This window comes from Carcharodon carcharias, chromosome 10 (assembly GCF_017639515.1).
Source record: "Carcharodon carcharias isolate sCarCar2 chromosome 10, sCarCar2.pri, whole genome shotgun sequence".
NCBI lineage: Eukaryota > Metazoa > Chordata > Chondrichthyes > Lamniformes > Lamnidae > Carcharodon > Carcharodon carcharias.
Genome location: NC_054476.1, coordinates 48107574 through 48172654, shown reverse-complemented (window position 1 = coordinate 48172654; position 65081 = coordinate 48107574). Strand labels below are relative to the sequence as shown.

The window sequence follows — 65081 nt, the reverse complement described above, 5'->3', positions numbered from 1 at the left end:
TTTCATTTTATTGCCTCCTCCTTATTTCATCATTGTGACACTTCATTTTTTATGTTCGATTAACATCTGAGTTGGAAAGGGCACTTAAAAACTTAATTTTCAAATATGAAGCATTTTAAATTGCTCAGATTTCTGTGCTATGGGACATTTTGTGGACACACAAATGAAAATAGGAATAGAAAGAAACGAGAAGAATCAAAATAACTAGAGATGGAGAATGATTGCAAGAAAATGAGGCCAATGTGACTATGAGTCCTGCTGTGGGCTTTCTCCACTACATCCATTGAGGTTCTGCCTGTTTACTTTCCCAGAACAGTCATTAACGTTGCCTCAAAGCCCATCAATCTCTTCCTCTTGGAACAAACCTCTCCAATGTTTCCCTGCTCATCTCTTCTCTGCTCTAGGCCCTTTCTTACTATATAAATAAAGATAGAAAATGTTGGAAATACTCAGCAGGTCATAAGAACATGTGCCTTTCATTGGATGGAAGGTCATCGGCCTGAAATATTGGGCTAAATCTTCCAAGGAGTAGCAATCACCGTCGGATTGCCACTCTGCCCCTGTTTTCTTACCCAATGCCAGAGCTCCGCGTTTCTGGCCCAGTCTTCCGAACCAGACCTCTTCAGAAATGTGGAACGTACCTGTCTTGGAGTCCTTCCTCGTAGTGCAGGATCATCAGGGGAAGCAAACCCAGCCCGCTTTTTACAGCACTAGCTTTTGTGTTCTGGTAAGTATTCGTTTACTAACACACTGAAAAGTTTTGGGACATCTAAATAGCTTTTCAGTGCTTTAGTGAATGAGTGTTAGTCAGGTAAGTAGGTAGGGTGATAGCTGGCAGGGTGGATAGGGTGCCAGCTGGGTAGGGTGGCAGGGTGAAAGGTAGTAGGGTAGTAGGTGGCAGGGTTGCCCGTGTGGTGGTAGGTGGTAGATGGCAGGGTGGGTAGGGGCAGGATGGGTAGAGTGGTAGGTGGCAGGGTTGGTGGGATGGAAGGGTGTTAGTTGGCAGGGCAGGTAGGGTACCAGCTGGGTAGGGTGGCAGGTGAAAAGGTGGTTAGGGTGGTGAAGTCATGCCAGGTTGGATTGGGGGGAGGTGGTCTGCTGTAAAGTTTCCCAGAAGTTAGACATGGGTTTTCTCAGTCTAATATTTCCTGGGTAACTAGCTGGGTGAGTCGTAATCCTACGAAGTCTACGACTCTAATTCAGAGTTGGAGACTTTCTCAGAGGGTTCAATGGAGCAGGGGCCTTGTCCATTGGAAATTGAAACTTCCTGAGCAATTACCACAAAGCCCTTGCATTGGGACTTCTAGAGACCGAAAATTCTAGGCCGGTGGTGGGTGACCTGTGGCCCACAGGCCGTATGCGGGCCAACAGTGTTCTGAGTGTGGCCTGTGAGACATTTCGTTGACCATTACCCACATGTAGGGTTTCCAGATTCTGCTGGTTTATGTCCACGTAGTTTTTTTCCTAGCTGTATTACTAAAGTGATACGCATGCAAAGCAAGGGCCTTGAAGAGAGGTGCGTGCTGATTGCACACATTATGAGAGCCATGTGCTCCCTCTGCATCCAAACAAAGCGCTGCAATGGTTCAATCAGCAAGCCCTGCAAATTATTATTCATGGGGTCATGGTTAGTGAACATGCCCGATTTCAATCTTGCGACCCACTGAGATGAAGGAAGGCCACTCATGCGGCCCACTCACTAGCCTAGGTTGCCCATCACTGATCTAGGCCAATAGCTTTGTTTTTCCTCCCAACAGATGCTACCTGACCAGATTTTGACTATCTCTGCCTATATCTCACTCCTTGCTTTAAAATCCTTCCATAGCCTCACCCCTCCCTAGCTCTGTAATCTCCTCTAACCTTACAATCTTCTAAGCCTGGGGTGGCCAAACTTAATGGGCAGAATTTTGCCGTTGGCAAGCAGGGGCCCATTTAAATTTTCAGGAAGGGGGGGGCACCGCAAAATCAGCTGTGTACCCGCCGACCTGTCAATGGCCAACTGAGGCCATTGACAGGATCAATTATACAATTAAAGGACCTGCTCGTCCAACCTTAAGGTTGGCAGGCTGGCCAGGAGCCCCAGCGGACAACAGAAAAAACATGAAACTTCATCCATCGACGGGCTGAGGTTTCATGTAGGATTTTAAAAAGTTTAACAAACTTATTATGTAAATTATGAACATGTCCCATCTCATATGACATTGTCACATGAAGGGGACATATTAGGGAATTTTTTTTTTCTATTTTTCATATTTTTAAAAGTGTAAGCGATCTCCCTGAGGCAGCACTTTGCCTCAGGGAGATGTGCGCTCTTTCGTGCACATGTGCGATAGAGTGCACTCTCGCTCTTGGGGAACCCCCCCCCCCCCGCTGCCTGCACAGGAGGTGCATAGCGCTTCCCGCCAGATGTCATGCTGGGTGGGCCTTAATTGGCCCACCCACGTAAAATGGCGGCGGGACCTGCTTCTCCAGTGGGGATCGGCTCCCCGCCCGCCAGAGATTGGGTTGGGCCCACCTGCCTGACAGGCAGAAAATTCTGCCCACTGAATCTAAGAGTCGCATACGATAATCTTCAGCTGCTTGAGAGCACAACACATGAACAAACTTTATACAGGCTAATTACTGCTAATAGAGTATTATGATCCCAGCTGATGTTACTACTGGACAAGTCAGACCCCAGACTGAAACCTGGCTTGATAGATCCTAACTTCTTTTTTAGAAACCATGGAGGAAAGTTACTGAACAAATTCACAGAAGTATGCTGATGAACTTTTAACATAAAGGATAAAATATTTAATAAGCAAGAAATAAAATGAACAATATTACACGGACAAAAAGGTTGGAAAGACCCCAGCAATATCTTTGCTGACATGTACAAATTTAGAAAGATAAACCGTTTACAATATCTATCTTATTCTCTAATGTTCAGGGTAGGTATGAGACAAACTGTGGTCAGACACACCACACTCCAAAATAAATGTCAGATGTGACCAAAGCAGATTTTATGGACTTCTCAACAACCCACTCAGACATTTGACACATTGTGAGCGAACCAGTCTCATGGAGACTGTCTTCCTCATAAGGGTTTCCAATCTCCACATTTGAAGAACTTGCCTGGGAATTCTATCTAAACATTGCTCTCGTTCATATGGTTTCAACAAGGATCCACCTCCAGTGTTTCAAACTCACCTTCCGAGATTCCTTTCCCCTGGATCTCCGAGTATGCTCAAGCTTCACCTTTCAAGCACACTTTCAGATCCTTGGCTGTGCCAAATAGAACACCACTGCTCCAAAAGCCCATGCAGTAAGGAGTCACCAACCTTCGAATGCCTCTTCGGATCTTTAGGGCTTCTCTCAAGCCCATTTTGCTTCATGTCTGCTGCTTGCAGCTCTGATTAACTTGGAGCCTATTGCTCTGCTCCTTTCTTTTAACTTGACTTCTGGGACCTCTTTCTAATCCCTCTGTCCCTGCCTGGTACTTTCTGGGACCTCTCCCTGTCCCCCTCCCTGTGTCCTGCTCCCTGGGACATCTCTGGAATGATGCTTCAATTCAGGTCACCTTACCTGCCATTTCACTTCTTTATTTCCTTTTTTTTTGTGTAGGCACGCAGGGCCAGTTCCCAGCCTAAAGCACATAAAAACCACGAACTGCACATCTACATGAGCAGAAGGCCCAAATAGCATCAAAGAACCTGACTGTGCTTATGCGTCCATTTCCCGGCTGGCACATGCATAGATGTCCCAAAGTCCACTGGGAATTGGAGTTTCCAGCCTCCAACTGCTGATCTAAAACAAAGGTATTTATGTTTCTTAACAAGAGGTCCTGTGGATCCCTATCCTGGCTGTAAATTTTTGAAAATCCAGCTGATATGTTGTCAAGGCTGTATGAAGGTATTAGTTTGTAAGGATTGCACGACTTTTGGACTTCACAAACTTCATTACAGAGTACAGCAATTAATTCACAGCAGTATGTTGTGCCAAAAATTGAAATGAGTCGCTCACTAGTTTTCTCCAGAACTCAATTGTAGATTGCGATTTATGCATAATCTTTAGACCCTGGTCCTCCTGGAATTCCAATAGTTCTATTTTTACAGGAGATGTTTCTGTAATGAGAGGTTCGAGAAGCGGACAACCATCATTGACCACATCAACCATGAATGGGTTTACAAGAAAAGTGAAGCAGGATCTCAACTTCTGCAACTCATCAAACCTGGCTCGAAAAAGATCAAGCAGTCCTTATAATTTATCTCTGTATTCTTTTAGCTTGTGAACTTTTACTTAAATATCAGGAAATGTGTTGACCTTTTGAGATGGGGCAAGTGGTTGAAGTTTCTTGATAGTATGTCTCTTTGCAAAAGCCTTACTTTATTCTGCAAGCTGACAACTGTCTGAGTAAGGTCAGACATAATCTTATCCTTCCCCTGGAGTGTCAAGTTGAGAGTTTGTAGATGTTTCATAACATCAGTTAGAAACATCAGATCCTGCATCCATTCATCATCATCCAGCTGTGGATGGGATCTTTTCTTCAAGAAAAGCAAGACATTGGTGGTTGACAACCACCTCAAATACAGTAGAAAGAGATGTCATCAGGAGTGTCTTCAAGACCAAGCTCTTCAATAAAATTTTTGAATTGTTAGTGAGTCTTACCATTTGAGCAGATGAAATTGACAATTTCAAGGACCTTTATCATAACATTTTTGAAGTATCTGGCTGCTGTCCGGTCATGATGCATGATGCAATGAATAGGGAGAAACTCGGAAATTTGGGATCAAGAGTGCAATTAAGCCTACATTTTCCCCATGATTGCAGCTGCTCCATCAGGTGCAACACTGGCTAGTTTATCCAGTAGTACATTGTCAAGTGCGTCTTTTATGTCAACACCATGAGTTCTTTAGTTTAGCACCACTAAATCCAACATTTTTTCTTTCACAATTACATCAGGGGAAACATAAGGAACAAATATCGCCAGTTGTGGGTTGTCTTGTATGTCTGTGGACTCATCAAGAGCTAAGCTGAATGCTAGAGAATTCTTCAGGTCATTTTGTATCTTGCTTGCAACATCAGCACTGATCTGGGAGATATGCCTCTCCATTGTCTGGCGTGAAATTTGAATTTGTGTTACTGGTTGCTGAAGCTTTGTGTCATTTGGATCTAAAACTGCAACAACTCATCAACTTCAGCAATATTCTTCTTAACAAGTTCTCCATCAGAGTATGGATATTTAGGACAAGCAATTTTCTATGACATAATAAAGCTAACTTTGGAAGTTGTGTCAGCTGCCTTACTGAACATTGAAAGTAGTGTCTGCTTGCTACCTAGGAATGATTTTAACATAGTTAACTTATTTTTCCGTAATTCTGATTTAGGAGGATACTCAGATGAAAAGTTTTTTGTGACTTGTTTTGTAGTGGCGTTTCAAGTTACTGGCTTTGTAGTGAGTGAGTGATGCATTGCAGATGAGGCACATAGGTTTCCTGCCTTTGACAGTGAATGCAAATTCTTCCTCCCATTCTAGCTTAAAATTTCTGTTTTCATCTTCATACTTTCATTTCTTACAATTTGACAATGTCACTTTCATTCATGAATTTTTCCACAAGGTTAACACTAATTGTAGTGATCTAATTGTAACCTCAGCCCCACATTCCTGCATACCTCCGTTAACCTTTCACCCCCTTGTTAATCAAGCTCTGCCTTAAAAATATTCAAAGGCCAGAATCTTCGGCTCGGCGAGTAGGGGCCAACGCATAAAATGACACACAATGACATCGGGCCTGTGTCCTGACATCAATGTGTGTCATTCAGATCTTCAATTTGGCGGGCGCACATTGGATTCAGCTGCGTGCCTGCTGAACTGTCAAAGGCCTATTAAGGCCATTTAAATTCCAATTAAAATAATTAACTGAGCTGACTGTCCAACCTTAAGGTTGGCAGGCAGGCGAAGAGCCCAGGTGGCCTTTGCATTTATCTGAAACCTCATCCACAGGCAGGGTGAGGTTTCATGAAGGTTTTTAAACTTTAATAAAAATTTTTAATAAAATTCATAGACATGTCCCAGCCCATGTGACACTGTCACATGAGGGGACATGTATTAAATTTTTTTTCCTTTATTTAAATTTTTAAAAATCAAATTAATCCCCCTGAGGCAGCTCTGTGCCTCAGGGAGATTTCTGCGCTCTTTTGCAAGCATGCATGAAAGAGCGCAGGCCCAGACTCAGCCTACTCCCCCCGCCCTCACGCCCGTTCCCGCCCAACCCCCCCGCCAGAGAGAAAATTCTCCCCAAAGACTGTCTTCCTCAAAAGGCGGTGGAAGCAGAGTTCCAAAGACTTACAACCCTCTGAGAGAAAAAAATTCTCCTCATACTGTCTTAAATGAGGGAAGCCTCATTTTTAAATAGTGACCCCTAATTCTAGATTTTCCCACAGGAGGAAACATGCTATCCACATCCACCCTTCCAGACCCCTCAGGATCTTAAGGGTTTCAATTAAGCCGCCTCTTACTCTTCTAAATTCCAGTGGATACAAGCCTAGCCTGTCTAGCCTTTTCTCATAACACAACCCACCCATTCCTGGTATTACTCTAGTAAACCTTCTCTGAACTGCTTCTAACCACTTTACATCTTTCCTTAAACAAGGAGACCAATACTTTACACAATACTCCAGATGTGGTCTCACCAGTGCCCTGTACAACAGAAGCATATCCTCCCCACTTTTCCTCTCACAATAAATGATACCATTCTATTAGCTTATCTAATTAATTGCTCTACCTGCATACTAGCCTTTTGTGATTCATGCATTAGGACACCCGGATCCCTCTGAATCTCAGAGCTCTGCAATCTCTCACCATTTAGATAATATGGTTCTTTTTTATTCTTCCTGCCAAAATGAACAATTTCATATTTTCCCAAATTACACTCCATTTGCCAGATCTTTGCCCACTCAACCTATCTATGTCCCCTTATAACCTCCTTATGTCCTCCTCACAATTTACTTTCCTACCTATCTTTGTGTCATCAGCAAATTTAGCCACTATTTCTTCTGTCCCTTCATCCAAGTTATTAATATAAATTGTAAAAAGTGGAGGCCCCAGTACTGATCCCTGTGGCACACCACTTTTCACATCCTGTTAACCAGAAAAAGTCCCAATTATGCCAACTTTCTGCTTTCTGTTAGCTAACCAATCTTCTATCCATGCCAATATGTTACCCCTGACACCATGAGCTTTTATTTTCTGCAATAACCTTTGATGTGGCACTTTATCAAATGCCTTCTGGAAATATAAGTACAAAACATCCACTGGTTCCCCTTTATCCACAGCACACGTGACTTCTTCAAAGAACTCCAATAAATTGGTTAAATATGATTCCCCTTTTACAAAATATGTTGACACTGCCTGATTGCCTTGAATTTTTCTAGGTGCCCTGCTATAACATCTTTGATAATAGCTTCTAACATTTTCCCTATGATAGATGTTAGGCTAACTGGCCTATTGTTTCCTGCTTTCTGTCACCCTCTCTTTTTGAATAAATGCTATTCTATTCCCCTATTTTCCATTATCAATTTCACAGGTGCACTTTCTATAGGACCAATGCTCGCTTTGTTAACTCTTTTCTTATTTAAATATCAGTAGAAACTCTTGCTATCCGTCTTTATATTACTAGCTAGTTTTCTCTCATACTCTAATATTTCCCTCCTTATTCATCTTTTTGTCATTCTTTGCTGTTCTTTATATCCTTTCCAATCTTCTGACCTGCCACCTGTCTTTGCGTAATTATATGCCTTTTCTTTAAGTTTGATACTGTCTAACATTTTTAGTTAATCATGGATGGTGGGCCCTCATGTGAAAATTTTCTTTCTCATTGGAATATATATATTCTGTGTATTCTGAAGTATTCCTTTAAATGTCTGCCACTGAACCTCTATTAACTATTCCCTTAACCTCATTTGCCAATTCACTTTAGCTAGCTCTACATTCATGCCCTCATAATTTCCCTTGTTTAATTTTGAAATACTGGTCTTGAACTCACTCAATTTTCCCTCAAAATGAATGTAAAATTCATTCATATTATGATTGCTGCTACCGAGGGGTGCCTTCACTATGAAGTTATCAATTAATCCTATTTCATTGCTTAATACCAGATCTAGTATAGCCTGCTCTCTGCTTGGTTCCAGAACGTGCTATTCTAAGAAACTATCCCAAAAACATTTTATGAACTCCATACCTACACTACATTTGCCCATCTGATTTTTCCAATCTATATTTAGATTAAAATCCTCCAAAATTATTGCTGTACCTTTCTGAGAATTTCCCATTATCCCTTCTTTTATACTCTGTCCTACTGTGTAGTTACAATTCGGGGGCCTGTACACCACTACAACAAATGACTTCTTGCCTTTAACATTTCTCTTCTCAACTCAAACCCCTTCTACATCCTCGTTTCCTGAACTTAGGTTACCCCTCTCTAATGTGCTGATACCATCATTAATTAACAGAGCTACCCCTTCACCTTTTTCTAACTTCCTGTCTTTCCTAAATATCAGATACCCTTCAATAATCAGATCCCAATCTATATCATCCTGTAGCTACGTCTTTGTAACTGTTTTAAGATCGTACTTATTTATTTCTATTTGTGCTATCAGTTCATCTGTTTTGTTTTGAATGCTATGTGCATTTAGATACAGAGCCTTTAGCCTTGTTCTTTTATTATTTTTGCAGCATCTAGTCTTATCTGCTGATTTTCTCTTAGATTTGTATGCTTTGACCCTTCCTGTCATGTTGTGTTTATCATTTCCCATATTAATACCTTTCTCTCTTGCCTTTTCTCTACTCTTTGGTTTACCACATCTCCCCAAAATTGTTTCCTTGCACCCACTATTCAGTTTAGAACCCCCTCTACTACCCTAGCTATGTGGCTTGAGAGGACACCAACTCCAGCATGATTCAGGTGTAGAGCGTCCCAACGGTACAGATCCCACTTTCCCCAGTACTGGTGACAGTGCCCCACAAAATGGAACCCACTTCTCCCACACTAGTCTCTGAGCCACACATTCATTTCTCTATTCTTACTTGTCTTGGCTCAGATAATAATCTAGAAATTATTACCTTTGAAGTTCTGCTTCTCATTTTTACGCCTAACTCCTTGTATTGACTATGCAGAGCCTCCTGCCTATGTCGTTGGTACCTACATGGATCATGACCACTGGATCCTCCCCCTCCCACTGCAAGTTCCTCTCCAGCCCTGAGCAGATGTCCGAAACCTTGGCGCAGAGCAGACAACACAGCCGTTTGGACTCTTGCTCTTTGCTAAAGAGAACATTGTCAATCCGCCTCACCATACTGTCCCCTACTACCACTATATTCCTTTTTGCTCTCCCCACTTGAATGGCTTCCTATATCATGGTGCTCATGCTCATCCACCTCGCAGCCCCTGCTCTCATTCAAACAAGCTGAGAGAACTTCAGACCAATTGGACAATTGCAGAGGGTCACACTCCTGCACTCTGAGTCCCCTTACCTGCTTCACTCGCCGGTACACCCTCCTGTCCCTAACCACTGACCAAATCAGAAGACTGTGTCCTAAGTGGTGTGACTGACCCCTGGTGTAAAACATCCAGGTAACTTTCCCACTCCCTGGTGTGTCTCAGAGTCTGCAGCCTAGCCTCCAGCTCAGTGACTCTGAGCCAAAGTTCCTCAAGCCACAAACGCTTACTGCAGATGTGTTTGCCCTGGATCACAGTGTAATCCAGGAGCTCCCATTTGCTGCAGCCTTCACATATCAGCTGTCCTGCCATCCTTAATGTGTTTTAAATAATTACTTAATTATATTAATCACTTATTTATCTTGTTTTCTTATATATATTGATTTTTTAATCACCAATTTGTGTACTGTTTTGAATCTTAGGGTTAGAATAGAACTTATCCACTTACCAGATACCCACTAAACAAATAGCTCCTTTCCCTGCAGTAGAGCAAGAACCAATTCCTATGGGGTGAGCAAGATAGAAAAAGAAAACAAACACCTCCTTGCCCAAACTCTCCCTCTCACCAAACTCCAAGGGCAGGATTTTCCCGTCAGTGAGCAGGGGGGCGCTGACGCATAAAATGACGTGCAGTGATGTCGGGCAGAACTCCCAACGCCACCGCACCCCATTTAAATTTTCAGATAGGCAAGGGCTCAGCAAAATAAGCTGTGCGCCCGCTGACCCGTCAATGGCCAATTGAGACCATTGACAGAGTCATTAAAGTAATTAGTGGACCTGCCCGTCCAACCTTAAGGCTGGTGAGCAGGCCAGGAGCCTTGGCAGGCATTAGAAAAAGAATGAATCCTCATCCACAGGCAGGGTGAGGTTTCATGTATGCTTTAAAAAATGTAATAAAAGTGTTTTAAAAAGTTGCGGACATGTCCCAACTCATGTGACAGTGTCACATGAGGGGACATGTCAGGGAATCTTTTTCTCCTATTTTTAATAATTTGTACATTAGAGCCGATCTCCCTGAGGCAGCACTTAGCCTCAGGGAGATGAGTGCGCTCTTTTGTGTGCATGCGCGAGAGAACGTACTCTCGGGTTTAGGGATTCCCGCCCGCCCGCACAGGGAGCATGTAATGCTTCCGTGTGGACTTCATGCTGGGTGGGCCTTAATTGGCCCTCCCACGTAAAATGGTGGTGCGCCTCAAATCAGGGATGCCAATTGAAGGTGTGCGGACAAGGGAAAAATCCTGCCCCAAGCCTTCATTCAGCTAGTTCAGCTGCACTCTGTTTTCCTTGGCTGCACTAAAGAACCCTGAATTTATAGTAAGCTGAACTGGGGCTACAGTGACCAGATTCAACCAGGTAGCTAATTAACTATTCAGCGCCCACAGCTGCAAGTGAGTTTACCCTGTCCAAACTGCAAGAAAGAGCACAGCCTGCTTACACAGTTCTTTCCAGTTACTGCTAATTACAAACTAGATTAGATTTTAAGAGCAAAATTTAAGAACAAAATTAACACTTAAAACTCCCCCTCTCACCAAACTCCAAGGGCAGGATTTTAAGGTCATTGGACGGGCATGGTGGGTGGGCCTGGGAATGGCTGGGAAATAGCCTGCCACCCATGATTGGCCCCCGACCACAATTTCATGCTGGCTAGCCAATTAACGGCCAGCCAGCATGAAACAGTTGTGCAGAAAGGCCCTACGCTGCTGGGGTGGGGGCAAGACAATTTCTGACTATGGCGCGCCGCACTTGATCACCTGACCCAGGTTTTCATGCTCTTCTTTTTCCCCTATGTGTGCAGGTGCATATGGCCTGTCCAAGCCTGTAAAACGAAAAGTTGCCTGAGTGCACATGTGCAGCCTGCTCCCAGCCTGCGCATATGCGGGATGTCTGAAGTCTTGGGACTTGGAGTTCCCGTTGAGCAGCTAAGCAGGTAGGTCTGAGCCATACTTTAAGTGTCAAAGAGCTACATGTGTCTCGCAAGCCGTGGTTTGGCAATGCCTGGTCTAAGATATCTATGCTTCTCCAATATTGACACATTCCTGATTTTAATTGCTCCTTGATTGGCAGCCTTGCCATCAACTGCCTAGCCCTAAACTCTTGAATTTCCTTCCTAAACCTCTCCACTTCTACCTCTCTCTCCTCTTTTAACACTCCTTTCCAAATATTCTGGATTCAAAAGCCAGAGGTTTTCCCATTTAATTCTGATTTGTTAAATGTATGGTGAAATTATACTACATTGATTGTCTATTAAATGGGAATGCAGTACATTATATATGTAAAAAGGATTGGCTATATGTATGATACAATTGTACCACGTGTTCAGTGGAGATGAGATCAGTTTATATGAAATCTTTTGATATTTTGAATTATAAATATGGCCATATATGAAAATCAATATCCATCATTTAAGTAGGCTGTTCTTTTTTGCTGCATGTAGGATTAGAGAACACCCATTTAATCAGAAGGTTGTGGGTTCAAGCCTTGCTCTAGAGATTTCAGTCTATGATTCAGGTTGGCAGTGCAGGGTCCCTTTGTTGACCCATTTATCTAAGATCCAGGCCAGGATTTTCCGTGCCCATCGGTACCGGACGTGTTCAGTGGCATGAGCAGACAATATGGCAAGAAGGCCAAAAATCACTTTCACAACGTTGTGAAATCAGTATGTGATTGTCTGCTATGCCCTCTGATGGCGGATCACGTTCCCCACCATCGGACTTTGGGAACCTCATTGTAATACAACAGCATATAATCATAAGGCCTTTAATTTTCTCATAATATAAATCTTTCATAGTACTAATTTTATCAGTAACCTTTGGGAAGAATAAGCATACTGCTTGGTTTAGCTTCTTTTAACTAGGAGTAACATCTTACCATTTTTGTGAAATTCAGACTATCCTAATTTATCTATAAATGCAAATTTTCCTCACATTCTAAAACTTCAGCCATGTTCATGTATTTAGCATTTCAAACCTAGCTTCTTGTTTGATTACTCAAAAACCTCCAGACCAGCTGTCTCCAATTCAGTTAAATCCCTCCCCCCACACAGAGATACAAACAGAGAAACTAATCCAAATCCCACTTTTACAATAAATCACAATAATATTATGAAAATTATTATCTTTTCATGACACTCTCTCCTTATGAGGAAATGAACTGTCATAATTTAAAAACATACCTTCATTTTCATATACTATACTTATCTATGTACTCACACTATTACGTTACCAGATGCATGCATTAACATAATATATATATATATATATATATACACACACATATCCTTGGTATCAATGGAAACCATTCCAGTCCAGTGTCCACGTTTTAAATGTCCAATTTTTCCTTTGAGCTTCAAACTCTTGACAATGCATCTGCAACTAAATTTTCTCACCCAGCCACATGTATAACCTGTAGCTTAAATGGTTGCAGTAATAAACTGCATTTGAACAGCCTTGCATTCCATCTCAAAATTTGTCCAGAAACTTTATAGGGTTGTGGTGTGTATAACCAATTGTTTCTGATGAATTGTTTACAAGTAAATCTCAAAATGCTGCAATGCTAACACAAGACCCAGAGTCTCCTTTCCAGTCACGGAATAACTTCTCCGTTGTACATTCAACTTCCGTGAAAAATATCCTATTGGTTTCAAAATTCCAGTTTTATCTTCTTGTAACAGTACAGCCCCAATGCCTATATCGCTTGCAACAACAGCCAATTTAATTTGCTTGACATAATTGGGTACTGCCAAAATTAGTATCGTAGTCAACACAGTTTTCAAACTGCCAAATGCCTTCTGACATTCCTGTGTCCATTGAAACTTCTTGTTCTTTTTTAATAGTTCAGTCAATGGAGCAAGCACACTACTAACATTTAGTACAAATTTCCAGCAAAACCCACTCATGCCCAAAAATCTCAAAACTTCTCATTTTGTTGTAGGCAAGGGGAAATCCATGATAGACTTGCTTTTCACAGCTCTCAGAGCCACCTTACCAGGTCAAATGGTATGGCCTAGATATGTAACTTGCACTTTTGCAAGTTCACTTTTAGCCAAGCTCAGCACCAATTTAGCTTCTTGTCATCGATTAAATAATTCCTCCAGTTGCTGTAAATGCTCCTCCCACATTTGACTGAAAATTATCAAGTTGTCAATATAAACAACATAATTATTCAGTCCTGCAATTACTTTGTTTGTCAGTTTTTGAAAGGTTGCATGTGCATTTTTCATACCAAATGGCATGACTTTAAACTGATATAGTCTATCTGGCATCACAAAAGCCAATATCTCCTTTGCTGTCTCTGATAATGGTACTTGTCAATACCCTCTCAGCAAGTCAATATTTGTGATAAACTTTGACTGTCCCTCTTTCTCTATGCAATTTTCCAACTGTGGTATAGGATATTTATCCGCTTTTGTCACTGCATCCACCTTTCGATAGTCTACACTGTCTTTGTGTTCCATTCAGTTTCAGTAACATCACAATAGGCGAACTCCAGTTGCTGCAAGTAGACTCAAAGCTATCATTTTGAAGCATGAATTCAATGTCTTTCTGTACTTGTGATAACTTTGCTGGAATTAATCTATAAGGATGTTGCCTTATTGAAGATGAAACTTCTTGATGCACATCATGTATAGTTAAATTTGTCCTCCCCAGCTTTTTCCCACAAATAGCCTTGTGTGACTGCAATAGCTTCTCCAAATCACTTTGACATTTGTCTGGAAGATAACTCAATACTACATTTAAATTTTCAAGTACCCCCTCATTATTTAGTTTGACTAGAGGAATATCCTTCATTTCTACCTCTTTCTTTTTATCTACCACCAATAATACTTCTTTTTGGTCCTCTTCCCTGTCAAAATACTTGTTAAACATATTTACATGGCACACCCTCTGCTTGTTTCTTCTAGCTGGAGTATTTATTAAATAATTTACTTCACTCAGTTTCTTTCCAACCCTGTAAGGCCCACTAAACCTTGCCTCTAACAAGTCACTCAGTACTGGTAACAAAACTAACACTTTTCCCCAGCAACAAAATGACAAGCTGTAGCTTTCCTGTCTGCCTTCACTTTCATCGCTTGCTGTGATGCCTTTAAATGTTTCCTAGCTAACTAGCATGCTCTGTCCATTCTTTCTCTGAAGTTTGATACATAATCCAGGAGAGTAGTTTCTGAATTTTGACCTACCAATTTCTCATGAATCAATTTCAGTGGTCCCTTTGCCTCATGACCATAGACTAGTTCAGATGGATTAAATCTAGTCGATGCATTAGGAGCATCCCTAATAGCAAATAAAAAGAATTGGATTCCCCATCCCAATCCTGTGGATAGTCCTAACTAGACGTCCTCATTACAATTTTTTAAGTTTGATGCCATCTTTCCAAAGCCCCTTGATACTCAGGATGTTAAGCTGTTGACTTAAACTGTTTTATCCCCATACTGTTCATTACTTCCTTAAACAGCTGTGACATGAAATTTGAACCCTGATCTGATTGTATTTCTTTAGGTAAACCATATCTTGTAATAGTCAACTCTTCCACAATTCTCTTTGTTGTAATATTTCTTAAAGGTATCACTTCAGGAAACACACCCATTATTGTCAATAAGTACTTATTTCCACTTTTAGTCTTAGGGAGGGGTCCTACACAATCAATCGTGAACCTAGTAAAAGGTTCTTCAAATGTTGCAATTGGAATTAAAGGTGCTGGCTTAATCATGGCTTGTGGTTTTCCTATCACCTGCCATGTGTGACATGATCTACAGAATTTGACTACATCTGTATGCAATTCAGCCAATAAAAATATTTTTGTATTTTTGCCTATGTCTTTCTAATTCCTAAAAGTCCCCCCATCGGAATTTCATGAGCTATTCTCAAGATCTCATTTCTATATCCAAATGGTATAACAATCTCATGTATTTCACTCCAGCTTTCATCTGATGAAACATCATCCAGCTGCCACTTTCTCATTAAAACATTACCCTTAAAGTAATAACATTCTGGAATACATTCTGACTCTGTTCCTGAGTAAACTGTTTGATATAACTGTCTTATTTATGTATTGTTTTTTCTGTAACTCTACCAACCTTCTGCAACACTTCTGTTAAAAATATCTGTACAAGCTACTGAACTACCATAAGCATCACCACATCTGTGACCCAGCTGGATCATTACCTAAAATAAATTGAACACCTGCAATGGGCAATTTTCCACAACTCCAACAATCACCTCACCTGTTTTCTGCTTACTCTTTAAATTTACCTTCCAAAATGGAATAGGTTTAGCATCTCCATGAACCCCACTTATTGGGTGGAATTTTCTGAGCCCGCTGGAGGCGGTTGTGATAGGTAGCATGCATAGAAAATATGGCGGGACCCACTTCATGATGGCGTGACCTTCCATTCAGCCCACCGTCGGTTGGCGAGGAGCCAATTGTAATACATTAGCATATAATTAAAAGGCCATCCTGCCAGGCTCTTGGAACCCTGCCATATCATCCATCCACATCAGCAGCAAAGCATACTGATATGTTTCACAACAGCAAGCAGGCAATGTGCACTTGGCGCCCTTCACTTTGGGGGAGCTGAGGTAAGTAGCAGGGTTCCCCACAGTTGCCTGTTGTTGGAATTTGATGCCTGGACTCACAGGCGCCTGCTGAGGGGTGGGGGGGTTCTGGGGGCAAATGCTGGCCAGCCTCAGAAGCAACTACTCAGGCAGGGGGAGGGTCAAGTGCTGCCCTGGCACTGTATTCCGCGCACAGGCAATTGAGGTGGGGGGGCAGGGTAAGCGAGGCAAATGGCCACGCATTAGGGACACATGCATAAACTGATCATGCCTATGCAACTAAGCCAGATCAGGCACATCCACAGTGATATGATTGGGGTCAGGCTCCTAGCCTGCCCGTCCATGCAAGCATCGCGGAGGCACCAAAGGGCCACCAAGTGCTCCAGACCTTACCCCCACCACCACCCCCGGCACAGACTTCGAGTCTTCCACCACTTTATTGGACCACGGAGCGGTTGGACTGCACATGTCATACAATCTCCTCGCCAACACTGTAGCAGTCACTGCTGGAGGAGCTCACAACCCCTTGCAATCTCAGCATCCTGGTTTGGACCAATGTTCCCCATGTCGCAGGCTGACAGGGCAGACATGCTGCGCACTGGCAGTGGATGCCCTCCATGGACCATCCGAGGGGTGACCAACACTCTCCAGGAAGCATTAAGCGGCAGTCACACAGGACCAGGAAACATGCTAAGTATAGCCATGATAACCATCTCTCTCTTCTTTTCATGCTGCAGGAGGAACACATCAGGATCATGGATCCTGTTGACCTAGCCTGATGGCCTACAGAGACCGTATAAGATAGAGGAGAGAGAGGCAGAGGCATCTAGCCATGCAAGGGCAGGAGCAACAACCTCATGAAGAAGGGGCAGCAGGGGCACCCGCACACGCTGCCCAGGAGTGACAGTGAGCTTTGGCTGGTCGGCGCCTAGCAACACCCAGGGTCTATAGACGTCGCCTGCCATTCCTGCAGATGACTGAGAACTAGTATTGCCGACGACTGCACATGTCCAGGGACCTGGTGGCTCACATCTGCCACTTACTGCAGGACTTGGCACTAAAGGGACATGGAGGGCATCCACAGCCAGTGGCTGTGAAAGTGACCACAGTGCTCAATTTCTATGCCAGTTACTCCTTTCAGGGCTCCACAGGTGACCTCTGTGGGATTTCACAATCGGCCATCCACAAATGCATCCATGAGGCCATAGATGCCATCTTTTCCATGGCACACAACTTTGTGCTTTTCACTCAGGACTGGGACAGCCAGGATGAAAGGGCCATTGGATTCGCCCTGATCTCGGGATTCCCACAGGTGCAGGGTGCGATTGACTGCACTTATGTGGCGCTCAGGTCTCCATCACTACACTCAGTGGACTTCATCAACCACAAGGGCTTCCACTCATTGAATGTGCAGCTGGTATGCAATGACCAGAAATGCATCCTGCAGGAATGCGCACGGCTTCCAGGGACTTTGCACAATGCCTCCATCCTGAGTCGTTCGCAGATCCCTGCAGTCTTCCAGGGTCCACAGAAGCTGCGGGGTTGGCTCCTTGGGGACAAAGGTTACCCACAGAGGCCATAGCTGATGACACCCATGCAGCAGCCTCAGACTGTAGCAGAGCGACACTATAATGAGACTCATGCAGCAGCTTGCAACTTGGTGGAGCAGACCATCGGGATGCTGAAGATGCAGTTCTAGTGCCTGGACCGGTCTAGTGGAGCCCTGCTACACAGTCCACGGAGGGTGTCATGCATCATCGTCTTCTGCTGCGCCCTTTACAACCAGTTCTGCAACAGTGAAGAGCTGGCTGAGGAGGAGATAGAGGAGCTGCACATCTCCTCCGATGAGGAGGACGCTGACAGGGATGAGGGTGAGGGGGTCCTCTGTGGTGACGATGACATGTATGAGGCTCTCGCATTGGCTAGACGAGAAAGGTGCCTCAGGAGGCCCTGATAGCTGCCAGATTTGTGGAGGATAATGACAACATGCCGTGAGGTGTCCCCATAGATCCTCACATCATAGTTGTGAACATTTGACTCCAGTCTGGCTTATCTCAGTGTCAGTACCCTCTGAGAGAATGCTCCTGTCATGGAGATGCAGTTGAGGTCCTGACAGTCGCTCGATCGCAGGAGGATGATGACAACATGCAGTGAGGGCACTCCATAGACCTTCACATGACCTCTTAGAATGTATGATTCTTGTCTGGCCAAGGGCAGCTCGCTTGCGTTCCATGATCAGGGCCATCTCAGAGACATAGCCGTAAAACTTTAGATGCATCTGATGCTGTGTCCGCCTTCAGCACCTCAGCTCTTCAGAAGCTGGTGCACACCGTCACTGGTCACCGATGCTGGAATGATGAGGGCCAGCCCCACTTTAAAGGTGCTGAGAGCACGCAGAGTTTGAGAGAACTCTGTGGCCATTACATTCTGGCAACAATGACAACACTGCCGAGGGACAGGTATCTGTAATTTTTCCAGGGAGTGTGAGGCTGGACCATCATTATGGTTTGAAGGCCACACAGAGCACAGGAAAGAGGCCCTGGACTGGGACACCTGCCTTTTATCTTGTGCAGGAACGTTTCACATCTGAGTGACAAGCACACTGCTCATCAGAAGAAGGGGCCATAGGCCGGGAAGCATTCTTGGGAGTTTATTGACAATAGTGAACATTACGTACAAGTGATTAACACCCATGCCAGGCTGTGCAACTAATTCTCCTTCACCCGATGAGGAGACGGATGTGGGAGGGAGGAGGACCTCCTCGTGAACCTGCTCCTGGGCCTGGCCAAGTTAGCTATTAACAGATCCAGGCAGTGGGCAATTGAGGGGGTTGCCCGACCTGACTGTCTGCCCCTCTTCCATGGCTACATTCGCGGCTGGGTGTCCCTGGAGAGGGAGCACGCGGTGTCTGCCGGCATGGTCGAGGCTTCCCATGCCCGGTGGGGACCGCGGGGGCTGGGGTGCTTTATCGACCCCTTTAATCACATTTTGGTTTAATGTTTGTAAGTTTCCTTTAAATTTTGTCTGGTTTTGCAGTTCCCTAATTTAGGTGCTGTATTTACTTTATCCCTTGTTTTGTTGATTTAGTTTATTTGGTGGATTCTAATAGAGTTAATTCTCCTTCACCCGGTGAGGAGGGGGGCTGGGAGGAAGGAGAACCTCCTCGTGAACCGGCTCCTGGGCGTGGCCAAGTTGGCCATTAACAGTTCCAGGCAGCGGGCAATTGAGGGGGTCATCCAACCCAACTGTCTGCCCCTCTTCCACAGCTACGTTAGCGGCTGGGTGTCCCTGGAGAGGGAGCACGCGGTGTCTGCCAGCGATGTCGAGGCCTTCCATGCTTGGTGGGCACCGAGGGGACTGGGGTGTTTTATTGACCCTCTTAATCACATTTTGGTTTAAGGGTTGTAAGATTCCTTTAAATTTTGTTTTTGTTTTTTCAGTTTCCCTAATTTAAGGGGCTGCTTTTACTTTGTCCCTCATTTTGTTAATTTTGTTTAATTGCTTGGATTCAAAAGAGTTAATTCTCCTTAACTGTCCTAACACTGCCTTGGTGGAGGTGGAGGCAGCCTGCTGACTGTGACGCCCTGGCAGTGATGACTTTGGTGGGCATCCCCTGGAGGGCCGAGACTTGGAGGGCCCCGGCCTGCTTTTTGGGACCCTGCTGTGTGACAGTGACACCCTCCTCAGCCTGTGGCCCTGGATCTGCGGAGGTCACAGGAAAATGGGAGTCAGATGGGCTGGTCACTCCCAGAGTCACCTGAGTGGGTGGCTCAGGAACGTGCACCTGCTGATCTACCTCTCAATGGGTGCCCGTGGGCTCCTGGCTGACTCAGTGAGGGGAAGAGGTAGCTGGAGTGAGATCTGGCTGCCCAGCACCCCTGTCATGTACACATTGTTGGAGGCCAACTGTGGCATCAGCGATGGAGTTAAGCCCACGCAGCAGTACAGGAGTGACGCCCTGGACCAAGGTCTCCATGGCTGCCAGTGATGACCTCAGTGCATTGCAATGCCGACGCTATCACCTTAGCCTGAAGATGGACGGAATCCTCCATCGTACTTTGGAATCTGAGAAATGCAGTAGCCACCCCTTTCTGATGTTCCTGAGCTTGTCTTTGCAGCTCCAGCAACCGTGTCCAGGGGCTTGTCATCTGACTCGGGCTCAGCAACATTCTGGCCTCCAGCAGTCCTCCGAGTGCCGAGGACCTGGGAAGTCCCTGCCTCTGCCTGCTGTGGATCAGAAAGTGCGATGTGCTCACCAGACTGTGGTCCCGAGGCTATTCTAAAGCTGGATCCCACTGTGGTGTGTGTCCCTGCGCTGGTGGAGGGTGTGGGTGAGCGCTGTGATGGGGCTTCAGGGAAGGTGCCTTCAGATTCCTCTTCGGAGGTTTCTTTGGAGCTTGCTTGGAGGCTCTGGGTTGTGGACTCCATCTACTGCTTCCCAGATGTGCCTGCGAAAGCAAGGGGAGATAATTAGTGCATGGCAGTGGCCTGTGAAAGAGGACACATCACTCATGGCATGGTTGACTAATGGATGTTGCACCACTGGATCCTCGCTTGGTAGAGCAGCGCTGACCTCACCATCAGCACAGGACTGGTCCCAGTCATCACCAGCCAGCTGGATGGCTCTGTTTTCAAATTCTGTGAGAACTTTGATTTCTGGCATCCCTCCACCTGACTGCAACCTTTCCCTCCTGTTGTGAGCCAGTTTGTCCTGCATGGATAGAGATGGGGAGAGTGTATCAGGACACCTACTGAGCCAGAATGATGAGTATGTCTGGCCTGTGTGGGTGGTGAGTGGTCCCATGGATGGGGTGAGGACAATGATGGTGTGTGTAAAATAGTGAATGGTGATGTCCCTTGCACTGGCAGTGAGTGAGGGCCCTGTGGGTGTATGATGGGTTTGTGAGTGTGTGAGTTGGAAGTGATGAAAAGAGTGACTTATCCTGATGGATCGGAGGAGATCACTCATCCTTTTGCAGCACTGGGTGGCTGTCCTCTTCTGAAAGACGTTGGCACTGACCACCACTGCCACTGCCTCCCAAACTGAGTTGGAGACATTGCTGCCCATCCTGTGGCCAGAGCTGGGGTAGAGAACATCCCAGCGGGCTCCCACAGCATCCAGCAGTGGGACCAGGGACCCGTCATTGAAGCGGAGGGCTGCAGTCTTTTTGTCTTTACAGGCCATGTCTCCCAGGCAGTGGTGGTGAGTTGGTGGCGATGAGTGCTTTGCTGTTGGCTGCCTTTTAATGATGGCAGTTGGCATGATGCAACAGTGGGGTGATAGTGAGCCAGCGAATGAGAGCCTGCCTGCTATGGAAACAGTCTGTTGCATAGGAGAGAATATATGAGGCGGGCTTGGGAAGGTGCGCCATGAAAACCCACCATTTTCAGCAGCGAGTAGGAGTCCATTTTACCCGCCCGCTACTGCACTTAGTGCAATTCTGGGAAAATTCAGCCCATTATCACCTGTTCCTGCAATACTTTGAACAACAAATATCATTATCCCACAACATGAAGAATTGACTAGCCCCAGTGTCTCTTAAAATTTTGATATATTTACCTGCTCCACCCTGTGCACATTGAAAGATATTCCCTTCATATACAAAATCTTCAAACGTTTCTGCAACCTGCTCCTCAGCACTCCCTTGAATAAATTGTGAATACATTCCTGCTTCTTTACCTATCACTGATTCTTCCTGTTTTACCTATACACAAACCATTAGTTTTTCCTCTGCCTGAACCTCAGGACCCACAGTGTTTTTACTTCGAGAACTTTTCTGCATCCCAATAATCCCAACAGATTACCCCCGTGATTTCCAACACACTGACTTTGTGTGCCCAACTTTATTACAATGAAAGCACCTCAATTTTCGAGTGTCACTTCTACCTTCAGCACCTTCCTTTTCAGCACCGGCTGAGAAAAAACTTCCTGGGAATTTCCACCTTCTCTTCCCTGACTGCACACCTTCTGTTCACCTTCCCACTTTCTATCCTTCTCGTATTTAAAAGGGTGATCAAAGAAAGGTTTAGATCAATGAACTAACTCATAATTATCAGTTATCTCTGCTGCTTGTATTATTGTTTTATCCTCTGTTCCTCCGCATAAATTTTCACTACCAAAGGAATTGAATCTTTAAATTCTTCCAAAATAATTCTCTAAGAGTCACATATGTTGCTTTTATCTTTAATGCCTGTACCCACTGGTCAAAATTATTTTGTTTTACTCTCAACTACTCAATATAAGTTTGCTCAGGCTGCTTTCTCATATTCCTAAATTTCTGCCTGTATGCCTCAGGAGCCAACTCATGTGCACTCAAAATAGCCTTTTTTACCCCATTGTAGTCCTCCAACATTTCTTCTGACAATGAAGCATAAACCTCTTGTGCTCTACCCACCAACCTAGATTTTAATAACAATATCCAGTTTTCCTGTTGTCATTTCATCTGTTTAGCTATCTTCTCAAATGAAATAAAGAATGCTTCAACATCTCTTTCTTCAAACTTTAGAAGTGCTGGTACAAATTTAAACGTCTCCCCACCAAGTTCTGATTTGGAAATAAGTTCTTTCTCACCTTCTGGTGTCTCTTTTTTAACTGCCAACATTTTAAACTGGAATTCTCTGTCTCTCTCTTGTTCTCTTTCTTCCTTTTCTAACCTCACCATTTCTAATTCCCTTTCCTGTTTTCTTTCTCTCTCCTGCCTTTCTTTTTCTGCTGCCTCTAGCTCCAGTTTTTTTCATTTCTTATTCATTTTCCTTTTTGTTTGCCTCCAATTCAAGTTTTCTCAGTTTCGCAGGCTCATTCAAATTCAAGCCTCTTCATTTCTAACTGAAGTCTAACTACCTCCAGCTGTAATTTACTAGTGGCAGTTATCCATTCCAACTTTAAATGCTATGCTATCATTTCAATTATGTCTGCTTTCTTTGCCCCTACAGGCAACCTCAACTGCAACTTATCCGCCAACTCCGCTAATTTACCCTTATATATGTTTCATAACCCAAGCAGGTTATATCTTCTACCTCCAAAAAAGTTTTAGCCACGGATACAGCAATTTTAGCAGTCTCATCACTTTAAAAAAAAACCTCACACCAACCCCTGAATTCAAAGTGCCTCTCATACTCATAACCTTATGATTCACTAACTCTAAACCAATCAAGGAATTACAAATATATCCCACAAAGAGCCCCCAATTTGTTATGATGGGGCAGATGATGCATGCCAGGTGGATCAAATCCACGAGGGAAACTTAATCACACGGTCACAATGATTTTGTAATTTGTGTTTAAATTTGAGATGTGTGCCTTGAATTCAGTAGTAATGAGTCCACCCAGACTTAGAGACTTTTTACAAAACTAAATTAAACATTTATTAACAAAGAAAAGATTTCAAGTATACACATAGGTTTACAAATTATTACTATAATAACTCTTAAAACCCCTAATTAATCTGGCTCCCAGTGATACCTCCATTAAGGTAACAATAAAAACAAATGGACGTAAACTGACTCAAGCAAAGCACCACAATACCCTGGGCAGTCACATTCAAAAATTATTTTTCTCAGCTTTGGTTCCCGTAGACAGCAACTTGAGCACAGAGGCTGGAGGCTTTTCACACTCGTGTTAGGTCTTAGAATGCCTTTCCCTTACACACAGTACAAATCCTATTATTCCCATATGTTTTCACAATTTCACTTTTCTCATAATATAAATTTTTTGTAGTACTAATTTTAACAGTAACCTTTGGGAAAAATAAACACACAGTTTGGGACTTAGCTTCTTTTAGCTAGGCGTAACATCTTACCATCTCTTTGAAATTCAGAGTAGCCTAATTTATCTATAAATACAAATTCTCCTCACATTCTAAAACTTCAACCATGCTAACATATTTAGCATTTCAAACCGAGCTCCTTCTTCAATGACTCAAAAGCCTCCTGGCCAGCTGTCTCTAATTCAATTAAATCCCGCCCCCCCCCACACAGAGATACACACAGAGAAACTAATCCAAATCCCATTATTAACCTCCTTTTACAACAATATATTAATATATTTTCATAACATTTGTAATAATTCTTTTTTGTGTGAATGCGCGAGTCGGTGCTGTTGCGTTCACATTTCAGGTGTTGAGAAAATAAACATTTATTCTTTCTTTTAATTTAAACCTACAAGAAAGCCTGTCCAGTGTCTGTTCTTGAAAGTCACAGCATTCAAGGGGTTAGAGCTCTCCTTTCCTAAAATGCACCTCACTGCGGTTGGTTGAGAGATGGGAAAAGGGAGAAATTGACCCATATCTCCCTGGACTGTAATACATCTTAAAATGTTAAATCATGTTGTGTCATCCTTTCCACTATTGACTGGAAGTTTGAATTTCTTTTTGAAAGTTATCAATCTCTATGAAGATCATAACAAATGGCTACACTTAAAACTACTTATTTGATTCTAAAGTGTTTTGACATATTCTGAGGTCATGGAAAGTGCTATATAATTGCGAATTCTTTATTTTTTCATAAAATTAGCAAGCCTCAAATAAGATTTGAAATGAAAAAGTAATTTTGTCTCACATATAAAGCAGCATTGGTATACTGTCGGTTGACAGTATCTGGTGCTATGTGAAACATGGTGGATCCTGAATTGCCAGGACATTGAGAGGGCTGCTAGGCTTACAGTCATAGAGTTATACAGCACAGAAAGAGGCCCTTCGGCCTATCATGTCCATGCCGGTCATCAAGCCCCTGTCTACCCTAATTCCATTTTCCAGCACTTCGCCCGTAGCCTTGTATGCTATGGCATTTCAAGTGTTCATATAAATACTTCTTAAATGTTGAGGGTTCCTGCCTCTATCAACCTTTCAGGCAGTGAGTTCCAGATACCTCCCATCCTCGGGATGAATTTTTTTTCCTCAAATCCCCCTCCTGTCCCATATCTTAAAACTATGCCCCCCTGGTTATTGACCCCTCCACTAAGGGGAAAATTTTCTTCCTATCTACCCTATCCATGCCCCCCATAACTTTGTACATCTCAATCAGGTCCCCCCTCAGCCTTTTCTGCTCTAAGGAAAACAACCCCAGCCTATCTAGTCCCTCTTCATTGCTGAAACGCTCCAGCCCAGGCAACATCCTGGTGAATCTCCTCTGTACCCTCCCTAATGCAATCATATCCTTCCTGTAGTGTGGCCACCAGAACTGCACACAGTAACCCAGATGTGGCCTAAATAACTTTTTATGCAGCTCGATCATAACCTCCCTGCTCTTGTATTCAGTGCCTCAACTAATAAAGGCAAGTATCCCATATGTCTTCTTAACCACCTTATCTACCTGTCCTTCTGGTCAGTGCAAACTATAAGATGGTGGAAAACAGCTTTTCTTACCTTTGCCATGTTCTGTCAAGTGAAACTCACGCGCAGGAGCTGGTTTGAGTAGAAGTGCTTCTCGAGCACCCTGCCTTATTATCTGTGGGGGCTGGAACGTTTCTGTCAATCACTGAAGGCTAAGGCGCGTCCCTTTAAAAGCTGCCTGCCTCAGAAAAGCTTCTCATTTCGATCGGGAGATTTTGAATGATCTGGGGCAACTGCTTAGCTTTTTCTTTCACTTCTTGGTTGTTTGGTGGCGACGCTTTTCTTGACTGTAGAGAATGTTTTACTCGGATATTCTGAGAGAAAACCGACGCCAGCAAATGGATATCAAAGAGGCTGCCTCTCTCCACCAACAGAGGCGGATGAAACAGACTGTTCAGTTCATTCATAAAGATTCGGCGGATCTACTGCCCCTGGACGGGCTCAAAAAACTGGGAACCTCCAAAGAAACCGTAAGTGACCGTCTAATGTTAGGAAAGCTCAAGTTAGCTTGGTACCTGTGAGGCAACGTTATTTTGGCCATCAACGGTCATCCTGTATGTGTTTTTTTCACAATATATTGACAATATGGAGAAAAAATACGCACTCCATCAACATTTGGAGTGGCATAAACAGATTTTTATACATTTCGCAGGGCGGAAGATTCAAAGTAGTCCTGTGAGGTGCTGGCATATTCTTCAACATGGATCTCCATGAAACCCCAATCTTTAAGATTGTTCTTGCATTTTCTTTGCTTGAGTTCTGTGGAAAAAAAGAATCACTCACCATCGGTTTTACCAAATCAACTGCTCGCATTTCACCCACTGATCTTTGAGGGAGAATACATCGTTCAGGAAACTGTGAAACATCCAATCCAATTCTTTCTCTATTTGAAAGGATTATCATTTTTAGCTCTGAGGAAGAGTCATACGGACTCGAAACGTTAACACTGTCTTTCTCTCCACAGATGCTGTCAGACCTGCTGAGTTTTTCCAGCATTTTTTGTTTTTGTATTATTTTTAATGTATTTGTTACGGTATGAGGACCCCGTCATCTGGGATTAAACTAAATATTAGCCAGTCTATTGAAGCGCTAATTGTTTAATATTTTATTCTGATAATTCTAGAAATACTCTCAGTACTGCTACGTCCCATTGTTCATTAGATAGGATGGCAGACTTTGGATGAGTTCAGCCGCTGTCCAGTGCTGAATTTCAGAAACAAACATCCGTAGAGGTTTATAACGGGCGGCCGGTTTACATTTTTGTGTAGCGTATATATATATAGTGTAGTGCTGTGGAGGCCAGGTCGTTGAGTGTATTTAAGACAGAGGTAGATAGGTTCTTGATTGGTAAGGGGATCAAAAGTTACGGGGAGAAGGCGGGAGAATGGGGTTGAGAAACTTATCAGCCATGATTGAATGGCGGAGCAGACTCGATGGGCCAAATGGCCTAATTTCTGCTCCTATGTCTTATGGTCTTATGGTTTTATTACAGCCAGAAGTTAAAATTACCCCAAATGTGTTGGAATGATCTAATCAAATTTGATCCTTCCAAGGTATAAGGGCATTTGTTGGCAGACACCAGACATCACTCTCAGCCTGTACTAGAGTAGTCATCCGTGAGCAGTTGTATGTGGGAAGCAGTGAGGATCGTCTTCAGAACAGGAAAACATATCCAACCCAACATAAATGTACCCTTTAAGTGTTTGTAAGGAAATTTGGAACTAGAGGTTTATATAGTAGGAATATTATTGTTTAATATATGATCAATGTATAGTGAAGCCTAGAGAAGTTTTAGATTGTTCTTATTTTGATTTCAGAACTATGTTGACAACTAATTCACCTATGTGTGGTTTAGATAGATGTTAACATTTTATAATCTGAAACCTACTTGTTTGTAAAGCTGAAGACATTTTAATAATTAAGTCACACCACACAATTTAAATTCCAGTTTTGTTAACTCATTTATTTTCAACAGGTTAACTCCAGTGTTAGAATAATGGCAGTTGGGAAGTCTAGCTCATATAGTTTCAGAACGCACATACTACACATCCATAATTTCTCAACCATTCCATTTGACTAACAACTTCTCAGACACAAACATTCGATGGTACAATAAAGTCCATTTTATGGAAACTGATTTGCTCCACTTCTCAAACAGATAGTGTAAATAAAATCAGGGGTATCTTGGACACCAAACCAAGGGGAAAACACTGAAATTTGTCAATGACACCACACTTGGAGATGTAGAAAATGGTGTGGAGCATGAAAGACTTCAGCAGGAAGTTGGTCGGATGGGCAGATAGATGGCAGATGATCTCTAGGTCTTTAGTTTTAATTATAGCTTCCAAGAATTGGGGATATCTACGTTAAAGAAATGACAACTTAGATGTATTATGATTGAGGTTTTATAAATAACAAAGCAATTGGAGTTAGCCTGGATGAACAGACTATTTGAGATGGATAGATAGGACTAGAGATCATGTAGATAAAATCCAAAGGTAAGGATTTACATTATTTCTTAGATAATAGTAATTTTCACAGATTCATCATCTCCTGAATATATTACCAAAACTTACAAAAAGAATCACTACAGTCCTTTAAATAAGATTATCGCTCTTTGCCCATTGCATATTTCTGAGAAAACAGGATAGTTTCAGATATGGAGAGCAAGCTGCCTGTTAGTTGGCGTTGTGATGAATTATGGGTTGCAAGGTTTTCTGTAACCCCTCATCATTGTCTTGGGGAGTTGGAGAGGAATTCTGGGGAGCATTTTGTGAATTGACCACAAGTTATTTTAGACTACCCCTGAAGTTGCATGATTAGGGGTTGGTGGCATACAAGGTTGCACCATGGCTGGTTGGAGTAGGCTTAACCCGATGGTCTTTTCTTGCATTTTTTTTCATACTTTCACAGATGCAGTTTGATGTAGCAAACTGTAAAGTAATATATTTTGATTAAGAATAGAGAAAGAAAGTGCTTTAAATGTCAGCATTTGTAAATGGAATAGGTGAACATAGGGACCTCAATGTGCAGAAAGGCATGTTATTAAAGATGTCAGCACAAAGTGAAAAATTAATATAAAAGACAGATGAAATCTATAGTTTATTATCTAGCAGGACAGATTTCAAAATCACAGTGGTTAATTTGAGTTAGTACAAAATCTTATTTTGGGGAGTTGGATTATTATGTGCTGTTTGGAAGACATAATGAAATGAATGGTTAAAAAAAAGCTCATGAAATAATGCAGCATAGACTATGATATTACCAGGGATAGGGGGTTAGAATTACAAAGATAAATTTAACAGTCTGAGCACTTTTTCACTAGATCTGTGAAGATTATGGGGTGACCTGATGCACACCTTAATGGTTATGAAGCATTATTATTATGATGTCTGTTAGTTGGTGAAACTGGTAACAGGCACAAATTTAATCTAGTTGTAAAAGTGGAAAGTTAGAAAAATGTCCTTCAGAGAGGGTGGTTAGAATGTGGAATTCTCTGCCACTGACTATTGTTGAAGTACAGTCTATAATTTCTATTAAAATAGAATTAATTAAATTTATTGTAAAAATAACTTGAAATGGATAGTGGAATTAAATTAGGTCATTCATGTGCACTTGAAGGGCTGAAGGGCTTGTTTCTCTTCTGTAATATACTATGAAAACATCTCACATTGTTTCTGAAGCAGCCAAACCCTGAAGTTTTTTCCTTACTTGCATGGCTTTTAATGGTCCCAATTTTTCAGGTCGGCAGTGAAGGAATGGTGCTCACTGTCATTTCGCTTACAGCTGCCCAAAGAGTTTCTTTGGCTTTAGAGCAAAGGCCTGCACTAACCTGGTTTCTGATCCAGTGTGAATACCTCAACAGGGTATCTGCGCCATGCATGAGCAGGACAAGCAACAGCGAGGCCCTTCAACCAATCCGATTCTAGAATCTTCACTAAGACAAGCACCTCAAGTTCACTTAATAGCATGTCTTTCAATGCTGAGTCTATTAATGAGGACTGCTATGGTGCATCCTATGCAAGTGAGGAGTATCTCTGACAGCAGCTTCTGGAGTTCCATGCATAACTATGCATGTGGACACCAGAAGTTGCTATCCGTTTTACTCCATTATAATAGTAACTGCTGTTAGCCTCACTTATTAATGTGAAATCTGGCCAGTATTTACCTAAAACATTTTACTTTTTTCCTTCCTTACATGGGAAAAATAACTATTAAGATTGGTACCATTTCAGCCTATGTACTGGTGGTGATTTACTCCAAGTGCAAAAATAGATTGAACATGTACTTGCCACAGTTGAATGTATGAAATCCCCTTTCAATTAGCACTTGATAACACTAGATAAATGCTAAGGATGTCAATCCCATCATTCTTGTATGACCTTGTTGTATTTTTAAACATTTTCTTTTTAGCAACCACATAACATTTTGCAGAGACGTTTACTAGAAACCAACTTGTCAAAATTCCAAGCCAACAATCGAGGGACATGGTCTTCTAATAATTTATTTCCAATTCAAAACAAAAACTTCCATCAAACTAAACAAGAACTTCACAAAATAACACACGAAGATGACCTGATATTTGTGCGTTGCAAGGTAATTGCCAATTCCTTACAAAGGGTCTAACATAACTGAACAATCAAAATGACTAAAGTCAGTTAACTGTAGACTATCCCATCTGTGTAAATAATTATATTTTCATTTCAGCTACATCAATATATAAATATAAACTGACAAACCACAGTACAGTTATTTTTGAATGTTTTAGCTTCTATTGCAGAGCTTTTGATGCATTTGCATGTTCTGATGTAGTGGCACCATTGCAGCATTCATCCTTGTGTATATAATAAAGTTCTGATTTGAAGTACCTATTCATTCAAACCTCACTGTATAAACTATGGCATAGATTGTTTTCATGTCTGCTTGATTGTGCCAGTGAGCCCCAACCAGTGTAAGTAATCACCTTTAGGACAGGAGAAATTAAAGAAGAAAACTCAAGGGGTAAAAATGACATATCTCAGTTACAACAGGACAGAGTGTCTATAGTGTTGCCAACAGTCTCAGTCCCATAGTGTTTGGATTCTAAAAAGGATTCTGACAGACCAAAAATCATACATGGTATACTGACTAGTTGTTATCGATGGATCCAGCCCCCTACTTTAAAAGGTTCAACATTCCTGATCCACAGTTTAGCAATGATTGTTATAATACATTTTTCACTCACCAGGCTGCTGATCTCTGTTGCAACCCATGTCAGCAAAATACTATTGTAGTTGCACAGTAATACACATTTGTCAATGTATTCTGGAAAGTTCTAAATCTGTTTTAATTTTTTTTAAGTGTGCTGGAATAGAGATGAAAGTACGGATTGACACTGGTTCTCGATATAATCTCATTTCATCTGCCTGTGTGGATAAACTAGGGTAGGTAACGTTGCAGCACTTTATTTAACAATTCTTTTGCTTGTATGTCTCTTACCCAATGGCAGTACTGATTCATGTTGCAGCCAAGAAACTATATGGTTTATTGGACAGAATTGTGACTTTTTTTCACATGATGGGATGAGAATAGCTAGATTGTGAATTTTACAGACATCACCACAGATGGTTGGAATAATGACATGTTCTGGCTGGCAGCCTGCTGGGATTTGTAAACAACTCAAGCAGAAATACATTCTTCAAAATACATTTAAAGGAACAATGCTATCTATAGTGTCTCAAAGACAATTTTCCACATTTGCTAACATTGTACAAGATGACATTGTAGAATGTGTGATGAATTTCTGTGGTGCAATAACATTGGGAACATTTTTAGAAATCATTTATTCCAAGCATCAGGGATTTGTGGGGAGGTGGGTGTGGAGGGAGGTGCGGAATGAATGGAAGCTATCGAAAGTTTGTATCAAGTGACCAACACAACAGGATTATGCCATAGGTTGTTCCTGGCTTTTCCATGAACTGAATTTATTAGAAAATTAGCATTTCAATCTGACAACTGTTTTAATTAATTTAAAAGTAAATTAAAATGAAATCTATTGATTAATGTATGCAGTGGGAACCTGCTTTGAGACTGAAAATTTGATAGTAATATGCAAGTTTTGCATTTTAATTTTATATTCTTGTGTGAATATAATACATTAGCAGTATTCTAAAAAAAAATAATATTCAGACATCAAGATAATGGCCAAAGCTCATTTGATAAGCATAAAAGAGATGTAATAAATCAGAAAATAATTATTTGGGTGGTGCAAATCTTGCATGATAGGAAACTACAAGACTATTCCAAGCAAATTATCCGCAATCTATCTGGTTGGTCCCAAAGAATTAAAACCTTTCAATCTCCCACTCCCAAAATGTTTGCCCAGTTGTCCCTTAAATTTTTCCACCCCTCCTGCCTTGATTGCCTCATGTTCACCTCTATCTGTGTTGAACAGTTAAATCTAAACAGGTTGGGCATCTTAGGTCTTGGAGCTTGAATTTGGGCTTGTTGGTTCTAGCGTTTGTCACAATATTAAACATATTATTGGGTTCAATTCACTTGTTCCCTTAACAATCTTGAATAGTGTCTCTCCTGAGCCTTCTCCTTGCCAGAGTAAACCCACCAAGTTGTTTAGCCTCCGTTCATTGCTCAGATGCCTTAACATAAGTATCAGCTCAGTTGCAGTTTTCTGTAATGTTTTCAAACAGAAGAAAAGAAAAGACTTGGAAGTGCAGAACTTCAATATTGTTGAAAAGAGAGACATGTTGCCGAAGCTTCACATCTTGCACTCATTAGGACAAATGCAAGAATCATCATTTGAAATTTGGCACAATTCATACTACAGGAGAAAGGGGTGCTGACTGGTTGGCAAGACTCTGACTGGCCAAGGCATTGCCACAGAGAATGCAACAGAGAACTATAGGCTCCTCAAGCTCAAGGGTAATTCAAAAAGCTGCAAAGTTTGAACATATTCCTTTTGTTTGCAGAGAACAGGTATATAAATGTATGTATGTATATATATTAAGCGTAAATGAGCCACATTACAAGCTCCACTGAGTATCTTATATTGGTTGTTAGTGTAGCTATTAGTGCACTCAGGATTGTTCAGCAAGTGTAACCCAATCACGAAATCTAACTGCAGACATTTTGTTTTGGGTTTTGTAAGAGCAGGCTGGTTGAGTACAGTCTGTACTCAACCAGTACAGTTACTGAACAACCGTAGGTTGCTATATAGTATTTTAAGCCTATGTAAATACCAAAAGAACATGCTATTTGATTCGATCAGCCAATCCTTGGGATGTACGGCCTATGTACCTGGCATTGCACCTGGCACTGAAATTCATACACAACGTTGTTCAATTGTGTGATAGGCCTGACATGCTCTGGCAAGAAGGGCGTGAGATTCCTGAGGCCATTGCTGGAGAGGGACATTCCATGGGCCAAAGAGTGCACAAAGGGAAGGGCCCTCCCACTGAGTCCTTTGGGAGGCTGCTAGTGTTTATTTGGTGGTTTCCCCAAATGCCAGAAGGCCCACCTGCTAATGGTAAAGTGCCAGCAACAATGGTCATAGGCCCTTAATTGGCCACTTATGTGGCTCACATGGCCTCCCGGACAGCTTCTCTGCTGCTGACAAAATGGCATAGCATGTAGAGCACTCCACCTCCCCACTTTTTCTCACCTCCTACCCAGTCCCCAGAGGGCTGGTCAAATTTAGCCCAATTATTTTGAACATTTTATCTTACACAGCACACACTTTTATGCTACAATGTACAACACAGTATGGAAAAAAGTAAGATGAAAGCAAATTAGGTTGCTTTTCTTAAATAAGCTTGGGCACTGTGAGGATGACGCAAGACAGATGCATGTGACATACCATGACAGCAGATCTCTTAGTAGTAGTAGTTACAAGCAGGCAGGCAGGCAGGACTGTGGAAAGGGGAAGTCTGTATATAAGAGCTCATGACTAACCATATTGGGTTGTGTCGCTTACATTGGCACATTCGAATTTGGCAATGTTACTTGGGAAATCATGGGTGATGTTTCATATTTCTGATGAAGATTTTGATAAGAAGAAATCACAGTCATAAGTGTAGCCCTGCATTCCTGTATTGAAAGTATAGCATTCTACTACACATTCATCGTCTTGAAACTGATACGTCATAGACATTTTTGCTCTGAATATTTTTAAATTATGCCCCATATATTTTTTTTTATTCGCTCATGGGATGTGGATATTGCTGGCAAGGTGACAATTTGGCCATTTGTTGCCCATGCCTTGAGAACATTTATGAGTCAACCACATTGCTGTGGGTCTGGAGTCACATGTAGGTCAGACCAAGTAAGGATGACAAATTCCCTTCCCTAAAGGCCATTAATGAACTAGGGGTGGAATTCTACGTGACTGCTGGCAGCGGGCATGATAGGTGGCAGTCACGGACAATATGGTACGATCTGGTTAATAATGACGGGAAGGCAGGTCGCACTTAGCCCATCAACAGTAGGCCGTGTTTCCCGCCAACGGCTAGCGGGGAGCTTATTGTAATACATCAGCATCTCATTAAAAGTCCATCCTGCCAGATTGTTGGACCCCTGCAGATTATCCGTCCACATTGGTGGGAAAGCACATCAACGTGTTTCACAACAGCACACAGGCAACGTGCACTTGGCGGCCTTCACTTTGGGGGAACTGAGGCGAGTGAACAGCATCATTTTCAACAGCTCTCCAGGGTCGCTTGTTGCTTTGCAGGCTTTAGGAGCGTGGGGGGGCCTGGATGAAGTGCGGCCCTGCCATGGAGTCAACTGTTTTTGGGGGGTGGTATCCAGGGACGACTGCTGCCTGGCCCCAGAGGAAACTGTTTTCAGGATGGGGCTGTCCAGGGGCAACTGCTGCCCTGTCATGGAGGTGACTGTACTCGGGACGGGGGTGTCCGGGGGCAACTGCTGCCCTGGCATTGGACCCCGCATGCAAGCAATCGAGGTGGGGGAGAACAGGGTAGGTGAGGGAAGTGGCCACGTATTAGGGACACCTGTATAAACTGACCATCCATCTGCACCTGAGACGGTTAAGGTGCAGCCACAGTGATATAATTGGAGTCGGGCACCTAGTCTGCCGGCCCACGCAAGCAATGCGGAGGCACCAATGTGCCATCCAGACCTTACCCCCCCAACCCCAGCACAGACTGCAAGTCTGCAACCGCTTTACTGAACCGCACAGCAGTTGGACTGCACAAGTTGTACAATCTCCTCGTCAATGCTGGCCATGTAGCAGTCACTGCTGTAGGCACTCACAGCCCCTTGCAATCTCAGCATCCCAGTTTGGACCAATGTTCCCCACGTCGCAGGCAGACAGGGCAGCCATGCAGCACACTCATCTGTGGCCATTCGAGGGGTGGCCAGCACTTCCCAGGAAGCGTTAACGGGCAGTCACACAGGGCCAGGAAAGGATGCTAAGTTCTCCCATGCTAACCATGTCTCTCTCTCTATCTCTTTCATGCTGCAGGGGGACCAGTCAGGATCATGGATCCTGTGACCTAGCTGTATGCCTGAAGGCCTAAAGAGAGTGAAGAAGACAGAGGAGAGAGTGACAGAGGCTCCTGGCCGTGCAAAGGCAGTAGCAGCAACCTCAGGAAGAAGGGACTGCTGGGGCTTCTGCGCACATTGCCCAGGAGCAACAGTGAGCTGTGGCTGGCTGACGCCTAGCAACATCACAGTTGTGAATGTTTGACTCCAGTCTGGCTTATGGCAGCACCAAAAGCCTCTGTGAGAATGCTCCTGTCATGCAGAATGCAGTGGGGACCTTAACAGTTGCTCGATCACAGGAGAATGATGATAACATGCAGTCAAGACGCTTCATGAATCCTCACGTTTCCTCTGTGAATGTCTGACTCCTGTCTGGCCGAGGGCAGCTCGCTCCATGATCAGGGCCATCTCATAGAGACACAGCCATGAAACCTTAGATGCATCCGATGCTGTGTCCACCTTCACCACCTGAGCCCTTCAGAAGCTGGTGCAAACATCAATTGTCACAGCCGCTGGTGCGATGGGGTCCAGCCCCACCTTAAATCTCCTGACAGCACACGGAGAGAATGCGAGAATTATATGGCACCTGCCCACTGCATGCTAGCAACAATGACCAGCACCACCGAGGAGCAGGCATCAGTAATGTTTCCAGGGAGTGTGAGGCTGGACCATCACTGTTGCCTGAAGGCTGCACAGAACACAGGGAAGAGGCGCTGGACTGAGACACCTGCATTTTATCTTGCACTGAAAGGTTTCACATCTGAGTGACAAGAATACTGCTCATCAGAACAAGGATCCACAGGCAGGGAGACATTCTTTGGAGTTTATTGACAATAGTGAACAGTATGTACAAGTGACCAACACCCATGCCCAGGCTGTGCAACTACTTTTTCTTAACTGCCCTAACCCTGCCGCTACATCTTGGTGCTCACCAGACCTCCACAGCGGAGGTGGAGGCAGCCTGCTGACTGCGATGCCCTGTCTGTGATGACTTTGGCGGGCGTCCTCTGGAGGGCTGAGACTTGGAGGGCCCCAGCCAGCTTTTGGTGTCCTGCTGTGTGGCAGTGGCACTCTCCTCGGCCTGTGAGGCTGGAGCTGCAGAGGTTACAGGAAGAGGGAAATTCAGATGGGTTGAACACTCCCGGTCACCTGGATGGATGATCCTGGGGTGTGCACATGCTGATCCTCCTCCCTATGGGTGCCTGAGAGCCCCTGGCTAACTCTATGAGGAGAAGGGGTAGCTAGAGTGAGATCGAGCTGCCTAGCACCCCTCTCACATACACACTGTTGGAGGCTAACTATGGCATCAGCGATGGAACTAAGCCTGCGCAGCAGTGCAGGAACGACGTCCTGGACCAAGGTCTCCATGGCAGCTGTCATCATGCCAATGTTTACCTCAGTGCAGTGCAATGCCAGCGCTATCAGCTCAGCCTGAAAACAGATGGACTCCTCCATCGTGCCTTGCAATCTGAGTGCAGTGGATATCCCTTCCTGATGTTCTCTAACTTTTCTTTGCAGCTCTAGCTACTGTGACATGACTGAATCCAAAGGCTCATCATCTGACTCAGACTCAACAGGTTCCTGGCCTCCAGCAGCCTTATGAATGCCAGGGACTTGAGAAGCCCCTGCTGCTGTCTGCTGTGGATCAAACTGTGCACTGCGCTCTCCAGTATGTGATCCCGTGCCTAATCTAGAGCTAGGTCCCACCGAGATGTGTGTCCCTGCGCTGTTGGAGGGTGTGGGTGAGCGCTGTGACGGAACTTCGAGTCGGGTGCCTTCAGATTCCCCTTTGGAGGTTTCTTCGGGGCTTGGTTGGAGGCCCTGGATCATGGACTCTGCCGGCTGTTTGGCAGATGTGCCTGCGAAAGCAAGGAGAGATAATTAGTGCATGGAAGTGGCCTGTGAAAGAGGACACATCACTCATGTCTGATGGATGTTGTACTGCGGGATCCTCACTTGGTATAGCAGCACTGGTCTCACTGTCAGCACAGGATCAGTCCAGGTCATGGCCAGCCAGCTGGATGGCTGTTTTCAAAGTCCATGAGGATCTTGATTTCGGGTATTCTGCGACCTCTCCCTATTGTTGTATGCCAGCTTGTCCTGCATGGATAGAGATGAAGAAAGTGTAAGCAGGATGCCTGCTGGGCCGGATGATGGACATGCCTGACCTGTGGAGGTGGTAAGTGGTCCCATGGATGCTGAAGACAATGAAGGTGTGTGTGAGAGGGCAAATGGCAATGTCCCTTGAACTGGCAGTGAGTGATGGCCTTGTGGATGTGTGCAGGGTTTGTGAGTCTGAGAGTTGAGAGTCACTTACCCTGGTGGAACATAGAAATCATTCATCCTCTTGCGGCACTGGGTAGCTGTCTTCTTCTGAAGGTAGTTGCACTGACCACCGCTGCCACCGCCTCCCAATCCAGATTGGTCATGTTGCTGCCCATCCTGCGGCCTGAGCGGGGCTACAGGACATCCTGGTACCCACAGCATCCAGCAGTCGCTTGAGGGACCTGTCATTAAAGCAGGGAGCTGCGGTCTTTTTCCCTTTGCTGGCCAATTCTCCCGGGCAGCAGTGGTAAGCTGGTAGTGTGCTGGTGGCTGCCTTTTAAACATGGCAGCCAGTGTGATGCAACAGTGGGGTGATGGCGAAAGGGCAAATGAGACCCCGCCCACCATGGAAATGGTGTGTTTCCCAGGAATGTATAAATAATGAGACAGGTTTGGGACAATACATTGTTTTACCCACCCGCTACCACAATTAGTGCAAACTCCACCCTAGATGTTACTTTTTCCAGATGACAATCAATGATATATGGTTATCATTACTAAGACGAGCTTTGGATTCCAGGTCTTCTTTTAAATTGAATTTGAATTCCACCAGCTGCCATGGTGGAATTTTGATCCCATATCACCACAACATTAACCTAGGTATCTGGATTACTAGTCCAATGACATTGCCACTACACCACTATCACTGTGTTCTGTAAATGTTATCTAACTCCCATCTTCAAAGTTACTCATTCAAAATCAAAACAAAAATATTTTATTTTTATAGGTTGAAAGAACTTGTGAAATCAGGCAAGCATGAAACTGAAAAAACAGGAATGCCGTTTATTTCAAAGGTTAAAGGCCAAATAGAAAATATTGGAATTGCTATAGGACAGCTCAATATTGAGTGTTCAGCAGCGGTAGTGGGTAAGTTTTCAGACTTACTAGAATTGTCATTTCTTAATAATTCTATATTTTTACTGTTTGGTTTTAAATTTATAATGAATAGATTGTTGTTCTACATCTACAACATAATATTCTAGTAATGTGGGTATTCAGCACAAAAATTGGTGCCAATTGAGTCAAAATTAACAATCTTATTTCAAGGTAAGTGGAATAATAATAATAGAAATATTAGATTAAAATTGATATACGCTTGTAGGCTGAGTATTCATCTACCAGATCCAGAGTATAAATGTTCTATTTCCCTGCATGTACAACTTGCATTTTAATGAGCACAAGTTACAAAAATAAACATGCATTCTTTTGGATATAGTGGTAAATGGGCTTTCCTTGAATAGACAAATGAATGGGAAATTGGAAATCGGTCAGTCCTCAATGACAAAGTTGATATTCTGATATCTGACTCAGGCTGATCTGTAGTACACCTATATATTTTTCTTTTCCCACCTATTTCCATTTTTAAAAAATTTCCATCCATTGTTTTATCTCTACCTTTTAGCCTATTTTGATCCCTTCCCCCACCCCTCCCCCACTAGGGCTATCTGTACCTTGCTCGTCCCACTTTCTACCCTTAATGTCACCATTAGCACATTTCGTAGCTAATATCACCACCATCAACACCTCTTTGTCCTTTTGTCTATGACATCTTTTGGCAATCTCCACCTATCACTGGTTCTCTATCCAGCTCTACCTGAATTCTGGTGAAGAATCATACGGACTCGAAACGTTAACTGTATTCCTTTCCGCAGATGCTGTCAGACCTGCTGAGTTTTTCCAGGTATTTTTGTTTTTGTTAAAGGAGTAGACATGGGAATTGGAATTCTCTTCAATTTGCTCCAGATAATCCTGCAAAGTAATGACCTAACAGATAGACTACTTCGTGACAGACAAGTTGAATAAGTTGCTCTGTGCAAGTAAGTGGCATAGTTTTAACTGGTAAAATTTCACCTAAGCCCTTAGGTATACTTGGGAGTCATTAAACTTTGGCTTCATTTTCTGAACTGAGGCAGGTTGGACATGACTGCTTAACCAAACTTACTTTTGTGAACCTACTTATGTGAATTTCTCAATACATTCTGAGGGGATTGACTTCTGTTCTACTGAGATGCTCAACTGACTCAAATATCGTTCAAGCAAGGAAACAATGTGAAACAGATAAACATTACAGGGAAAAAATGGCAAAGTTCTGCTCAGGCTGAACTCGAATTTAAAAATTAAATTCATGTTTCCCTGAAGGGTCAGTAGTGTAGTACGGAGCCATATAGACCAAGAAATACCCATTGTCCATTCTTGGTTACAGTGAAGTTGTTGCAATTGACTTGAATGTTGTGACTGGGGTGGGGTGTGGAGTTGACAAAGGTTCCTGCTCTTGATCAATGACATCTGTTGGAAATGTTTACTTGTGAGTATTAGTTAGGGGAAATAGGGGTTGAATATGATGCTCTGAAAACTTACTGACTAGTCACACAAGTGACAAAATGGCCATTTATGTGAGGCATTGGATGGCCACCAGCACTTGTGAAATGGCACTTTGCAGAAAAGCAGGATAGTGAGAGATAGTTGGAGTGGAAAACATGTAATCAATGCTTTCTTTTAACTGCCTTTAGTGCTGAAACATACTACAGAAATTACCTTCCATGTCTGGAAGCAAACAGGTGAAGAATTGTTTAATGCAAGTTATTGCTTCAATGTAAATGCTAAAAATTTATTTTTACTATACACTTCATTTTAAAGTGCACAAATATAACAGTCTTTGGTTGTACTGAGCAGTAGTGTTTTTCAGTTTATAAAGACAACCAGAGTATGATACTATGGATAGAAATTGTTGTAACTAGGAATACTCATAATCAATTATTTTAAAACTGCTATAAGGCATTTCACATTGAATTATTTTCCTCCTTGGCAGATGATGAAGATGAAAAAACTCTTTCCCTTGGGCTGCAGACTTTGAGGTCTTTGAAGGTAGAATGTCACAAATCATTATCATATGTGTTCAGAAGAGAATTTTGCGCATGATTTTCCCATGGGCTTTGGGACACCAAAATTTGGACTAAATGTTTGGATTCTGGGTTCCTGAACCCATACTTGCTGGCAACTAGACTGGTGGAGCTATTTTCCTGAAGGTGAGCTCCTAATCAGCTGGCCAGCAGCCCTGAAGCCTTGGCAGCCCTACCAGGACAGATAGCCTCTGCTGAGGCAGGTCAGAAATCAAGAAGGCCCTTAACATAGATGTGCCTTTGGAGGGGAAGTTTAAAAAAATCGATAGAATTTTCCTGATGCTGTGGTAACAGGTATGGAGGCAGGGGAGTTGGGAAAGTAGTAGGAAGCCATGTCAGGCATTCCTACTGCCCACTGAATGGACATGGGCAGCCAATTAAATAATTAAGGCCCCAATTAGGGGCGATTTAGAGGACCCATCAGCATTCTGCCAGCAGCAGAGTGGCCCCCACCACTTTGGGACAGGCAGCCACCTCAAAGGAGGTGCCTTGCCTGCGGCAAGCTGGGGGTGCCATCGGAGCTGGAAGCTTAAAGCCCCGCTGATGAGCCCACAGAAGAAAAGGCCCCAATGAAACTCCCTCTAAAAAAAATTTGATTTGTTTTACACCTCCGAAGGCTTCTCCATTTTGAGATGCCCTGGCATTCTCAAACCCACCTCAGCAAAGTCTACCACTCTCGGGGAGGCTGCTGAGATTGTAGAGCCTTTAGCTCTGATGGCCTCACAGTGTGCTGCAGGGAGGCCACCTCCATTAAGCTGGCAGCCTCTGCATGTGGTGTTGGACTGCGCTTCGGCCAGAAAAATGCCCTCTAGGTCGCCATTAATTGGGGCCTTAAGCATGCAAATTGGTTGTCTGCCTCCATTGAGCAGGCAGTTGATCTGTCCCCCCTGGCCGCCACTGGGGAACATTTCTGGTAATGGGAATGCATCAGGGATTTGTCCTAATTTTTTTCCCGGCCACCTAACCTCCAAACTCACCCCATAAGGCAGGAATATTCTGCCCTTTGTGTCCTATTTTCGCCTTCAGTAATGTCTATTCTATTTTGTCCTTAGTGCATCATTGACATGGAAAAGCAATATTTAATTCTTGGAGAGAAGGAAAAAGAGGAGATTCCATTTCTAGGTATTGACAATATTGAAGATTGGTAAGTACAATGAAAATTATTCACTACCTTGCATTAATATAATTCCTTATGTCATTATAACGTGAATTCTATATCTAAGATAATTGTTAACAATCCAGTGTGCAAAAGCATGGGAGTATTTGAATTTGATTTGAACTAATTGAGTAATTAAAGACAGTGATGATAAAAAATGCAGGAAAGTCTTGCACGTTGAGGAAGAATGAGCTGATGATAAGCCCCTATTGTAGCAGAGGTGGTGCAAATTCCCTGAGTTGGAGAAAGATTTTCGCCTAGCTTATGTTACAAAGTAATGTACCACTAGCAGGTGGCTGACCATTCCTTCCTCCTGCTAGCAAAACTGCCCTCTTCACCCTGCTAATGGTTTCACTAATGGAAGAAAAGAAGCTGACCATGACAAACAGGAAAGGAGGATGTCACATCCTGCGAATAATGATGTGAAATGACACACATGGACAGGCTGATTGGGGTATGGTGCAGAAAGAATGGGAGGGTGCACACCAATATGCTTATTGTAGGAAGCATACAAGGGGGGCATGCCTGATTCAGAAAAGAGCACATAGAATTGCTTATCAGAAGCAAACATGCTAATTGCAGAAAGAGCGCTTGTAGGTGTGCTTGGTGTGAAATGGCACTCTCAGAAATATTTACGTGAATTCAATAATAGTCAGACTAGATTTCACTATTCACTACTGCCCTAATTTGAAACATTTACTGTTTAAACAAGTTTTTTTTTAAAGGAGATGCTTGTGTTTTTGTTCTTTAAACTAATGAAATAATTATTGTCTTTCTAAATCCAGCTCTCCATAAAATACAGATGAAAACTGATGCTGAATTGAGTGGCAAAGATAAACAGCCAATTACCAAAATGTGCTTCAGTGGTTAGTGCACAAATATGACCAAACATACAATACACTGCTTCTTAAACTCCATTCCACTCAGCTTGCTTCTTCTGCAGTGTAACTGTCCAGAATTAACACTTTGGTTGCTGAATTTCCCTAGCATTTTGTTTATCGTATGAATCTAATTTTGATTATTTAATACTTGCATACAGGGTACAGCACTAATTGTACAAAGAATATTTTCCTGTACTTTGTGTAAAAATGGTGTATTTAATTTGTTTTTAACGAAATAATATTAACATTCTGTTCTATGAGTTAACCTTTATTCACCTGTGCACAGTGTGAAAGTGAAGGATTGACTTTATTACTCCTACTCAGACTTGTGATTCTGGTGTTGTTTGTCTATAGTATAACAAATAGGTTGTGAATAATTTTACATTTGTACATTTTGTGAAGTTTTAAGACACCTGTTAAGATTGTAAGCATCATCCAGATTACGCGTGAGAACTACATTTGTGCGGAATTCCATGCCTTGAGCATTGAAAAGCCTTTTCTGCTTTCAAGATAAGGCCCCATTTCCTTCAATGGTCTGTACAAAACTGGTTATCCATACTTGCTAAATGTTTAATCTTATAAGGTATGTACAGATTCGTAGATCAATTGTTGGTGTAAAATAACATAACAATCTAGCTGCATATTTTGTTTTTAAAGAAGTATTCATGCTGTCCTTTAAAGAGTTAAGTGATGCATCTCTATAAACTGCATTATCTGGGGGCCTATTCAATTAATTAACAAGAATAATGCATACATAATGAAGTAGGCACACTGCTGTACAGGGGTAGTTATACAGATAGCAGTAATCTATTACCTTTGGTAGATCTTGATCGCCTCTGGCACTAACTATGAATTTAGATTACCCCATAAATGTAGCAGTGCAATAGCACAGTTTGCTGGTATGCATAGTACGGTAGCATGAAGGGAGGGGAAAATATGGGCTTCTTTCCTACAATTCAGCACATAGTAATTTTCTGATCTTTGGTTGTTTGTGGAAGTCCTGAGCAGAACCAGACACTTCCCGACAGAGAAAGTGGGGAATTCAATGGATGAATCATTCCCAAACAACCTTGTTCTAATACTGGTCTAAAAGAGGCATTAACAAAAGCTAGCAAGCAAGCTAACTACCTGTCCATCCTTGGAGCTGAAGAAAGTTGAGTAGCATTGGAAAGAATGTCAAACAGAAAGAAATTAAAGAGCAACAAAACAACTTCTACTCCCAGACACCTCTCTCTCCAGTACCAGGTTGGAGCTTATTGTGAATGAAGTGAGCAAGAGAATGTGTGGAGCATGGAGCATAGAGCATGCTTTAAAAAATTGATAACATTAGATTCCTTGCAACAAACGTTTTTTAACTAAAATACTTTGGGTCTTTTTAACGTGTTTGTGAGTGGGAATATGAAAAGATTGGATTGACTTCACAATCAAAATGAGTGGTGTACTGCTACAGCAAATTGTGGTTGTATTTGAAAATGCTAAACATTATAAATTCATAGCAGTTTTGGAACTCTGCTCAAGTATGACAAATATTAGAATTATTTTGTAATTCTGTACTGTGAGGGGGGTTTAGTCTAGATGTTAGCTACTGGAGCAAGTACTGATTTTAAAAAGGAGCAACATGTTACAATGAATTGTGATGCAAGTTAAGCTGCTGTAGGGATCAGTCTTTATTTCTCATCTATTACTTCATATGTTCTTAGCTCTAAATAGAAACAAGAAGGCATTTTTCCTTGTTTTCTGATGGAAATTGGAGAACGAAATGAAAAATTACAAAGTAAAAAGGGAGCTTAAGAAAGGTTGGTTTAAGTGCAGGGAAGTAAATAAGAAATTACACATGCATATTTTCAGTTGTCTGAAATAGGGAAGATAAAAGCAAAGTAATTTAACAATGAGGCTTTTTAATATATTCTTTGTAAATCTCACTGAACCAAACATAGGTCAGAACTTAACGAGGAGTAAGTGGCTCCACCCAATGTCTAGAAAGTCAGGAACAAGTTCATCTCCTATGGCTCTGGAAGCCATGACTCTATTTTACGTGGCCCAGGCAATTAATTGCCTGAAGTTGTTACTTCTGCACGAATGAGGAAGGGTGGCTCTAAGAGCTGCTGGCCAATCAGAGAACCGGCAACTCTTCAGTCACTTCAGTACCAGTGGGAGGTGGGTGTCAATCATGAAGGCGGGCATTCCAACAGGGCAGCCCTTGTCCCCTCTGTGGGGCACAGGGTGCCCAATCAAGAGGGACATGCCACCCTCTCCTCTAGGCAGGCAGTAAAGGTATATGGCGTCCTTGCCATATGGTGTGGCTCTCCCCTTACTGCTGGTATAACACGAGAGGAGGTGGGGGTGAAGCCTTTAAGTGGCTATTAACTGGCCACTTAAGGGCCTTAAAAGGCCCAAGGGCAGGCAGACAGCCCACCACCTACCCCAGGGGAGGTGTGAAGACGATGGGCATGATGCCCCCTGGCCAGCGACCCACTTGCCAGCCTGCTCCCGGTTTGGTGGGGCTGGTGTGTGTAAACTTCTGGTCATAATGTCATATTATGACTGAAATGTTGGAAATGTTGAATGATTTTCTTGTATTTCTATATTGAGAGGATGATTGTCAGTGATTATTGTGTTTTTAAGATGGGCTAATTTTGAATTACCCTCAGACTGTGAATTAATCAGAACAATATACATGGCTTCTCCAATTAGAATGGGCGCTGATGAGTCTGGTGCAATTCATTATTTGATAATGCAGCTTTTACTCTTGATGGGGGTGTTTCTGACACAAGATGCTTTGGTCAACATGTGCAAATACATTCAAAGCTAACAGCGTTCAGTAGAAGAATCTATGTTTTAGCAGAGTGCAGTTAAACTTTCTTATTAATTTGTTCATGGGATGCGGGCATCGTTGGCGAGGCCAGCATTTATTGCCCATCCCTAAATCCCCTTCAGGAAGTGATGTTGAGATGTCTTCTTGAGCTGCTGCCACAACAGTGTTAGGTAAGAAGTTCTAGGTTTTTGATTGAGCGACAAGAAAAATGATTTATTTCCAAGTCAGGATGGTGTATAAATTTGAGACGAACTTGCAGATAGTGTTGTTCCCATATGCCTGCTTGTTCTTCTAGGTGGTAGAGTTTGCTGTAGAACAGGTGCTTTTGAAAAAGCCTTGGTAAATAGCTTAGTGCATCTATTGGATGGTACACATTGAACTCACAGTGATCCGGTAGTGGAGGGAGACAATGTTTAAGGTGTTGGATGGGTTATCCATCTTTGTACTGCTGCTTTGTCCTGGATGGTATTGAGCTTTTTGAGTGTTGTTGGAGCTGCATTCATCCAGGCCAGTGGAAAGTATTCCATCACACTCCTGACTTATGCATGTAGATGCTGGACAGGCTTTGGGGAGTCAGGAGGTGAATTACTCTCTGCAGAATTCCCAGCCTCTGACCTGCTCTTATAGCCACAGTGTTTGTATGGCTAGTCCAGTTAAGTTTCTGGTCAATGATGGCCTTCAGGATGGTGGTGGTATTGCCATTGAATTGCAGTAATTAGATTCCCTATTGCTGCTGATGATCATTGTCTGGCATTTGTGTGGTGCAGATCCTAGATGTTATCCAAGTCTTGCTGCATGTAGACACAGACTGCTTCATTATCTAAGGAGTAGTGAATGGAACTGAACAATGGACTCATCAGTGAACATCTCTACTTCTGATCTTATGATGGAAGAGAGGTCATTGTTGAAGCAGCTGAAGATGGTAGAGTTGAGAATACCACCCTGAGGAACTCCTGCAGCAATGTCCTGGGACTGAGATGGTTAGTGACCAACACCCTACCATCTCCCTTTATGCTAGGTGTATGACTCCTGCCAGAGTTTTCCCCTGCTTTCCATGAATTTCAATTTTCCTAGGGCTCCTTAACGTCAATATAAAAGCAAAAAACTGCAGATGCTGGAAATTCGAAACAAAAACAAAACTACCTGGAAAAACTCAGCAGGTCTGACAGCATCTGCGGAGAGGAATACACTTAATGTTTCGAGTCCGTATGCCTCTTCACCAGAACTAAGGAAAAATAGAAAAGAGGTGAAATATAAGCTGGTTTAAGGGGGGATGGGACAGGTAGAGCTGGATAGAGGGCCAGTGATAGGTGGGGATTGCCCACCTCCCCTTAAACCAGCTTATGTTTCACCTCTTTTCTATTTTTCCTTAGTTCTGGTGAAGAATCATACAGACCTGAAACATTAACTGTATTCCTCTTCGCAAATGCTGTCAGACCTACTGAGTTTTTCCAGGTATTTTTGTTTTTGTTTTGAATTTCCAGCATCCGCAGTTTTTTTGCTATTATCTTAGTGTTTAATTGATTGCCACTTCTCTTCAAGGAATGCCTACCTTGAAGATGTATTGCTCTTCTCTCCGACAGGATTTCCGTCTCTCTCTTTTGCCCTGTTCACCTTCATTGCTTTCCATTTCTCTCCTGGTGTTTGACAAGGTGTTTACTAAAACTCACTAAACTAATATCACCACCATCAACACCTCTTTGTCCTTTTGTCTATGACGTCTTTTGGCAAAATCCACCCATCACTGGCCCTCTATCCAGCTCTACCTCCGCCAGCCACCGCCCCCCCCCCCCCCCCCCACACCCCCCACCCCCACCCCCACCGCAGATGCTGTCAGACCTGCTGAGTTTTTCCAGGTATTTTTTCTCCTTAATGTCAAACTCAGACAAATGTTGTTTTGATGTCAAAGGCAGATGCTCTCCCTTCATCTTTGGAATTCAGCTCTTTTGTGTATGTTTGAACTAAGGCTGTAATGAGGTCTGGAGTTGAGTGGTCTGGTTGAAACAAACTGAGCATAGGTGAGAAGGCTAATGATATTGTTTCATAGCACTGTCAATGACACCTTCCTTCACTTTGCTGATGATTGAGAGTAGACTGATGGAGTGGTAATTGGCCACATTGGATTTGTCCTGCTTTTGGTGGATAGGGCATTTCTGGGCAATTTTTCACTTTGTTGATTAGGTATGAATTTTTGTAGCTGTACTGGAAAAGCTTGGCTGAAAGCATGGTTAGTTCTGGAACACAAATCTTCAGCAGTACAGCCATGTTGTTGGGCCAAAGCCTTTGCTGAGTGAGCTCAGCCATGTCTTGGTAATATGTAGAATGAATCAAATTGATTAAAAACTGGCATCTGTGATGTTGGGGATCTCAGGAGAAGGCTGAATTGGATCATCCACTCAGCATTTCAGGCTGAAGATTGTTGTAAACATTTCAACCTTGTTTTTGCACTCGTCCTCGATTTCATCATCATTGAGGATGGGGATAAGCTGTTTAACGGTCCATCACCATTCCCAATTGGATGTGGCAGGACTTAGAGCTTTGAGCTGATCCATTGGTTGTGGTTCTGTCTAAATCATTCTGTATCCATTGTTTAGCATGCATAAAGTCCTGTGTTCAACGGGTTGGCATCACATTGCTAGGAATGCCTGGTGCTACTCATGGCATGCTCATCCACACTCCTCATTGAGCCAGGGTTGATCCCCTGGCTTGATGGTAATAGTAGAGGGATATGCTGGGCCATGAAATTACAGATTGTGGCTGAATACAACTCTGCTGCTGATGGCCCACAATGCCTCATGGAGGCTTAGTTTTGAGTTGCTAGATCTGTTCTGAATCTAGCCCATTTGGCCTGATGGCAGTGCCACAAAACACAACAGAGGATATTCTCAGTGTAAAGCCCCTCTCCACTAGGTCTGTGCAGTGACCACTCCCACCGATATCATCATGGACAGATGGATCTGTGACAGGTTGGCATCTGAAGAAAAGGTCAAGCAGGATTTTCCTCTTGGTGTTCTCATCAGCTGCTACAGGTCTGGTCTGGTGGCTATGTCCTTCATGGCAATACCAGTAATGGTGTTACCGTATAACCATTAAAAACCACTATGCTACTGTACCCTAGTTACAATAAACTTAAGTTTAAACAAGTCTTATAGTGTTACCATAGTTCTGGCTGAAACATTCTATCCTTGATCATTCAATTTAAAATATATATAGGGCACGATTTTCACCCCATCGGGGGTGAAGTTGAATGGTGGGCTGAATTGGCTGTTCTGCGACAAACATTTAAAAAAAAATCCCTGACATGTCCCCTGTCACATGAGTTGGGACATGCCCATAATTTTTACAAAAACTTTAATAAAATTTTTAAAAACCTACATGAAACCTCATCCCGCCCGTGGATGAAGTTTCATGCTCTCCCTAATTCCCGCCGGGGCCGCTGGCCTGCCCAGCAACCTTAAGGTTGGACTGGCAGGTCCATTAATTAGATAAATGGCTCTGCCAATGGCCTCAATTGACCACTGGAGGTCGGCAGGTGCACAGCTGATTTTGCTGCACCACTGCCTACTGGAAAATTTAAATGGGGTGCGGTGACATCAGGAGTTCCACCCAACATCATCGCACGCCATTTTAAGCATCGGCGAGCAGGCCCCGCCCCCCCCCCCCCCCCCGGCTGGCAAAATCCTGCCCATAGTCCCTTACAAGCCAAGAGAATAAAATGACAGTATGTGGTGCATCCTTTACACCATGCTTAGCTTGTAAGTCAGTGGGATTGTTGGATGAGGGGTTAGTGGAATGTGCGAAAAAGGATTAGGTTTGAGAACATTGCCATCTTCAATGATTCCAGCCTTGCTGCTGACCGCAGCCTCAGCAATGGTGTTTCGTTCTTCGGTTATTTCCAACTGCTTCTGATTATGTGCTACTTTGCCCTTCAAGAGAGAGGGAAGTGTATCAGTTAGTATTGTGGAATCTGGGTAATGTGACAATCAAAGTTGAATAGCTGACTGTATGTGCAATCTGTGTGATTTGATTGTGACGCTTGCATCACTGCTAAGTGTGTGTGTGTGGTGGAGCATGTCAGATGTGAATTCTGATTCATAGAGATTGTTGGTAGATGAGTGATGGAGTTGTGGAGAGTTGAGGAGTGGGTGCAGCTAGCAGTGCAGTTGGTACGATTGTAATTGAAGATGCATTCATGGACCTTGACTACTCATGCAAGGTCATTGAACTTGCTGCGCCACTGAATTACAGGTCCTCAGGACTAGACTCCTGACATTGACTATTCTGACTGTCTGTTCCCACTGCCTATTGATCATGTGTCTGCAGGGCCTCTAGGAGCACATCTCTTTTCCACCGCCTCCAGTGCAGTGTCAGGAAACCTTGGAACCAGCACTCTCCCAAGTTATGCTATTCTTCATTATTTCCCAGGTCAGATTCACATTTGCATGACTCCCAACACCTGCTCTAGCCACAATGCATCCCCTGTTAGGAGGTGCAGGATAGCTTTAAGTAGTGCAGGCCAGTTTTAGGAGGTGTGAGGGAGTTATGATTCTGAGCCGCCTGCTGATGAGTGCCACTCATGAATAGTGTGGTTAGTGTTTCATGCACGCAGCAATCATGCTAATGAGCAGGCAGCAAGAAGCCATCAGGCTGCCTGCATTTTAAACAATGGGTGTGGGTCAATCATGCACTGTGATCCCTCAGCCCGTTGTTGATGGTTAACCAATTTAGCTCCCCTTGTGTATAAGTTACCCACAGCAGTAAATGCTGGATGCTGGAAATCTAAACTGAGAACAATTAAACAATGCTGGAAATACTCAGCAGCTCAGGCAGCATCTGTGGAGAAAAATGGTTAACATTTCAGGTCGAGATGACATTTCATCAGAACTGAATAAAGATAGAAATGTAATAGGTTTTGATCTGGGACAAAGGGACAGGAATATTTCCTGTTTGGTTTATTGGCGATGTATTGTGTAGTCAGTTAGCAAAAGCTTTTGGTTCCATTGTTTAGTAATAAGATTTATATAATATGTGTGATATTTGGTTCACATTGGCTGTTACTAATCTGCATCTTAGCTTTTTGACAAATTCAATATCTTGGCAGAAAGACTGGAACTTATTTACGGTCTGAATAAATAATACCTTTAGCTTCTGACTGTACCAAATGTGTCATTGCATTGTCATTCCAATTTGCTCTCGTTAGGCCCTGGTTTTTGAAAATTTGAACCTTTGGACCTCAATATTAATCCTCCAACCACAATGAGTGGTTAAATTTAGGGTTAAACCCTAAAAATGCTGAACCTGTCCTTAATCTGCCATGTACTGTTTTAATGATGGCGACAAATGAGGCGTGTGAGTGTCTCAGTTTGGAGAGGCGAGGCAATTCATTAACATATATAAATCAGCCGCCCATTGTGCAATTGGGAGCCTCATTTAAATTTAACCACTGCCAGTCTGATCTCCTCGCGCTTAGAAAAGAAAGCAATAAAAGGGAGGCAGGAGCTGCTGGCTTTAGAAGATCAAATGCTTTTAATAGCACTCTTTGTGAACCAAGAGGAGGGGAAATGCATCCCATCACCCCATCATTCTGTCAAATGCAATCTCTCCATAGCCCCCGCCAACACTCAGACTACAGCCTGCTCCACCATCTGGTTGCATCAGACATTACCAGCCATAGACTCTTGCCGCCAGTTTTCTTCCCAGGTAGCCAATCAGCCAGTCAAACAGATTAAAAAGATGATGATGAGGTTCTACCATTAACTTCAGCAGGCACTCTGCACCCTTGGCCTTGCCAAGTTTTTCAGCCGCTTTCAGTCTCCTCCACTCCCTCTCAAATCCCCATAAACTTTGGTGTTTTGGTGTGTAGTCATCAACACCACTTCCTCTGATTTAAACTAAAATCAGTGTAGAAGCTATTGCTGGATGTCTGTTGTGTGTTTCAAGGCTATATACAGTATAAGCTGATCATTCGCCAGTACACTTGCCAATTACAAAAGTATTGCTTTTAATATATTAAATGTAGGCTACTTCACACATATGGCAGGTGAAAGCTTTGTCAACTTAATATTCACAAGTTGCCTCCAGCCCCTGTTAGTACTTTTCAGTTGATTAACTCTATCCCAAAGACACACAGCACTCATTGAATTACTTCAACATGTTGTAGCAGTAAATCAAGTCCATAGGGGTCTCCAAAGCAATAGGCAGATTTGCAATGATCCAGAGATGAAGATCCAGAAAAAATCCACAATTTTGGTCTTTCTATACATCAGGCAGCAGTTTCACTTCGTTTTTAATAATGGGACAGTAGTGCCAAGACTAATGCGTTCGCTATAAGTGTTGGGCGCTATACCAGCTTCTGATGCTGTGGAGCTGGAATAGCAGCTATTAGTAAAACAAATATAGACTATTTATGAGCAGATCTGAGTTTTTCCAAACCCAATGACTAGCACTGTACTTTGTTTTGCAAGATTATCAATTTTAACCACATTTGACTAATAATAGTTGCCGGTAAGTAAGTTCATAGAGCCACAAAGTTTAGTGACAGCTTTTTCTTTATTTTAGTCGTAATATCAAATAAGAATATAGAATTCAGTTGAAGTCTCACCATTAATCAGAATTTTCCTTACGGCAAATAAAAAGTCTTACAAGTGAATCCCTCCATATTATTAACATTTAATCTAAGCAGAACATCATGCACATTGGTGATGAGACCAGCTGTAGTTTCAGACTCATTATTAGTGCCAGTCTTTTTCAATGTTAGCCTTTTCTATTTGTAACAAAAACAAAATATTTTATGGTATAGGGTTCTTTTTGTATCTGGAACAGCTCTGATTTTTTTTGATAGAAAAAGTCTACCTTTGTATGTTAACTGTACTCTGAAACCAATAATTCATGCATGTTTTGGCAATTCAGTAAGTTCTTGTAAACAGTCCTGTTTGAACCCTTTTTTAATGTTTCTATGTTTTTAGCTCTGATCAGTGATGTCACATGATTGTGTATGTTGATTAAAATTATTTTACAGCATGCCATGAGTGGTTGTTTATTTATTTTAGGAATATCTAATGACTTATCATGAAAGTAATGTTTTATCAGCATTTTTATTTTATTTATTTTATCAGCACAGATGCCACAATTCGATCATTTTATTTAGGAATGGATATCTATTTCTTGAGTTGCTCAAAATTAAAACACATGTCACAGGGTTGGCTAATTTGTTTTAGGGGGAAAATTAAACTAAAATATGGTGGGTTTGGGTCCAAGGAGGAGGGTTAAAGTATTAAAATTCAGATTCTAACTCAAACCTACCTCCAACCCACCCACTTCCAGCTTTAACTGGGTTGGGATGGTGGGTGAGTAGCTAGCACCTTTAATATTATAATGAGGCTGTGAGTCAGGTTTTGCAAGCCTCAGGAAACCAGGCAGCTGCATCCAGGTGAAAGCTTTCCAAAACTTAGAGCTTATCATAGTTAGTGTGTTGATTCTGGGAAACAGCTAACTTTCTACTTTTGACACCCAGCATCCCCATGTTACAATGGCTTGCAGTGGTCTCACAAGCAGCATATGGAGGGGTGGGGTTTAGAAATTAAATGAAGGGATTTATGGCCCTGATCTTGGCATACATAATTTTCAGACTGTATTTCTGGGGGCAGGGGAGAGGGCTTGGGAAAGACAAGCTTGTCAGTCAGTCTGGCTTCTGGGAAGGAAACTTATCGGTGATGTCACGTGCACACTCCAGAGTTAAAGTTCCATTGAGTGTGGAGAAATTGTGGCTTCTGGGTTATCTGGGCTTTCCAACTCTGGCTCCCAGTGGGTCAGGTAGGTAAAAGACCAGGGGTAAAATCTTTAGCTCAGCAAGCAATTGCGTGCCCGATCTGACCGAGTGTAAAGTGACATGTGATGACATCAGGCATGTGTCCCAATGTCATTGTGCACTTGTGTGATATTTTGGTCGGTGGGCGCATGCCCGCTGACAATTAAAAGGCCTAGTAAGGCCATTAAAAAGTTAATTAAAATAAAGTTTTCACTGGTGAAAAGGCCAAGCAGCCTTGCACATTTTTGGAAACCTCATCCATAGGCAGGATGAGGTTTCCAAAAACAAATAAAAATCAAATAAAAACTTCATTTTTTTCATTAATAACACTCCCTGCTAGTGTGACAGAGTCACATGAGGGGACATGTTTCATAACATTCATAAAATCTTTAATTTCTTTTTGGAAATCAGTAGGTACTGGCACTCGCACACATGTATGAAGTTGCACTTGGCCCGCTCGCCCTCCTCCCCCTGCCTGCACAGGCAGCACTGAGCACTGCCGCTCTCGTTTCACGCTGGGTGGGCCTTAATTGGCCTGCCAGCGTGAAATTGCCTTCCGGGCCCGATTGCAGGCAGTGGTCGGCTTCTTGACCACCCCCACTGAGCCAACATGCCAAGGACAAAATTCTGCCCCAGGCCAGAGATTATGTGGTAGCTGAAGATATACACACTGCAAATCTGAAAATGTTCTGCATTTTGGGTGGTACAAAGCAGGAAATTTGGGACAGTAAAGTTGGTTTCAGCATTTTATGTCTTGGGTAAATGAGTTTGTTGGCTAACTGAACTCTAATTATACGCTTTCCTATGTTCCCTTCAGTTGCTGCTTGCAATCAATAATGGGGAGAGACTGACGTAAGAATAAATAGTGATGGTTTATTGAGACATAGGGCAGAGCACCAGGTCATATGTGCTCACTCAGAAACCTCCAGAACTAGACTTTACAGTTCCCAGTTGCCTGAGCTGTACAGTGATTCATCAGTGCTATCACATGATCAATACACTTGCATTCTCTTAAAGGGACATGGTACCTTACTTTACCACACAGCGCCATTTGTCCCTGTAGGATTTTAAGACATTTGCGCTACAACTGCAGCATTAGTAAGAAGCAAATTCCTTTCCATCAGTGCTATAGTTGTGGTGCAAAACTGGTCAGGGTCCCAGCTGACTGCAGTCTGAAACAGAATGATACTCCCTGACAGAGTAATTTTAAATGTTTACTTTCAAAACAGACATTTTGGCATTGGTGTCAAGAAAAAAATTGTTTTGTGCCGATGCTACAGATGTTGTAGCATAAATACAGCCTGAGGAGATGCTGCAATTACAGGTCCTGCACACTCATTGGGTAACTCATTGGGTTTGATCCTGTTCTTGTCAACATAAGTACATAGTGAAACATGAACCTACAACATGACTCAGGAGAGAGGGCTATTCCTGAGCCAAAGCTGACATGGGAGGTAGAAATTCATTTTACATGGTAGCATATAACAGGCGGTAATGCATCAGCCTTCAACGATTTCAATGGAACTGAATATTTGATGAGACAGCTATGGCGAATGTGATACTGTCTGCTTTGTTCTAGCAACCAAGTTGAATTTCTACTATATACTGTAAACCAACAAATTTTATTGTAATGAACTATAATTGCATTTTGTTTCTTAAAGGTCCAAACAAGCAATGCAGCTTTAACCTTGAACATAGAGTTTGTTTTCATCTTGTTGAAGTTTTAAGTATTTTCATCTATTTTGACAATGATTTAAGTCTTAAAAAATGTTTGAAATGCTGCCCTGCACTCAGTTACAAGAAAACAACAGTGAATTTGTATAGCACAAAATGGAACATGAATTGTATGACAGGAAATAATTAAAGAGTCCTTAGTCTGTCATATGATAAAATGGTGGGATTTAGGTTAGTGCTTGGACAGGGTGGCATGAGTTTCTGTGAATCAAACAATCACTGGATATGACTGGTTTAGGAGTTTGCATGCCACTGATCATTAGCTCAGCAACATAACTATTGCACACAACTTAAAGACAATGGTTCAGCCTTCCTAATGTTTACTTAGAACAAATCCTAAATTGGATGTTGGACAAGTCTAACAACACAGAAAGTGGAGGGATAGAGAGGTAGAGCTGGGAGACTTCGACATACAGATGGAAGGTGACATCATGTTTGCAAATGGTGCTGCCAAGGGAAATCATGAAGAGGAGGGGCTAAACATGGGTTCATGAAGGATCAGTGTTAATAATGAGTTAGCAGCATTGAAGTTGGAAAATAAGTCATTGGCTGAAAAGATCTGATGATAGTCAAGTAAGTGTGCAACCACATGGGTTTATCTCAGAGAGTTAGATAATGGGGGAAAGGCATTGGAAGAGGGTTGTGTGATCAATGGCTGAAGAGGTCATGAAGAGATGAAGTATCTCCATTATTTGTATTGTGCTCCTATCTGTTTCTCTTTTTTTTTATCTGCTTCACTTTACTGTCTTTAATCCAGACAATTTGCTTCCAATCAAATGTCCGGATTTATGATATGCTTTTGCTGGTTCTCCCTTTTGAGAAACTGTAATACATATATATGAAAGTACATATATATAGAAAGTCTGATGAAGTTCAGCACTCTTGGGTGGTGTTGGTAAGAAAAATTGGTTTCAGCACCACCTTTTAATAGATGATATTTACTCAGATTCAAGAGGGATCTAGATAAAGTAGATAGAGGGAAACTGTTCCCATTGGTGGAAGGGTTGAGAACCAGAAGACACTGATATAAGGTGAATGACAAAAGGAACAACACTGAGATGAGGAAAAACTTTTATGCAGTGATTGGTTAAAATCTGGAATGCACAGCCTAAGAAGGAGGTGAAGGCAAATATAATGGTGAATTACAAAAGGGAATTGGTAACCACCTGAAGAGAAAGAAAATTGCAGGGCTACGGCAAAAGGGTGGGGGAGTGGGAGTAGCTGAGTTGCTCTTGCTGTTAGCCAGCATGGACATGATGGGCTAAATGATCTCTGTGCTGTAACAATTCTATGGGTGCAATGGTCCCAGATTTGCACTCAGGGGATTTAAACAAATCCCCAAATTAATTGCTCCCAGGTAAATCTTCACCAAGGCAACAATAACCCACAGACTTTAAACAGACACCAGGCAAAGTACACTTGACCTTACGAATTCAAAATGAGGTCCCTTACAATTTGATTCCTTTGCAGAAGTTGTAGGCTTATAAGCTGGTTAGATGTTAAATGCCTCTGACCTGCACACACAAAACTCCTTTCTGTTTATACCTAGCTTTCCCTTTGAATGTAAATTTTCCATTGTATTACAAGGTTTTTAAAATTTTACTTCTTCTAACAATAAACCCTTTCATTCCACCAATTTTATTATTGAAAAAAATAAACATATTGCTTGGCATCTTCTAGCTAGGTGCAAGATTTCACCCATTCTTTTGAATGGTTTATTCAACAAATGCAAATTGCCCTTTACCTTTTAACTTACGTTTATCTAATTAACATGTCAAACTACTATACATCAAAGCACCCAGACTAGCTGGCTTTAACCCAATTAAGCCACACACAGAAACAGATCCTGCTACAAGTCCAATTTAAAAATAATTTCCAATAACATTATACACATTAATATCTCTTCATGACATGCTATATTGTCCCATATCCACTGCATTAATTGTGCATTCACAGGAAACACACCATTTCCTAGGTGGGTGGGCTCTTATTCGCCCACCATGCCATCACCTTGCTGCTTCAGCACACCAGGCAGCATATTTAAAATCCAGCCGTGCACATCTCAGTGCTTTCAGTCCATGACTGCTGCAAAGAAGATATGGTCCTGAAAGGCAAAAAGACTGCAGCCCCCGGGTTCAATGACATGCAGTGGAGGCTCGCAGTGATGTCCTCCATCCCCACTATGGCCACAAGATGGGCAGCAACCTCATTAATCCAGCTTGGGAGGCGGTGGCAGTGGTGATCAGCAGCAAAACCCTTCAAAAGAGGACAGCCACCCAGTGCCGCAAGAGGATGAACGATCTCCATTCCGCCAGGGTAATTCGCTCTTCTTATCACTATCAATTCACACAATCACAAACCCATTGCACATCCACTTTACTACCGGTACAAGGAACATCACCATTCACACTTTCACACACCATTGTCCCCATCCCATCCATGAGACCACTCACCACCCACAAACCTATCATCTGGCCTGGCAGGCATCCTGCTTACGCTCTCTCCATCTGTATTCATGCAGGGCAAGCTGGCACACAACAAGTGCGAGAGGTCACAGATCAGTGGAGGAATGGCTGAAATCAAGATGCTTATGGACTTTGAAAACAGAGCCATCCAGCTGACTGGTGAGGATCTGGACCCCTCCTGTGTTGATGGTGAGGTCAGCCCTCTCCACCAAGTGAGGATCCAGTAATGCAACATCCATCAGACAACCATGCTGTGAGTGGTGTCCTGTTTCACAGGCTACTGCCATGGACTAGTTATATCTCCTTACTTCCACAGACACATCTGGGAAACAGCTGACGGAGTTCACAACCCAGGCCCTCCAATCAAGCCCCGAAGAAACCTGTGAAGAGGAATCCAGAGGCACCCTCCTTGAAGTCCCATCACAGCGTTCACCCACACCCTCCACTAGCGCAGAGACACACACCTCAGTGGGACCTAGCTTTACAGTAGCCTCAGGATCACAATCAGGTGAGCACATTGCACTGTCTGATCCGCAGCCGGCAGCAACAGGGTCTTCCCAGGTGTCGCACTCTGGAGGCCAGAATGTTGCTGAGTCCGAGTCAGATGACAAGCTTTTGAACCCAGTCATGTCATAGCTGCTGGATCTGCAAAAGCAAGCTCGGGAACATCAGGAAGGGATGTTTGCTGCACTCCTCAGACTGCAAGGCATAATGGAAGAGTCTGTCTGCCTTTAAGCTGAGTGATAGCACCGGCACGCCAACGCAGTGAGCTGAACACGAGTAGGATGGAGGCCGCCATGGAGACCTTGGCCCAGGACATCGCTCCTGCACTGCCACACGGGTTCAACTCCATCACTAAAGCCATTGTTGGCCTCCGACAGTGTATACGTGTGAGGGGTGCGAGGCAGCTCGATCTCACTCCAGTTACCCCTTCTCCTCAAGGAGTCAGCCAGGAGCCCTTGGGTACCCAAAGGGAGGAGGGTCAGCAGGTGTCTCCCTGCCCCCACCGGAGCCATCCATCTAGGAGCTTCTGGCCCATCAGAATCCTTGCTTCCTGTGACCTCAGCAGCTCCAGCTCATAGACCGAGGAGGGTGCCACTGCCACACAGCAGGCCCCCGAAAGCAGGCCGGGACCCTCCAGGTATCGGCCCTCCAAAGTACGCCTGCCAAGGTCATCAAAGACAGGGCGTAGCAGTCAGCAAGTTGGCTCCAACTCCGCTGAGGATGGCCGGGGCACACCAAGACATAGCAGTAGGTTGAGGCTGTTAAGGAGAATTAGCTCTTTTAAAGCCAACCTAATAAACTAAATTAACAAAATGAGGGTTAAGGAGAATTAGCTGCACAGCCTGGGCACGGGTGCTAATCACTTGCACATACTGTTCACTATTGTCAGTAAACTCCCAAGAATGTCTCCCTGCCTATGGCTCCTTGTTCTGATGTCACTCAGGTGTGAAACCTTTCTGCACAAAGTAGGTGTCTCTGTCCAGGGCCTCCCCCCTGTGTTTTGTGCAGCCTTCAGACCGAAATGATGGTCCGACCTCACACTCCCTGGACACATTACTGATGCCTGTACCTCAACGGTGCTTGTCATTGCTGCCAGAATGTTGTCGGCAGGTGTAACAGAGTGCCGTCATTCTCTCTGTGTGTTTTCAGCACCTTGAAGGTAGGGCTGGCCATCATCTCTTCAGCATCTGTGACCAGTGACGCTGTGCTCCTGAAGGGGTCAGGTGCTGAAGGTGGACAAAGGATCAGATGCTTTTAAAATTTCATGGCTGGGTTTCTATGATATGATCCTGATCACAGAACACAGGCGAGCTGCCCTCGGCCAGAAAGATGTCAGACATTCTCAGGGGCTATGTGAAGATCTATGGAGTGTCCTCACTGCATGTCGTCATCATCCTCCTACTATCAAGTGACTATTAGGGCCTCCACTATGTCTCTATGACAGGAGCATTATCACAGAGGGTATGTGCGCTGCCATAAGCCAGACTGGAGTCAAACGTTCATAGATGCAACGTGAGGATCTTATGGTGTCTCCCCACTGCATTACGTCATCATCCTGCACAAATCTAGCAGCCATGAGGGCCTCCTGAGCATGCCTGCCTTGTCTGGCCAGTGCAAGGGTTTCATCCCCGTCATCATCGCCTCCGAGGACCTCCTCACCCTCATCCCCATCGGCATCCTCCTCATCGGAGGAGAATTCCAGCTCCTCCTCAGCCAGCTCCTCTCCCTGTTGCAATGCCAGGTTGTAAAGGGCACAGCAGACGACAACGATGCATGAGACCTCCTGTGGACTATACTGCAGGCCTCCATCAGACTGGTCCAGGCACTGGAACCTTATTTTCAGCATACCTATGGTCTGCTCCACCAAGCTGCGAGTTGTAGCAGGAGCCTCATTATACCTTCACTCTGCTACAGTCTGAGGCTGCTGCACAGGTGTCATCAGCCACATCCTCTGCAGGTAGCCCTTGTCCCCGAGGATCCATAACTGCAGTTTCTATGGACCCTGGAGACATCAGAGATCTGTGACTGACTGAGAATGTAGGAGTCATGGACACTCCCTGGAAACATTGCGAACCTGCAGAATGCATTTCTGGAGATCACACAGCTGCACGTTCAGTGAATGGAATCCCTTGCAGTTGACATAGTTGGCCACGTATTGCAACTGAGAACTGAGTGCCACGTGAGTGCAGTCAATGGCACGCTGCACCTGTGGGACACCCGAGATCTGGGCAAATCCAATCGGTCTTGCATCCTGTCCTGGTCCCGGGTGAAATGCACAAAGTTGTGTGCCCTTGCATAGATGGCATCTGTGACCTCATGGATGCATTTGTGGTGGAAGCTTGTGATATCCCACAGAGGTCACCTGTGGAGCCCTGAAAGGAGCCACTAGCATAGAAATTTAGTGCTGCAGTCACTTTCATGGCCCGTGGTGCCAAATCCTGAAGTAGCTGGCAGATATGAGCGACCAGTTCCTTACACATGCGCAGTCTTCGGCGAAACTGGTTCTTGGTCATCTGCAGGAATGAAAGGTGGAATCTATAAACCCTGGGTCTAGCTAGGTGCCAATCTGCGATGGCTCGCTTTGGCTGTTCAGTGGCATTTGCGGGAGCCCCAGCTGCTCCTTCTTCCAGGAGGTGCTGCTCCTCCCTCTGAACAGCCAGGCACCTCAGTCACTCTCTGCTCAGGCGTCTTCACCCTCTGGAAGCCACGAGGCATACAGCTGGGTCACCAGGCTCCATGATCCTGATGTACTCCTCCTGTAGGATGAAAGGGAGAGATGCGTGAGTTAGAATGGGTGCACTAAGAACCTGTCTTGGTTAAGTCTGAAGGCCCCTGAACGCATCCCGGAGAGTGCTGGCCACCACTTGGGATGGCCAAAGTTCAGTGTGCTGCATGGCTGCCTAAAACCCCACCCACCTCTACCCTAATCCACCTGACTGATTGGAGGCAGCTCAAGCACAGGCATTCTCCCAAAGCTGCACTGTTAGACTGAAACATGGCGGAGACTGGTCCAAACTGGGATGATGACATTGCAAGGGGTGTGAGCACCTCCACCAGTGACTACTCCATGGCCAGCTTTAGCAAGGACATTGTACAACATGCCCTGTCATCTAACTGTTCTTCAGTCCACTAAAATGCTCATTACTTTGCAGTCTATGCCCAAGAGGTGAAAAGCTCTGCAGCACTTGGTGGCACTTTGATGCCTCTGCATTGCTTGAGTGGGCAGAGAAGCTAGAGACCTGACTCCAACCATATCAATGTGGCTGCGCCTGAACTGTCTCAGCTGCAGAGGAATGGTCACTTTATATAAGATTTCCCTAATGTGCAGCCGTTTCCCTCATGCACCCCCCTCACGTGCTTGTGCACTACCTTCAATCAGAGGGCAGCCCTTGCCCCTCACCAACGTACCTCAACCACAGGGCAGCCCTTGCCCACCGCCCCCCCCAATGCGCCTCAACCGTGAAGTCTAACAGGAGACCCCGGCAAGCGCTCCACAACCTTTCTGTGTACTCACTTCCGAGTTCCCCTCAAAGCGCAGCCTGCTGAGTGCACACCTTTTGCTGTTGTAAAACACATCCACGTGTAGTCACGCCGACATGGGCAGACAATCCAGAGGGAGTGGGGTGTTGCGATTCCAGCGGGCTGGGCTTAAAATAATATGCAGATGTATTATAAGGTTCCCAACGTCCAATGAAAGAACCACAGTCCACCATTGGCAGGCGGAGCGGATGATCGCAAACTGGTTTCATGACATTGTGAAACCGATTTTTGGCCTTCTCACCATATAGTCCGCTCAGGCCACCAAACACATCTGACACCAGCAGGCATGGCCGATTCCACCCTATGATGCCATGCTGTATTGCTTAGTTGATGCTGGTTAGTGCCAGGGTGTTCTTATTAAGCAGGAATGAAGGGAGATATCAGGAGCAATTTGGTTGGTATATGCCAATCTTTTGAAACAATTTCTAATTTAGTCAGCTGAAATCTAGCACTGACTCAGAGGATGTTTCAGATAGTGGTGATTTACCTGTGTACCTCTGTGCAACAAAATACCCATACGTTATATCGATCTTTACTAAAATAATGACATAAAATAAATATGTTTGACACTTCTTTGCTAAAAATATGGTAGCCAGATATCAGTGCACTGTCAACCTTTCAGAAACATTAACAAAATTCTTTATTGTTGATGCATTATGCAATCAACATGCCAATTGCAAAAACACCATTTAATATTCTCTGAGAGACTGTCAAAGTACTAATGCACATGGCACATTTTTATAATATTTTCTCCCATAAATAAAGGGACATTGAGCGATATAGGAATGAGGTATGTAACCATATAAATTGCTGCTTAAAGCAATTTTGTGACCAATGTAATTTAATAACTGAAGAAATCATTGCCATTATGGAGATGTAAGGCTTGTAGTTACAAGAGATAATATGCACATAACCTCATCCAAAAGCACTTCGAGCTGTAAAACTCAGACAAAGGCTCAGGCACAGTTCCATCCCCCCTACTCTATCTCCAAGGAAGTCATTCTCAGTATTCTATTAATTCTGCATCAGTCTGGTCTTTTGACGTCAACCAGTGCAAAGCACTGAAGACTAGTTCAATACTGTGAAGCTGGTGACTATTATTATAACATTTTTCAAGGGTTTTTAAAGTTTTAGCAAATTAAATATATGTGGTGAGGTATTTTAGATTTGTATAACTAGCTGTTATATTATACATAAATTTTACATAAATACTTAGGTATACTTAGGGTCATGTAAGCTGTTTTGCACAAAGGAGAAATGCAGTGTTAATTATGCTAGTCAATAACTTGATGATTTATCACAGGGAGGTGCACTTATTCCTTGATAGAAAATAAAACTGAAAATTCTGGAAATTTACAGCAGCTGAATCAGCATAGAGGTATGGATGTGTATTATTGGACCAGTTATTCACAGGTCTGGACTAATACTCTGCAGATATGAATTCAAATCCAACGATGATAGGTGGAGAATTTAAATTCAATTAATTAAATAAATCTGGAATAAAAGCTAATATCTGTAATGGTGATCATAAAACTATTAGATTATCATTAAAAAACCTTCTAATTCACGACTGTCCTTTTTAAAAATTCATTCACGGGATATGGGCTTCACTGGCTGGGCCAGCATTTATTGCCCATCCCTAATTGCCCTTGAGAAGGTGGTGGTGAGCTACCTTCCTGAACTGCTGCAGTCCATGTAGTATAGGTACACCCACAGTGCTGTTAGGAAGGGAGTTCCAGGATTTTGACCCAGTGACAGTGAAGGAACAGCGATATATTTCCAAGTCAGGATGGCGAGTGACTTGGAGGGGAACTTCCAAGTGGTGGTGTTCCCATCTATCTGATGTCCTTGTCCTCCTAGATGGTAGTGGCTGTGTGTTCAGAAGATGTTGTCTAAGGAGCCTTGGTGAATTCCTTTATAGGAGGAAATCTGTTTTCTGTGCCTGGTCTGGCTAAGTGACAGCCAGCAATGTGGTTGACTCTTAACAGGCCTCTGATGTGGCCCAGCAAGCCACTCAGTTCTATTCAAGAAGGTGGCTCATAACCCCTTCTCAATGGCTTAGTTGTAGGAGACAGAGGGTGCTGACAGAAGGATGCTTTAGTGACTGGAAGCCAATGCCCAGTGGTGTACCACAGGGATCTGTGCTCGGTCCCTTATTATTCGTCATTTATATAAATGACAAAGATGACTATGTGGGGGGTTGGATTAGTAAGTTTGCAGATGACACAAACATTGGCCGGGCAGTTAACAATGAGGTTGAGTGTCTTGGGCTACAGGAAGATAGACGGGATGGTCAAATGGGCAGATAAGTGGCAGATGAAATTTAACCCTGAAAAGTGTTAGGTGATACACTTTGGAAGGAATAATTTGACAAGGAAGTACTCAATGAATGGCATGACACTAGGAAGTTCTGAGGAACAAAGAGACCTTGGCGTGTGTGTCCATAGATCTCTGAAGGCAGAGGGGCATGTGAGTGGGGTGGTGAAAAAGGCATATGGGACACTTGCCTTTAAGAATCGAGGCATAGATTACAAAAGTAGGGAGATCATGTTGGAGTTGTATAGAACCTTGGTGAGGCCACAGCTGGAGTACTGTGTGCAGTTCTGGTTGCCACATTATTGGAAGGATGTGATTGCACTGGAGGGAGTGCAGAGGAGATTCACCAGGATGTTGCCTGGGATGAAACATTTAAGTTATGAAGAAAGGTTGGATAGACTTAGGTTGTTTTCATTGGAGCAGAGAAGACTGAGGGGTGACCTAATCAAGGTATACAAGATTATAAGGGGCATGGACAGGGTGGATAGGGAGCTGCTGTTCCCCTTAGTTGAAGGGTCAATCATAAGGGGACATAAGTTCAAGGTGAGAGGCAGGAGGTTTAGGGGGGAGAGACCTTTTTACCCAGAGGGTGGTGATGGTCTGGAATGCACTGCCTGGGAAGGTAGTGGAGGCGGGTTGCCTCACATCCTTTAAAAAGTACCTGGATGAGCACTTGGCACATCATAACTTTCAAGGCTATGCGCCAAGTGCTGGTAAATGGGATTAGGTAGGTAGATCAGGTGTTTCTCACATATTGGTGCAGACTCGATGGGCCGAAGGGTCTCTTCTGCACTGTGTGATTCAGTGAACGGCAGCTAGGGAACACCCACATCCTGTGAATGAATAAATGCATACCATTTATCAAAAGTAAAAACTAAATGATGACAAACATTCATTTAAATTACCATGGTCAAAATCAGAGAAATATTTAGTGTGACATTTTGAGTAATAAAGTTGGCACAAATTGCAAGCACATTTAAGTATTTTAGGTTGTTTATTTGAGAGGTGCACATTAGATTAGGCTACAATTAAAATTAGAAAGTGTAATGATGGGCAGAATTTTCCCATTGGCATGCAGGGACGAACCCCACACGCCTACATGTAAAATGGTGCACTGTGACATTGGGTGAGCGTCCCGAAGTCACAGCACGCCATTGTGATATTTCGGAGGGCGGGCGCCCGATGATCACAGATGCGCACCTGCCATTAATTAATGAGCCACTTAAGGCCCTTGAGGCACCAATTGATGGCGATTTTTCGGGGTGCATGCGATCTTCAGGTTGTCGCATGGGCGCAACAGGCAGGCGGGTAGGGCACATTTATATAAACCTAATCCACGGTGGGGTAAGAGGGCTCAGTGGGGTCCCAAACGTGCTCAGTCAGATATTTTAATTTGGAAAGTTACTGATACTTGCCTGTGTGAGCAGAAATACTTCAAAACTCATACCAGCTGCTTGGACAGGACTCACAACCTTCAGGTCAGCACTCTACAGTAAAGATCCTTTTTGAGGCCTGCAGGTTTCAGGGAGCATTCCCTTAGCCTGGGAATGGGAGTTGTGCTCTCCACTGGAGGCACCTGTTCTGAGGATGAAGGGAGGGCCAGAAGGGACAGGAGGCCATGACTGCACATCCAGCCTCCAGGGGAGCCACCTTTGGGAGGAGAGGCGCAGGCACAAGGGTGCAGGGCCAACAGGAAGTCCAAGGCAAAAGGGGCAGGCCCAGGAGGCACCACTATCCTGCTGCCAGGGTATACAGGCAGCGAATATGTCTGAGGTGCAGTACCGA

General features: G+C 43.4%; 1 protein-coding gene across 1 annotated transcript; it reads left to right on the top strand.

Moving 5' to 3' along the window:
• The first annotated feature begins 25651 nt into the window (after positions 1–25651).
• On the top strand, positions 25652–54423 carry LOC121282826 (nuclear receptor-interacting protein 3-like). Its single transcript, XM_041196642.1, has 7 exons — positions 25652–25825; positions 29769–29951; positions 30696–30778; positions 37906–38045; positions 39988–40043; positions 41131–41222; positions 54399–54423. The coding sequence occupies exons 1-7, from the start codon at positions 25652–25654 to the stop codon at positions 54421–54423; spliced, it is 753 nt and encodes a 250-aa protein (XP_041052576.1).
• The last annotated feature ends 10658 nt before the right edge of the window (positions 54424–65081 follow it).

Coding starts and splice junctions, on each gene's coding strand:
- LOC121282826 (XM_041196642.1), top strand. CDS start 25,652: ATGTTTTACTCGGATATTCTGAGAGAAAACCGACGCCAGCAAATGGAT. Junction 29,952..30,695: donor TGATATTTGTGCGTTGCAAG/GTAATTGCCAAT, acceptor ATTTTTTTTAAG/TGTGCTGGAATAGAGATGAA. Junction 41,223..54,398: donor ATTGACAATATTGAAGATTG/GTAAGTACAATG, acceptor TGTTTCTTAAAG/GTCCAAACAAGCAATGCAGC.